At 36.9% G+C, this 72,089-nt stretch overlaps 2 protein-coding genes and 1 pseudogene across 2 annotated transcripts; 2 read left to right on the top strand and 1 right to left on the bottom strand.

Annotated features, from left to right (window-relative positions):
* Nucleotides 1-13,968: 13,968 nt before the first annotated feature.
* LOC121249362 (pentatricopeptide repeat-containing protein At2g20710, mitochondrial-like) lies at nucleotides 13,969-15,641 on the bottom strand. The gene has a single exon (XM_041148074.1). It carries the CDS (start codon nucleotides 15,103-15,105, stop codon nucleotides 13,969-13,971), a length of 1,137 nt encoding a protein of 378 aa, XP_041004008.1. The 5' UTR covers nucleotides 15,106-15,641.
* Nucleotides 15,642-27,424: 11,783 nt separating this feature from the next.
* On the top strand, nucleotides 27,425-28,745 carry LOC121249363 (annotated as a pseudogene).
* A 36,760-nt stretch (nucleotides 28,746-65,505) lies between these two features.
* LOC121249364 (pentatricopeptide repeat-containing protein At2g20710, mitochondrial-like) lies at nucleotides 65,506-68,954 on the top strand. The gene is made up of 2 exons (XM_041148075.1): nucleotides 65,506-65,792; nucleotides 67,788-68,954. The coding sequence occupies exons 1-2, from the start codon at nucleotides 65,526-65,528 to the stop codon at nucleotides 68,952-68,954; spliced, it is 1,434 nt and encodes a 477-aa protein (XP_041004009.1). The 5' UTR covers nucleotides 65,506-65,525.
* Nucleotides 68,955-72,089: the final 3,135 nt, after the last annotated feature.

Below are 72,089 nucleotides of genomic sequence, written 5' to 3' on the forward strand. Positions count from 1 at the left end.
AGGAAATGCTTGGCACACGATTTTGTTGGGAAATCCGTTGATCGTGATATGAGTTATGAATGTTTCTAAGTATTCAACAGTGTCTTGGACCCGTCATACATTTTAACCAATGAGACATTGAATTTTTGCGAGAGGGGTACTACCATTATTTCCATGTTGTATGGTAAGTCCGTGTTGTAAAGCAGTTGATCCACCGATGAAGAGGCACCTATCTTCCGAGCCATTTCCTCATATTTATCCATGAGGCTTCGTAGGTTGTAATGCTTCTTCTTCTCATCCTCATTGTCGAGGGCTTTGCCTGTTCTTTGTGATTCCGCCTTCCCCTGACATGACGTTCCTCCGCTTCAAGGCCTCATTCTCACGTTGGAGTGCTTCCAACTTTGTTGTCACTCTTTTTAATTTGTCCTCCATCTTGGCTAATATGCCCTCCATGTTCACGAAAGTGGCTTCCTGGTCTCTGGTTGCTTGGGAGCAAGTGGTTGCAAGCATGCAAAAAGCACGTTTAGATATGAAATATACTATAGATGGCGCCAACTATTATAGACATGTTTCGCACTCCTGCACACGCCTTATAAGAACCCTACAACACTAGAGCCAAGAAAGGCTCGAAGGGTATTAGAACACCTCAAATGTCTAAGTCAGATGTATCGTTCGATTTATATAAAGTACGGAAGTCAAATTTCTTAACTGGTGCGCATCTTCCCTTATATAAAGGTCTGCAGGGCAGGGGTGTTGTTCTAGTCTTTGTACCAACCTAATTTCTTATTTGATCACCAAGGATGTGTTTGAATTTACTTCCCTGATACGTGGATCCGTTGAGTCCCTTACCATCGAATAATGTATGGATTCAGAGTGGGAGGCCCATACGACGTTCAGGGGTTATCATGGGTTCGCTCTCTTGGGCTTGTGGGCCTTTAAGGGTGGGCCTTGAGTTTGACTGTAGATTTTGGCCTCTCCAATATACATGTAAAAAATTACGAGCATACAGAATGCTCGATATGCTTAATCGACTAGATGTACTCGATCGTGTAAGGGATAACATTGCACCTGCAGAGCTGCAATTATATGTAATTGAGTATTTTTTTTACCTTCATAATATATATCTCTTTGGTGTGTGTCAAAATGGAACCAAGTCCTTGAATCTTAACTGGTTGTGTGTATTTTTGCACAAGCTCATGACTTGTGGTAGCTAAGATTTAATAATATGCATCCTGTGAAATGTCACTCTGTTGACATTCCTCCATCCCAACTGATTCTCTATGTGAAAGTTCACATTCATCATATTCCTCTTGTTCACATTGCCCCCTTCTTTGTTTCCCTTAGGGGTGGGCTCCGACAAAGTTGGAATGCTCACCTCCAACCTCGGAATCCGACTTGGGTCAGGGGCCAAAAATTGCTCCAACTCCAACTCCAATTGGAGTCAAAGTTCAACTAGATCGGAGTAGAAGTGGGCTTCCCAGCAACTGGGCCCCAGTTACCCTACTCAAATTGGGCCTGGGCCCATGGCCCAATTTGAAATTTAGATAGGCCCACCCATGTTTAAAAATATTTTTTTACAAATAAAATAATGTAAAAAATCGAAAATATTGTAAAACAAAATAAGTGAAAAATCTAAAATTTAAATACAGAGACTAAATCAAACTAAAAATCAGAAACGATAAAATTAAATATAAAACTACAAATCGCAATAAATTTAAATTTACAATACCAAAATATTAATAATGTTATATATTTCATTCAAATATGAAATAGCAACAATCTCCCGCATCAGTCTTGACAGTCCATGTATTTGACTCGATGACTCGATAGTAATTTCCAATTTTCCTGCATGAAGTTTTCGATCAAATGCACTATATTTTCTTCAGTCATTTAACTATAGACTTCTAAACATCAGCCAAGTACATATGACATAAAATAGGACACATTATGAACTCACCTCTACCTCTAACTCTGACGAGTTTTACATGATGGTAATTTTCAAAATTGAGTTTCTCATCAATAAAGGGGTCACACAGTGCGTCCATCTCATTTATCCACAATTAGTCTGGGTTGACATCTAGGTCTATAAAATCATATAAATTATAAATTAAATAATAAAAATATTAAAATTATGAAAAAAATCATTTAAAATCATAAAGTTACCTGATTCAAGCCTATAGATATCGGCATCAACGATATCTACTCCAATGGGCATTGAACTTAACTAGTTCTGTGCAAACAAGGGTCTCGACGGTGGTCGGAGACAATGAACCCAATACACATCCAAGACACGACCTCTAGTGCTAAACGCTGACTCAGAGGCAACCGTAGTGATAGGAATGACTAGTACTGATATGAACCCGTGAGAATGGAATCCCTTGAACTCACAATCAAATTGAAAACTCACCCAAGAAAGCCAAAATCAAGCCAATGGAAAATTTAGACCCGTTGAGGAACTCGTTTCAAGAACCTAGATTATATGAAAATCTAGACCCGTTGAAGAACCTGTCTCAAGAACCTAAATTATAAGAAATAACGCCACAAAGATTGTGATTTACCTTTGATAAATTCAAAAGTTCATTCAAGAACAAGAGGAGATGAACTCAACTCACAATGAATAAATTTATCAAATTCATAAAACTTCTTAAAATGAGGTTACAAAGAGTATTTAAACCAAAACCTAATTAAAACCCTAACCAAAATAAAGTCATTTATTCCAAAAATACCCCTAAATGAATAGTATCGCGGCTACAGTAACTTCTTGAAACCCTAGTTCAACAAAATAAAACATATGTGGGTCAAGCATCCTCAAACCCAATTATTCTAGACTAATTCTTATAACTAATAAAATAAGCACATTTAATGAAATAAACAAGTATAAGGCCTTCAATCACATAAACATAATAATAGGCCCTAATTTATGTTACACTTATCCATAACTTGTATCACGTGGATAATCACTGAATCTCCTTATGTCAAGCCCATCTTGAATATTCGGCTCTTGCTAGACTTGTTCCAAGTGGATTGCACCAATTGCATTGCTTCTTTGCACTTCTTAGCTCTCGATCTTGTGATTGCCCCATCTGAAACTAGCAAAGGATCTTTAAGATTTAGTTCACCTTAGTGTCCATCATTCCCCCTCTTCTCAAATGGATTCGACCTCGAATCTCCACATGCATCAAAGGGAAAAAAGACCAGAGACATTGAAAGTGGCAGAAATATGATACTTACCTGGAAGATCCACTTGATATGAATTTTCATTAATTTTTTTAAGAATTTGGAAAAGTCCGTCCAAGTTACTTCTGTCATCAACAAGCAAAAGTATCAAAGCTAAAGGAGTAAGTGGATTAAAATTATAAACAACTGCAAAAGAAGAATAAGAAATAGTAGTATGCATGGTCCTATTATATGCAAACTCTAATAAGGGCAAATGATACTCCCGCAAACGTTTATGCAACAAGTCAATGAATGGCAAATGATACTCCCACAAATGTTCATGAGACACATTTAAAGTCTTCCTTGCACCAAAATGACCACTCTAATTATATGCAAACTCAATGAATGGCAAACAATACTCCCACCCATGGCCACGCCACACGTTTAAAATTATTTTTACACCATAATGACCCAACAAACCACATCCATACACTAGCATCTCACGCATAAGACTAGTAGGCTCACAAAGTTTATTCTCTCTAAACAAATACCAATCTAGTTTATAGCACTTTCCAAATGATGCCTTCTCACACGCTTCATAGACATTAGCAAAGTCATCATCATTAGCATGCAATTTCTTATCATATGCAAATTTGAATAACTCTGCATCTAAAATGAAGACAATGACACACTTTCTTGCTAAAGCATCAACCACAAAATTTTTCTTACCTTGTGTGTATTTGATTACAGGATGAAAGGTATCAATGAATTCCTCCCACTTGGCATGCATTCTATTCAACTTACCTTGTCCCTTCAAGTACTTCAAGGACTCATGTTCATTAAAGAAAGGTTGTCACACCTATCATAAAATCAGTGTAATGCTCTATCTCTCTAATAGGTGGCAATCCACTAAACAGACCATTAGGAATCATAACCTCATATCCCTGCAACAAAGAGACAACAACATTAGGCAATGGTTTGTCAAGTTCGTTAGTAGTAAAATTTGCCTTAGCATAAAACTCATTGTTCTCTTTGTTTTTCTCTCATTGTTTTCACTCTCTTTTTTCTTTTCACCCTCTTTTCTTCTTTCACTCTCTTTTTTCTTTTCACCCTCTTTTCTTCTTTCACTCTCTTTTTTCTTTTCACTATTTTTTTCTTTCACTCTCTTTTTCACTTCTTTTTTTGAACTTTCTGTCTCACAAGTGTTTTTCAACTCATTCTCTCTTTTCAATCCCACTTGATCTTCATACACTTGTCTTCGAGTCAATGGTACAAGAGTAATGGTCTTATTGTCTTTTACCAAAGCATACCTATTCTTGAACCCGTCATGAATCACTTTCTTATCACACTGTCCTTCCCAACAAAATATGGCCAGTATGCATAGGCACTACATCACAAAGCACTTCATCCATGTATTTCCCAATTGAAAAAGAGACTAACACTTTCCTATTTACCCTAACCTCACCACAATTATTCAACCATTGCAACTTGTATGGCCTAGAGTGTTTTAAGGTAGGCAAATTCAATTTCTCAATTAAAATAGTGCTATCAACATTACTACAACTCCTTCCATCAATGATCATACTACATACATTATTGTTGATGTGACATCTAGCATGAAAAATATTCTCTCTGCTACTTCATATCATCCACCTTGATTTATGTATTCAGAGCACATCTGGCAACAAGAGATTCACCTGTCACGGGGTACTCCATTCCATCATCATCACTAGTATCAACCAACGTGGGCATCTCCTCACTATCACCCTCACTCTCAGTCATCACCTCTCCATTGTCACGCATAATCATCACCCGCATATTCGGGCATTGAGATGCGATGTACCCTAAACCCAAACACTTAAAATATTTAATATATCTATTTTGTGAAGGTTGGGATTCTATCTTGGGTTTGTTGCTAGTTCCCTCATATTTCCCCTTAAGTGGTTCGGTCTTCTCCTTTGTTACAACTTGATCATTTTTGTCCCACTTTGGTTTCCAATGAGTGCTAGAAATCGAAATATACCTTGTTGTACCCTTTCTCTTTAACTGCCTCTCCACCTTCATAGTCATGTGCACCATGTCTTCTACCTCCACATAATGTTGCAAATCAACTACATTGGCTATCTCCCTATTCAACCCACTCAAAAATCTAACCATCGTGGCCTCCCGATGCTCCACTACATTAGCCCAAATCATAGCCACCTTCATCTTCTTATGGTAATCCTCTACTAGGTACAAATCTCCGCCTCATAATAGCTTTCAACTCTCTTTATGTTTCTACAGGCCTCTCAAGATTCCTCCTTCTATTGGTCACTAATTGATTCCACTAAATAATCGCATAATCAGTGAACTCAATTACCGCCAACATCACATTCTTCTCCTCAGAGTAATTATGACAATCAAACACCAACTCTATTATTTTCTCCCACTCTAAATAAACTACAAGGTCAATTCTATCTTAGAAGGATGGTATTTTCATTTTGATGCACCCAAGGATCCTATCTACTCCATCTCGACCCCCTAGATTTCCCTTAAGTCCTCTTTCACGCCTAACTCCTCTATGTCTACCCAATCCAACTTTAGATGTTAGGTCTTCCTCATCCTCACCATACTTTCCATTCTCATACCCATTCTCAATACTAGGCTCATGTCGCCTTCTATCTCTCCCACATTGCAGATTTCTAATCACTGTTTCTTGATAATCCATCATATCCCTCACTTCACCCAACACTAAGGTCAACCGCTCAAACTGTTATTACATGACTTGCAACACAAAGGATGAGCTATCTGCCATCCCCTTTGGTGATGAGTCACTCCTCTGAGACATTGTAATGTGCTGCACAAAAAGAATATTAGTAGAAAACCTCACACACTCTCTTACGTGTTTACACTCAAATAATGACACTCTACTCGTGTTTCACTCTTAATTTTTTTTTCCCGATATAGTCTCACACTCTCTTGCATTTTACCTCAATAGTTTTCCCGCTCAAGTTCTTTAAAAACTAGTTGAACTAAATCAAGACAATACAACCTTTTGTATTATTCCAACCAGCAATAAGTTCAAGAAACAAGAACAAGAAACAATGAAGGAATAAAATTACACTAGACTCAAGGAATTTAAACGAGGGAAAGAGTAATTACAAAACAAGATACAAACTAGAAAGATGTATTCAGCCCCTTTGATGATAAAGCTCAATCAACAAATGTCTTCCTTTCTCTCTGTTGTAACTATGTAACAACCTTTTGAATATGCTACCCTTTCTTTTCATTTCTTTTACTTTCTCTAATTCAACCACAAACAGTAATATTCAATTAAAAGTCAAGCAATTGAATTCAAATACACAAGAATTGACAAGAAATTATAAGAGAATCAATTAAACGACACTCTAAGCAATTGAAAAAAGTTGGAGATGCAAGAAACCCTAAAATTTTAAAACCCTAGGATCAAGAACACAAAACCCCAATAAACAAGAAAATTTCGGCAGCCACAAGATGATGTAATTCACCAAACTTTTTTTTTTTTGCAACCCTAGAACAATGAAGCCCTAGAATTAAATATGCAAGAATTAAAAGATAAAATCTAACCTGATTGGAAACCGAGCTCTAATACCAAATGATATGAACGTGGGAATGGAATCCCTTGAAACCATAATCAATTTGAAAACTCACCCAAGAAAGTCAAAATCAAGTCAATGGAAAATTTAGACCCGTTGAGGAACTCGTTTCAAGAACCTAAATTATATGAAAATCTAGACCCGTTGAAAAACCTGTCTCAAAAACCTAAATTATAAGGAAGAATGCCACAAAAATTGTGATTTGTCTTTGATAAATTCAAAAGTTCATTCAAGAACAAGAGGAGATAAACTCAACTCACAATGAATAAATTCATCAAATTTCATAAAACTTCTTAAAATGAGGCTACAAAGAGTATTTAAACTAAAACCTAATTAAAACTCTAGCCAAAATAAAGTCATTTTCTTCCAAAAATACTCCTGAATGAATAGTATCGTGGCTACAGTAACTCGGCTACATTAACTTCTTGAAACCCTAGTTCAACAAAATAAAATATATATGGGCCAAGCATCCTCAAATCCAATTATTCTAGACTAATTCCTATAACTAATAAAATAAGCCCCTTTAATGAAATAAACAAGTCCAAGGCCTTCAATCACATAAACATAATAATAGGCCCTAATTTATTTTGCACTATTCCATAACTTGTATCACGTGGATAATCACTGGATCTCCTTCTCTCAAGCCCATCTTGAATATTCGGCTCTTGTTAGACTTGTCCCAAATGGATTGCACCAACTCTTGCATTGCTTCCTTGCATTTCTTAGCTCTCGATCTTGTGATTGCCCGATCTAAAACTTGCAAAGGATCTTTAAGACATGGTCCACCTTGGTGCTCGTCAAGTATATCCCTAGATATTTGGGAACGTATTGGAAACTTGCCAAAATTCACCTTCAACCAAGTTAATATATGGAATATATCACTAGGTGCCTCGACATCTTCCATAAAGTAACGCTCAACCTCAGACTTACACTGCATAATATTTCTCGAAACGTGGTTTTAATGATACCATCATAGTCACAATAAATTTAAACTTTGTGCATGTGTGTCATCCCAGGAAGATGTCGAACCAGTCAGGCGTGAGGAGCTACCACATTCTATTGAAGACTAACCATTGTTTTTGTAATGCCTTTATAAATCATCAATATCACATTTAAGCAATCTAATAAACTGATCAGCATCCTCATCACCGAGGACGTCCCTAATCCAATCTTCTACAATCTCCAACTTATATCGAGGGTTAAGGATTGCCACCACAAATAATAATCTAGTTATCTTCTACACATCCCCCTGATATTTATTATATTTGTATTGCATCCTCATAGCCATTGCATTCAACAAATTCACACTGTCAATACAACTCTGTTGCAAATGGTCATAAACCCCTGAGAGCTCCTCAAAGTACATGTTCGTAATAGGATATTTTGTCCCAAATATACACATAGTTATATCATAAAATAACTTCAAAAATTGAACAAAATACATGATATTGGCTCAATCAACTGTGTCCGGCGCACCGAGTCCTTTCTCCCCCCAACTGACTCCAGCAAAGCATACCTCATGCCCCTATCCACATCCTCCATTCACTTGAATGTTGTTTGGTAATTCTACACTACATCCAACATCATGTATGTAAACTTCCATCAAGTCAGAACGTCCAGTTGCAACATACTGGAAGATGAGATCTCAAGTTGTTCAGTTATTACCTTAAACTGGCAGAGGTGTTGGGGGAAGCCCTCACATATCTTCCAAGGTTCCGGACTTTAATAATGGAATCATCAACCTCATTGAGCCCCTTAGAGACTATGAGTTTGATGATATAGGTACAACATCGAATATGGATAAACTGGTTCTCACGAATAATATCCTCATTTACCAGCGTATTCTGGCTGAACCAATCAATGGCAGTATCATTCGTAGTGGCATTTTCTACCATGATACAAAGCACTTTTTATGATCCCTCAATCCTTTATACAGTCATCCATCTCCTTGCTAATGGATGAACCCTTGTGATCAACAATTTCTTTGAAACCGATAATCCATTTCTACAACGTCCACTCACTGTCAATAAATTGGGTTGTCATACATATGTAGCCCACATTTTGTATGGAGGTCCATGTATCAGTCATAAATGACACTCTCTGGCTAGTGGCGACAAACATTTCCTTCATCGCTATATTCTCCTTGGCATGCCTCTTTAAACTATCGCTCATCACAATATACTGTGAAGGCATGAGAAATCATGGCTCTAAAGTATGCACAAATTCACAGAAGCCTGCCTTGTCAACCTTGGTAAAAGGCATCTCATCAGTGATGATTATCTCCGTAAGAACATCCCTCAACATCTTCTCACTATATTGAGGGATTTATAGCTTCCTAATCTGCATGTGACCAATGGTCATAGAAGTCTCGTAACTCAACTACGCCTGATCAATTGCCACCAGCCCTTTGTGTATCTTATATCGCTGGTAGCCAACAGTAGTGCCATCGAGCCTACGAGTTCTCACGATCACTGAAAATTTTGGTGAAAGGTTCACATGTCCACAATCATTTTTTACTAGGTCGTGCTGGTAGATCGGCCTCAACATTCATCAACTCCTCCTCCTCATTAAGCATATCAACGTCTTCTAGATCTATTGGGACTCGATTACTTACACATGAGGTAGCTGCTCTAAATGGGGGTCTACGACCCGAAGTACCTATCGGTGACGCCAACTACTGTGTGTCATCCTCTTGTGGAGAATCACAGAAAATGGAGTAGCATTCATAATTTGAGCAAATAATCTGAAACAATTAACAAACAACCGTCATTTAACATATTATGAAAATTACCTACAAATTGGAAACAAATTGAAAAGGAAAAATATATGTGTCTATTTGTGTTTGTGATTTTAAAAATAAATAAAAGAAACAAATTGAATGTCTACCCGAGCCATACTTGAGAGAATAATCTATGTGATGGCTCGAGCGAAGGCTCGATTGAGCAATTTGTGTGACGTTCACTCAAGCCACGCTCAAACGAAGGCTCGAATGAACAATTTGTGTTATGTTCGCTCGAGCGAATAATTTGCGTGATTTCCGCTCGTGCCACACTCGAGTGAAGGCTCGATCGAACAATTTGTATAACGTTCGATCAAACGACACTCCAGGCGAACGTCACCTAGAATAAAAACACCCGATTTTTCCAAAATCTAAATCCCTCAATTTAACAGCGTAAAAAGCGAAATCATTGAAATGCAAACAACAAATCATTGAGATGAACAACAAATCAAACACATTTCAAAAATTTGAAACCACAATGTTTAAATACAATGATTTTGGAACCCTAAAAGTCTACAAAAAAACTGAGTGGTCGAGTGGCTTACAATTTATGATGAACTCCAGAAGGTGGCTCGTAATGGCCTCAGGTGATGGCAGACGGTGGGGAACTGGGGGAGGTGAAGCACAGTGTGAAGACAAAGGGAATTGGGGAACTATTGTTCGAAAGTGAGGGGGAAGAAGGGAAAGCAGGACCCCCTTCTCCACGAAACAATGTCGCCGGAACGACTTCGTTTTGTTCCCCCTTGCGTTTTGGACCCGCTTGAGCGAAACAACGTTGTTTCCCTTAAAGTGGAACGACATCGTTTTGATGCATTGTTTTTTAAAAAAATAAATATCGAAGTTTGGAGTTCGGAGCCCATGTGGGCTCCGACTACCACTCCATCTCTGAACTCCGACTAGTGGAGTCGGAGCCTTGTCGGAATTCAGCCAAATTTGGAAAAATAAAAATTTTGCCTACCTCAAGTTCCGTTTTAACTCATTGAAGCGTCCAAGACACCTTTTTTGTACTTTCTATGACAACTTTGTTTTTGTTCCCTACCTTTTCTTTTAAGTTTGTGTTGGCATATTTAAACATGGTTCAACTGAACAAAAGATGCATCAGACATCCTCTAATATCATCACTAGTAACAACTATGTTAGATAAACTCAAATTAGATTCACAACTTCAACTTTGTCGGCATGAGAGCCCTAAGATGATTAACACTATAATTGAGTCAAGTTGAATCGAGTAATGCATGTTCGAGCTTAGCTTGATTAACATTTATAGTGATTTCAGATGAGCTTGAGCTTGATTTGAGTTCAAAGTCTTTTGTTGGAATTTGGCTTGATTAATATTTAACTAAGCTTGAGTTTGGCCTAGTTCATGCTTGAGTCAATTTACCCAAAAAGGAATTAAATATTCATTAAGGAACTAGAACTTGAGTATTTTAGAAGCTCGAACCATTATTATTAGGTATACGTAAGTTATAAATTACACACCAAAATTTAGATATTCAAAACATTCAAAACATTTAAGTTTTGATAATAAATACTGCCTTAATAAATTTAGACAAGAAAACTATAAAAAGAAAATAGCCTAGAGAAGAAGTTTTGGGTTTCTAGTCTTCTAGAGATTTAGAGATTTATTTAAATACCAAGAAAACCATTTTCCTCAATTCAAAATATTGTTATGGGTTATTAGCCGTACAAACTTTTACTTCAGATCAAATGAAAAATAAAGAGGCATCAGGTCAAATATGAATCTTTTGTAACGAATTTCGTCATATCTATTGTCTATATCCTTCACGAAGCATCATTATCTTTATGTTTTATTGAGCCACGTCATCATTTTAATTTATTTTTCATTTTACTTTATTGACCTGTCTCAACAATTCACATGCTAAAATACCTCTTCTTGTATTGTCTTTATTATCATAATAAACTCATTCATTTTTTCACATTAAAATTGAAGATGAAAATTTTCTTCCATTATGGTTACTAATTAAATAGGGACGAAAAAAAGATTTTCAACTTAATAGTAAGTGATTTTTGTTTACTTGTTTTTTCGACTTTCCTATACTTAACTCTTAGACTCTATAAGAGCCCATAAAAACCGTAACTTATTTAAAATATAAGTTTGAAATGAACGATATTGAAATAATAATATTTTGTCTTTGTCTACAAATTGAACAGTTTTCAAATGGACTTATTGTCCATTAGTCAACATAGACAAAAAAAGTTTTGAAGCAAGACAAAGTTTATCCTTTGAGTATCTAATGGTTGTCCGATCACTTAGTGTAAAAAATGACATTTTTACCCTCAAAATGATGACAGAAATTATTGATCCTGAATATCATATCTAAGTGCAATTAGTGTTTTCATATACCTTGGAAACTGCACAAGACTAGTATTGCATTTTCAGTTAACTTAGTAATAAGATACAATTCTACACCAACTTGAAGTGATTGGAATTGACTCTACAGTACATTCATGCAACAACCAACATGGATTATTCTATCCAAAATGATCGAATCCTCAATTAATTGATTATGCAGACTCAGGTTATCTTTTTTATATGTATAAAGGAATATCACAAACATTTGTGGTGGTACTGTTATTTTATTGAAATCTGCAAGAAAACATTAGTTGCAACTTCTTCCAACCACTTAGAAATTATTGAAAATCATAAAGCAAGACGGGAATACATTTGGTTAATATCAACAATTCAACGCATTCCAGAAAAGTGTGGTTTATCCACAATCAAATATAGTCCCACAACATTATATAAAAGGAGATGCTTGGGGCTGGTAGGGTGTCATACCCATTTTTTCATCGGCGAATGAGGTGCTGCCACGTATGGGTGTCAACAATGTAGAGAATAGGCCTGCATGCACCTGCTCACATTTTTTGTATCTCATTTATATGTGCCCAACGCTCCCTCTCTCTCTCTCTCTCTCTCTCTCTCTAAGTAAAATAAAACTCTGTCTTCTCCTCCCCCACCCCGTCGGTTCGCAGTATTACCACTTTCATCCCTTCGAAAACCCCATTTCTCCCTCCCTCTCCTCTGATTGTTGGCCCCTCAACCAAATATGAGATTTATTTTTCCCTTTCTTCTTTGTTGGGCAATGTTTTTTCCTTGCATAAATAGTCTCAATCATTTTTTGAGTTAATTCCTATGTGATGTATATTTTAATTTGAAATTCAAACATTTTGAATAGACCCACCTCTGTTTCGTATTGGCTGATGGAAATGGTGAATCTCAAACATGGGCCATTATTTATAGCATCTCAATTGGTTTCTAGAGATTTATAGATTTTTTTTTTTGTTTTCTCAATACAAACATGCCTTAAACACTACGAAACCATTTTCCTCAGTTAAAATATTGTTATGAGTTATTAGCCGTACAAACTTTACTTCGGATCAAATGAGAAATAAAGAGGCATCAGATCAAATATCAACCTTTTGTAATTAATTTCTTATTATCTACTAGGTATATCATTCATGAAGCATCATTATTTTTTTATTTTATAGAACCACATCGTCATTTGATTTGATTTTTTCGTTTTACTTTACTCAATACTTGTTTTTTCTACTTTCCTCCACTTAACTTTTCTATCATTATAAGAAACTTTGATGGGGCATACCTTGTACCTTTAACTCTTTTTTTTTCCTCAGCAAGCTAGAGAAAACAATAACACATTGACATATTGTAATTTGACATATTTGATGCAGTTCTTGTGCAATTTTCTAAACAATAACATCTTATATTACGTGTTTATTAAAGGAAAATACTAATTTGTCTCATAAGTTTGCTCATTTATTTTGACCGATCATATATTTTTATTTTTATTTTTATTTTTGTTTTTTTACTTAATGATTGAGAAAATTCTTATTTTTGAATTTTTTTTTTAAAATACATATATTTAAATTATTAAAAAAAGTATTTTTAAAAACTACAACTTATACTAACAATGCCGACTAGCAGCGTCCTTTATTAAAATATATCTATCATTGTTAACAGAAACCATGTAGATCAGTCAAAGAGTGCCACAAGACAAGTTATTTTTAAAAATTTAATGATTGTTATAAAAATAATAAATTTATATTTATATTTTTTTTATCTAGGGAAACCTCTCCAAAATAAGACTCTTCGAACCCACCCCTACAGAGTAAACATCGATCCCATGCACCGCACCCTCTGAAATTTTCCTATACAAAACTGGTTAAATCGTTAATTTTTCACTAAGGGATGTTGCCTTAAAAGATTATTTGCACCCTCCGTGTTGAACAAATAAATATATTTAACTAAATAAAATTTGAATTTTAAATTTAAAAACTAATTAAAAAAAAAAAAAAAACAGCCACCCATAGTGGCTACAGCTATCGCCCTCAGGTGGCCCCAAGTTCTCACCATCCAGAACCTGATCATCCCCTTCCATATGATCATCTTCTTTCAAATGATCAAATGCCTTTTCTACGAGATGGACTTTCAACATGAATATAACTTCGTAATTTTTCACAAATAGCAGTTGAGAAATGACAATTTTCTCTAAGTAACCTCAAAATCTCCTCTGCCGCTTCCACATCTCCCTTCTCTTTCAAGTACTCGAGATGTTCAGCCAAAATAAAACGGTTGGGCTTGTAACCTGGTAGACCTGCCAAGAGTGCCTGCTTCATTGTCTCCACTGCCTTCTCCACCTGGCCATGTGCACGATATCCACTTGCCAGGCGATCCAATGTGAATGGGTCTACCTCCATCCCACTGTCTTTAAGCCTCTCTATATATGCTTCAGCCTTTTCCAAAAGACCCTTCTCGCAATAAGCAGTGATCAGCACACGTGGAATCCGAAAGTCGAGGAAAGTAGTTACAGATACCCACTCCTCCAGAATCTTCTCAGCACCATCCAAGTCATCCAGCTTTACTAACGAGCTTATCATACAAAGATAGACCGAGTTCCAGACTTTCCCCATTGCTCCATAAGCAGACATAATGTGAATGGGTCTTGTTTTACCGCTAACGAGTTGCTCTGCTTTCTTCAGCATTTCTATCGTCTTTTCATGTAAGCCAGCTTTCAAGTATCCATTTGCTGCAACAGCATAAGCATTCCAGTCGATGGTGATTTCAGGATCAGCTTCCATCTTCATTAAAAGCTTCTCCATTCCCTCAATGTCAGAGGTGGCTTCATAAGCATTCAACCTAATGTTAAATGTGACCATATTCCAATCAATGCCCTGCTTTTCCATCTCTTGCATTACACTGTCTAGTTTCTCAGTTTTACCCAACCGAGAATAGAATTTTAACATATTGTTATAAGACAGAGATGTTTTCAGAAAACCTAGCTCCCTCATCTTCTGCATGGTGGCCTCTGCTTTGTCTAAAGATTTATGTTCTGCATAGCAGTTTAACAGAGCACCATATACGTGGATGGTGATTCTCGAAGTGTCAGGGATGCCATCAAAATACTTCTCTGCTTCTTCTAGACCATGAACTTTTGAGATCAAATCTAGCCGAATCGCAATGTCTCCAGGGGATAGGTCATGGTTCCTTTGCTCACTCAACCATTCAGATATCTGATACAAAACAAGATCCGGGAGCATTAATATGAAGATTATGGTCACATTACCATTGCGCCAAACAAGGATGGTTAAGTGAAATACTCTCCTATACAATTTCTCAAAACAACTTCCCTGTAATCACAGCCACAAGGGTGGCCGATGTTTCAACCAAAATGGAAACCAAGTTTCAACCATAAAAACCAATGCTAGAATTAACTAATTGAGAGATGACTTTCCCAAACTTAAGATTCAAGTAGCAGAAATATGAGAGACAATAATTGGAGAAGGAAACAAGAGTTATCATGCATGCATTCATTAAGACATTGGTACAAATTAATCAATAGAAACGTAAACTTGATTATGTGTATATTTTTGGTATGGGCTTAGACATGAAATAACTTGGGGGTTAACGTCATAATAAGACTTGAGAGTATATATCCAAGTTGTTCCATGTGACTTCCTTTGTTCAGATTTCTATTTTTCTTTTCTAGGTAGGCAAAATTTTATTGAAGGCGCAAAGGGCTCAACCCAAGTACATAAGAAGTACAAAAAAGGAAAAACAGGTTTCTTCCTTTGTTCTGTTTTAGTAAACCAAGCTGAAAAGCATAGCAGTACAGTAGCAAGGCTGAGCGTTCCCAAGGTACAAGTTGCCAAGTTTAAGCGTTACCAGTAGAGATGATGTAGACCCAATTGCTGACAGTTTCATGGAGAATTTGGAACAGAGAAATTCTTGCAACTTACTGAGTTTTATCAATCCAGAGATTTCGTATGACTCATTTGAGTCTAGCTTGATCAAATTTACGACATGAGCTCAAACAGAAAGCTGGCTTGACCATTGCTAGAAAGTTTGGTTGACATTAGTGAACCTGTGATTTATTCATTTTCATTTTTATTAGAAGTCTGGACTATGTTAGCATTTTGGGCTACTTAAAAAACACTATTAGGCCATTTTGTTCTCCTTATTTGCCATTATTAATCAGTTTTCATAATAGAAACATTCTACTAGAGTTCTCACAAGTAGTGAGAACTGAGGATGTAATTGGGATGTTTGGGGGGGTAGGACAACTACACTTGGATAGAAGTAATAACTGAGGCATTTCTTATTTGCCTACCCATGCATTCTTATTTTGATAAAAATTTTGTTAGGCTTCTTTGTGTGGAGTCTGATTCTGTTTGTGGCGGACTGTACCTGACAATGATACTTTGCAGTTTTTTTGGTGGATTTTCAAATTTTTGACACATTTTGGCTCTTGAACCGACCTGGCCCGCTGATTAGGGTTTCCTATATATTGCATTATTCCTTCGAACGGCCGTCGCACTAAATCTTTGATTACCATCTGAAATCAAACCCTCTGTAGCTCCGTGGACGTAGGAACATTGTAGAACTACATAAATTTTGTGTCGTGTATGATTGATTCCACTATTTGTTTTTTTTTTCTCTCTCTCTCTTCGTGCAGATATGGACCAGATGAACCAACAATGCCAGAAGAATTTTAATATCTTATCAATTAATTCTATAAAGATAAAGAAATATGTTAGTTACTATGGTTGTAGCATGAACATTACTTATTATTTAAAACTTAAATCAAACTACATTTTGTAAATTTATATCAAGCTTCTTTTGTATATATATTACTATGGTTGTAGCATATATTATTTGTTTTCTTTGACATTTCATTTTATTTTTATTTTGCAATTGTGTATTTTTTATTTTTTAAGAATATTTATATATGTTAAAAAAATATGAAAATAAAAAGAATGAAAAAATGAAAAGACAAATTTGTACCAGGCGGCACGCCCAGCTGTCATTGCTGGGCGGTAGCCTAGCACTACTCTTTATTTCTACAAGGAAAGATCAAGCAATAAATTGACGTCTTTTAACAAACGATCCAGCTAAATCATTCTGAATGTATGCATGGGCAAAAAGATATTCAACGTTAATCTTGATAGACATACAATACTCACCAAATCCTTAAAATATAAATTACCTGCATCATCAAAATGCATCTTTTAATATGATAAATGCATCTTATAATATGATAATCAAGAATGTGCACATATTCAAATTACAAGCGAAGGTTAAAAATATGCAACATTGTTAATAGAAATGAGTGTACATATGACCACCTTGTTAACATATATATTAAAAGAGATTTTTTTTTTGTCTACAAAGAGATTTTATAATAATAAAGTAATTTCCTTAGTAAAGTAATTTTCCTTCCAAATGCAGTTCGTCTTTAGGACGATCTAGTCATAGGTTTAAATGTGTAACTTCTCAATGACTCAATGTATCATTATTCATGTTTGTCTAACAATGACATTATTTTCATGGGTGTATGACATCACGTAGACGATAAAGAAAGTAGTTTTCCAAATATAAGTTTTTGGCCCACTAGCTCTTCGATATAAGGTACGTCTCGCTTGTTTTTATAATTCCTCTCAATTCATTTCATCTCATCTCATCTAATCATTACAACTTTTTCAAATTTCTATACAAAATAAAATAAATAATTCAACTTTTTCAAATTCTAAAATAAAAATAATATTAAAAAAATATTCTCTAACAATATTTTATTCAACTTTTAACTTTAATTTCATCTCATCTCATCTCATCTGCGAAAATGAGTAACTAAAATTTGGACAAATAATGATATGGTGGGATATATTTTGCTTGGGAAAAATAATTGGTGGCACAGGTTTTTCGAAAAAACCAAATTAAGACATTTTTTCAATATGAAGTTAGTCTCACATCTCAACACATTTTATTCCATTTTATCTCAACATTTTTTTTATACATTTTGGGGGGAGGGGGGGGTTTCACATCATAAAATAAAAATTATATTAAAAAAGTTATATTCTAACAAAATTTTAATTTGATAATATTTTTATTCTATTTTTCTCTTTTCTTTCTCAAAATTCAATAAAAATTTTAACTCAAATTATTTTACTGCTATTTATAAACTATCTCATTATTATTCATATATTTATTATCTCGTCTCATTTGACTATCCAAACGTGACCTAACTCGATGAGCCCAATATTATAAAATTTCAAAAATAAATTATTTTGTTGTGGTATGATTAGAATCTTAGAATTATAATATTATCATTATCCTTTCATTATTTGATATTACATAAATAACATGTTATCCACATGAAAATTCAAGAACAAGTTTCATTCGTCCCCTTGAATTTCACTATAGTTTCATAGCATCTACTCGTCCTACATTAAGGAAATGTTTGGGAATAATAATAAAAATTTTTGAAAAGAAGAGAGAAAAAATTGAATAAAAATATTATAAAATTAAAATATTGTTAGAATATATTTTTTTAATATAATTTTTATTTTAGAATTTGAAAAAGTTGAGTTACTTTTTATTTTTTGTTTTTTTTGAAAGTTTGAGAAAATTTTAATGATTAGTTTGAAAATGTTGTAATGATTAGTTTGAAATTCATTATATTTTATTGATGTTTGGAAAGGAAATGAGATGAAGTAGGATGATATGAGATGAGATCTAAATTGTTTCATACATCCGCTAAGGGTTGTTTGATAACACAATTGTTCTATAGTATTCTTAGTCTCTAGGATATTTTCTTCTCAATCATTATTCAAACACAAAACACTTTCAATTTCAAATGTTCAATTTTTTTATCTAATAATTATCTCATCATTACAATTTTTTGAAACTCCCAAACAAAACACAAAAAATAATATAACTTTTCAAATTTTAAAATAAAAATAAGATTAAAAAAATTATATTTAAACTATTTTTTAACTTTATATTATTTTTATTCAATTTTTTTTCTCTTATTTTTCAAAACTTAATAAAATATGTCAATTCAAATCATTTTACTATTATTAAAAAATATATTGTGAATATTTTAAAAGTATCTAAATCCTAAACGGCCCTAAAACGGCCAATGTTGGGCTGGAACTAATAAACGGGCTTCACCACAATGGCCTACTAAAATTCTTAAACCCTTAAACCCCAACGCCTTCAGAAATTCCGAATTTATCGTTAGGGTTCGATTTCATCTCTCGCTCTCAACCTAATGCATGAAGCTGTTTCGCTCAAATCCATGGCTTGGCTATGCCATTTCGAGGGTTTTCGGTGCTTTCTTCTATCACACCGAAACCATACCCAGGTCTGCACCCTAAATTGACTCATTCTACCTTCGCATTTCGCGGGCTAGTGATCCTAGGGTTCCGATCTTCCGAGTGATCGACTAGTGGCTTGAAGAAGCATGAGACGTTCAGAATTTCGAGCTTTATAAATTTATCAAGCAGCTTCGCAAATATCGTCGCTTCAAACACGCTTTATAGGTATCAATTCCTTTCAAACTTATATGCATTTGTGAGTGCCCGTGTGTTATGTACTTTTGATATGGGTGTACACTTTGGTTATAATTTTTTAGGCTGTGAAGGGTCTAATGATTGTCTGATAGATGACGAATGTGTCCATCTGAATTGTATGGTTTATTTGTGGTAGAAGTAATTTTGAACCTAAAAGTATGCATAAATTTATTGGATGTTTTATACGGTCCACTCAATGTGTCCATGCCTACTCCAAGAATAGAAGACCGTTTTGGTTCTAAGAGATTTGATTCCACCTGTCTGCTATCCCCCAATCATGATTTTTGTATCCCCATGGTAAAAAGCCCTTCCAGTTTTTGCCAGTTGTGGGCGAGGTTATTCACCCCCCCCCAATACACGCTCTTTAATCCTTTGAGCTATTGTCCCTACGCATCTCTTCTATATCTATTCCTGAGAGGACCCTAAAAAAAGAATTGCTCTTTTCCCCAAACATTTCGGGTTAAGATGTAATAGTGCTCATTAGGCTTACAAGGTAAGTAATGGCCTCTTAGAGTTCTTGTCTCCTGTTGTTTTCAACTTTGGAGGATGGTTGCATGAGGTAGAATCCTCTTTTCGAGGTATGTTTCCATGTGTTGAGTTTTTAAACAGTTTCCCAAGTTGTGGCAAAATAAAGAATCACGATGCGGTAATTGTTTGATATGAGAAAGAAGAGATATCAAGTTTTTTTTTTCATTGTCATCGGGTGTCCGGAACAGCATCCCGACTAATCCTGGGAGTGCACAGGCCCCCGGTAAGGTGTTTCCCACAAGTTCACCTTGGGTAATTCAAGGAGAAAATCCTTCAGTCCGATGACCCCTAAAAATTATTTGCACCCAAGGGGAATTGAACCTTAGACCTAGGGGGAATATACCCCCAAACCCAAAGCCTTTACCACTTGAGCCAACCCCTAAAGGTTAAAGAAGAGATATCAAGTGACATGTGATACTTGAGTTTGTTAAGACCGATATGAGGAAAAAAAAAAAAAATAATGGAATCAATCATACATGACACAAAATTTATGTGGTTCCACAATGTTCCTACTTCCACTGAGCAACAGAGGATTTGATTTCAAATGGTAATCAAAGGAAGAATGCAATATATAACAAACCCTAATCAGCGGGCCAGGTCGGTTCAAGAGCCAACATGTGTCAAAAATTTGAAAATCCACCAAAAAAACTGCAAGGGATCCTTGTTAGGTATAGTCCGCCACAAACAGAATCAGACTCCATACAAAGAAGTCCGACAAAATTTTTATCAAAATAAGAATGCATGGGTAGGCAAAAAAAAAAAAAAAAGCCTCAGTTATTACTTCTATCCAGTCCCCCCCCCCCCCCCCCCCCCCCCCCCCCCCCCCCCCCCCCCCCCCCCCCCCCCCCCCCCCCCCCCCCCCCCCCCCCCCCCCAAAAAAAAAAAAACCCAATTACATCCTCAGTTCTCACTACTTGTGAGAACTCTAACAGAATGTTTCTATTATGAAAACTGATTAACGATGGCAAATAAGAAGAACAAAATGGCCTAATAGTGTTTTTTAAGTAGCCCAAAATTCTACCATAGTCCAGACTTCTAATAAAAATGAAAATTAATAAATCACAGGTTCACTCATGTCAACCAAACTTTCAAATAGATCACAGGGACTTTTATCGCATTTGCTTGAGCGAAGGTCTAGCAATGGTCAAGCCAGCTTTCTGTTTGAGCTCAAGTCGTAAATTTGATCAAGCTAGACTCGAACGAGTTGAAATTAACCAAGTACCCCTGTAATGCAGTAGAAATATCTACCAAATCACTCAACAAATTGGCTAATTGTCAAGCATGCAATTAATTTGATAAACAATCAAATACATAAAATAAATAAATTGCATAGCACTAAGATTGGTATCGAAGGGAAACCCTTTAAAGAACTCTTTAAATGTAAAACCCTACATGGCAGCCAAACTCAGGAAAGTCAATTTTATTATTTGAAAATCAATTACAAGTACTCATCAATTACAAAACCTTTGCAACTTGACTCTCTTATTTGTCCAGACAAACGACCCGTTGGTCTTCTACCACGGTAGCAGCCAGAACTTCTGGCGATATTCAAATATTGACTTTCCTCTTAGAACTCTAGGGGCTGAAATCCAATCACACAATCTTCCACGCTCGAAGCACGATCACACTCAAAGAGATATTACAAATATGAAAATTCACTAAGGAATTTTCTCACCAAACAATGCACTAGAAAGTACTCTAGAAAATATGTAGATCAGAATCTATAACAATCTTAACCAGTAGAATCCCTTAAATAAACTATTTGGAAAGAGATCCAGTTTCAGTAGGATTCTGCTGACGGATTGCTGACATGTCGCGATAACTCTTCTCAGCAGTAACTGATTTCTGTTCAGCTTCTGTTCTGGATAGCTTCTTGATAGTTCGAAATTCTTTCTGCTTGATATCTTCTTTTTGAATCTTCTATTTAGATCACTTGATATCTCCTATCTTTTCAAACATTCAATCTTGATCAAGAGTCTTTTGAACATTTATCTATTTAAGTACTTATCTTAGAATTCAAATATTCATAGATAAATATAAGACAAACCTTTATCTATTAATCTATATATCTTTGAATTTAAATATTCATAGATAAAGATAAAGACAAATTACATTCATCCAATAATTCAAATAGGTCTTAGTCATCTAATCCTAGTCAACAAACTTTTACATCAACAATCTCCTCCTTTGGCGGATTGGTGACAAAACCAACTTGATGAATGCAATATAAAATCTGTCAACAGCACAAACAGTAGACCAAGAGACCGAGTAGAGATTCCAGGCAAAAAATAATGACAGAGAACAATAACTAACATTAAATTTCATAAGATTTAAAATCTAAGCATGTTCTAGCTTAGCTTGGAGTTGAATTATATCCATATTTTAGTTCTCCCCTTCAATATTTAATCAAAACAATAAAAATTCATTCAACTGCCCCTAAAACTCACAATACGAATTTCATAATACCCGAAGTAAATCAAATTCTCCAATATATCTCCCCCTTTTTGTCACTAATCTAACAAGATTCATAACTCTCATGTGTCTCAACTTTTCATGGATTAAATGCATCTGATGTATGAGCATGAATGCAAGTAAAATCATGACAAAATGAATAAATAAATAAATAAAATTTGACAAAATCTTTATTTATTTTTATATACATAAGCAATGAGGCAAGTAACATGCCTAGATGCATCTTAGTTTAAACATAGTGTCACTCACAAAAAAACCTTCAATAGAGTACATCTTCTTATTTGCAACAATCACAATGGATGTTCACACCTCATAAGATCATCAATATCAAAGTTCATGTGAGTGTGTGAGTGAGCAAACTTATATAGAAAATTAACTCTTTATTTCTTTTTCTCTTCAATATATTTTTGATAAATTTATTCATGAGTATTTTCTTCTTATAGATGCTCCCAAGATATTGTCACTCATATCAAAAGTCAAACTTTATGCTAGGGCCTAGATAAATGAGTATCTCCTCCAAATACTAGTTTGCACAACCCCCTTTTTTTTATATCTATTTTTGTTGCTCATCTTTTTTCACAATAATTTGAGCCACAATTATATCTATAAGGACTTAAGTGATAGATCCGTGTATGGTGTTTGTCTTTTTCCATAATGATGTAATACCAATTTTTTTTATATGGATCAACTATTTGTGTTTGGCAAGGGAAGATCTCTCTATAATTGTACTAGGTTCAACTACTATTAGTCAATTCAAGGCACAGACTCCCTCTATGGTGAACATCTCAATAATAAATATGGAACTTAATTATAAGGTACAAACACATAAGTTTCTCACAGTGTTTTGTAAATGAACTTTGTCAAGATGACTCAAAGGTTTAGTATGCACAAAGTGAATTGCACAAAGTAGAGAGATGCATAAGTTCAAAAATTTATTTTGTGAGAACACATGTGCTCAAAACTTTGATATATCAAGCATGTTCTTCCCAAAAAAATTAGAAACAATCCAGAAAATTTTTTAATATTATTTTTCTTATTAAAAAAATTGAAAACATAAACATAACTTAAAAACAGAAAAATAAAATGCATGTTCTAGACTAATAAAATGAAATGCAAGAATGTAAGAACATGCAAGTGGTCCTATCATTTAATGTGACACGGCATCTTCTATGATCACCCACTTTGTTTTAATGTGGCCTATTATTTTTATTAATACCACTTTGTATGATCTTTTCTTTATTGTGAAAGTAAAATTCTGCTAGTTCAACAAGCTTTAGAGTTATGAAGGTAATTTGTTGACTCATCTCATTAACTTGATTTTCTAGAGTCTTTCCCTTCTTTTTTAACTTTCTTTCACCTCTATTTTTCTTCATTTTATTCAAGTTAAAGCAATATGGTCTTATATGGCCAAAAATATCACAATGATGACAAGTAAGAATAAACTTACCTTTGGACTTACCTTGGTTGGGTCTCTTTGTCATTGATCTATCATGTGAGGCTCTTGGATCATGAGTTTTAGACATGGCTTTGTTTGGAGCTTCATTATCTCGACTTCCTTTAATAAAAATGACACCTTTTGATGAAGTGGTAGTGGATGATGATCCTTGAAGTTCCATAACTTGGGAAGTTGTATACCCCAAACCCGTGCGATCACAACTAGATCTTTGAAAACTCAACATTTCGTCTAATTTATGTGTTGCTTTTTTTTGCTTGCACTCTTGAAACTTTTCCAATTCTTTTTCAAGTGCATCCTTTTGATCTTTTAATATTGATACTTCAACACCAAAAATTTTTAATGCCTCAGAGAGATTATTTTTCTCATTCTCCACAGTAGTAAATTTATTGTACAACTTCTTGTTAAGTTTCTTTAATTTGTCCACTTCTTCACACACATCATTGTATGCTTCCTGTAAACTTAGTTCTCGGTCAGCATCCACAAGTGATACATCCAAATCACTGAAATTACAGCCATTTTCAGATTTTGTGAGTGCAATCTCAGGAAAATCATTCACAATAGAAGGAAAAGCCATAAAATATTTTTCATCATCAGATGATGAGCTTGAACTTTCAGAATCTGAACTATCACTAAATGTGACATTCAATGCTTTCCTTTACTTTTCTTGAAATTTAGACATTCAATTCTTATATGACCATAATCAGAACATTCATAACACTTTACTTTATTATTATTATCAAATTTTTCTTTATTCAAATTTTCAGAATAATTTTTCTTTGCAAAAAGTTCTTTATCACGCTTTTTGTTTTCCATTAGCTTTCTTGTTAAACAACAATTTTCTGAATTTTATTGCAATGAGATCTATATCCTCATTTTTAAAATTTTCTTCATCAGAAAAATCATCTTGATCCTCTTTTATTGTTTTTAAAGCAATGGACTTACCTTTTCTTGTTTGAGGAAGTGAGGATTCATACATTTGTAAGGAACCGACCAGTTCTTCAACCCTTATTGTATCCAAATCCTTACTTTCCTCAATGACAGTAATCTTAGGCCGAAATCTTTCAGGTAGAGACCTCAAAATCTTTCTCACGACCCTTGAATCTTCTACCTTCTCACTGAGATTAAACCTGAAATTAACAATATCGTTAAGATTAGCATAAAAATCATTAAAACTTTCATATTCCAGCATCTTAATTTCTTCAAATTTTGAAGTAAGCAATTGTAATTTTGAGATTTTCACAATTTTTGTTCCTTCGTGTGTAATCTCCAAGATGACCCATGTTTCTTTAGCAATCTCACACATAGAGATTCTCTTAAATTCTTCTGGAGATACAACCATGAATATAGCATTCAGTCCCTTGCTATTCCAATTACAGTTGCTGATCTCATCTTTTGTCCAAGCATCAATACTTGTTGCTGGTTTAGTCCTTCCTTTTTCAATGCAATACTACACTCGTTCATCCAACAATTTGAGAAAAGCCCCCATACGAACTTTTCAATATGCATAGTTTTCCCCATCAAAGTGTGGCAGGACACGTAGCGACATAGTCAACAGGGGAACGGATCACACTCGAATGAGTGAACTATGCTCTGATACCAATTGAAATTACCCAAGTACCCCTGTAATGCAGTGGAAATATGTACCAATTCACTCAACAAATTGGTTAGTCGTCAAGCATGCAATTAATTTGATAAACAATCAAATACATAAAATAAGTAAATTGCATAGCACTAATATTGGTATCGAAGGGAAACCCTTTAAAGAACTCTTTAAAGGCCCTACAGGGCAACCAAACCCAGAAAAGTCAATTTTATTATTTGAAAATCAATTACAAGTACTCATCAATTACAGAACTTTTACAACTTGACTCTCTTACTTGCCCAGACAAACGACCCGTTTGTTTTCTACCACGGTAGTAGCCAGAACCTCTGGTGATCTTCAAATATTGACTTTCCTCCTAGAACTCTAGGGGCTGAAATCCAATCACACGATCTTCCACGCTCGAAGCACGATTACACTCAAAGAGAGATCACGAATATGAAAATTCACTAAGGAATTTTCTCACCAAACAATGCTCTAAAAAATATGTAGATCAGAATCTATAACAATCTTAACTAGTAGAATCCCTTAAATAAACCATCTGGAAAGAGTTACAGTTTTAGTAGGATTCTGCTGACGGATAGAATCTGTTGCGAAGACGTCTCCTGACGAATTGCTGACATATCGCGATAACTCTTCTCTGCAGTAACTGATTTCTGTTCAGCTTCTGTTATGGATATCTTCTTGATAGTTCAAAATTGTTTCTACTTGACATCTTCTTTTTGAATCTTCTATCCAGATCACTTGATATCTCCTATCTTTTCGAACATTCGATCTTGATTAAAAGTCTTTAGAACTTTTATCTATTTAACTACTTATCTTAAAATTCAAATATTCATAGATAAAGATAAAGACAAACTTTTATTTATTAATCTATTTATCTTTGAATTTAAATATTCATAGATAAAGATAAAGACAAATTACATTCATCCAATAATTCAAATAGGTCATAGTCATCTAATCCTGGCTAACAAACTTTTACATCAACACGAGTCATACGAAATCTCTGGATCGATAAAACTCAGTAAGTTGCAAGAATTTCTCTGTTCCAAATTCTCCATGAAGCTGTCAGCAATTGGGTCTACATCATCTCTGCTGCTTCTGGAAAGAGTAACACCTAACCTTTAAACTTGACAACTTGTACCTTGGGAACGCTCAGCCTTGCTACTGTACTACCATGCTTTTCAGCTTGGTTTGTCCGTTTAACTGATATTTAATTGAACCTCTGGTTAATATCCTTGTTCTCATAGATTCTGTCAGTTGCACTTGGATTTTGTTCTATGTATATGCAGCTTGGTTGTAGGTGTAAGCATGGCTGTGGCAGTGGTAGTTGTGTGACCTTTCTTTCCGTTTACGGATTTTATAGCATGCGCACCCCTTGATATTGAACATGGGTAATCTTTAGCTAATAATAATAATAATACTAAAACAGAACAAAGGAAGAAACCTGTTTTTCCTTTTTTGTACTTCTTATGTACTTGGGTTGAGCCCTTTGCGCCTTCAATAAAATTTTGCCTACCTAGAAAAGAAAAATAGAAATCTGAACAAAGGAAGTCACATGGAACAACTTGGATATATACTCTCAAGTCTTATTATGACGTTAACCCCCAAGTTATTTCATGTCTAAGCCCATACCAAAAATATACACATAATCAAGTTTACGTTTCTATTGATTAATTTGTACCAATGTCTTAATGAATGCATGCATGATAACTCTTTCCTTCTCTCATATTTCTGCTACTTGAATCTTATGTTTGGGAAAATTATCTCTCAATTAGATAATTCTAGCATTGGTTTTTATGGTTGAAACTTGGTTTCCATTTTGGTTGAAACATCGACCACCCTTGTGGCTGTGATTACAGGGAAGTTGTTCTGAGAAATTGTATAGGAGAGTATTTCACTTAACCATCCTTGTTTGGCGCAATGGTAACGTGACGATAATCTTCATATTAATGCTCCCGGATCTTGTTTTGTATCAGATATCTGAATGGTTGAGTGAGCAAAGGAACCATGACCTATCCCCTGGAGACATTGCGATTCGGCTAGATTTGATCTCAAAAGTTCATGGTCTAAAAGAAGCAGAGAAGTATTTTGATGGCATCCCTAACGCTTCAAGAATCACCATCCACGTATATGGTGCTCTGTTAAACTGCTATGCAGAACATAAATCTTTAGATAAAGCAGAGGCCACCATGCAGAAGATGAGGGAGCTAGGTTTTCTGCAAACATCTGTCTTATAACGTTATGTTAAAACTCTATTCTCGGTTGGGTAAAACTGAGAAACTAGACAGTGTAATGAAAGAGATGGAAAAGAAGGGCATTGATTGGAATATGTTCACATTTAACATTAGGTTGAATGCTTATGCAGCCACCTCTGACATTGAGGGAATAGAGAAGCTTTTAATGAAGATGGAAGCTGATCCTGAAATCACCATCGACTGGAATGCTTATGCTGTTGCAGCAAATGGATACTTGAAAGCTGGCTTACATGAAAAGACGATAGAAATGCTGAAGAAAGCAGAGCAACTCGTTAGCGGTAAAACAAGGAAGTTTGCTTATGAAACATTCCTCACTTTATACACGGCTATTCAGAACAAAGCGGAGGTGTATTGTATTTGGACTTTGTATGGAGGGATGGGGAAAGTCTGGAACTCGGGCTATCTTTGTATGATAAGCTCGTTAGTAAAGCTGGATGACTTGGATGGTGCTTAAAAGATCCTGGAGGAGTGGGAATCTGTAACTACATTTGTTGACTTTCGGATTCCACGCGTGCTGATCGCTGCTTATTGCAATAAGGTCTTTTGGAAAAGGCCGAAGCATATATAGACAGGCTTAAAGAGAGTGGGATGGAGGTAGACTCGATCACATGGGATCGCCTGGCAAGTGGATATCATGCACATGGTCAGGTGGAGAAGGCAGTGGAAAATCTACCAGGATACAAGCCCAACCGTTTATATTGGCTGAATGTCTCGAGTACTTGAAAGAGAAGGGAGATGTGGAAGCGGCAGAGGAGATTTTGAGGTTACTTAGAGAAAATTGTCATTTTTCAACTGGTATTTGTGAAAAATTACGAAGTTATATTCATGTTGAAAGTCCATCTTGTAAAAAGGCATTTGATCATTTGAAAGAAGATGATCAGTTGGAAGGGGACGATCAGGTTCTGGATGGTGAGACGCCTGGAATAATGGACCTCAAATCTGACTGTGGCAGCTGAATTATCTGTAAAGCTTCAAGAAGCATTGAATTGTATTTCCAAAAAATGGTGCATTATCTTATCTAAAAACCCATAGAGGCGCCAATCTTCTGCATTTAACATGTTTTTTTTTTTTTTGGACTTTTGCCTTCCTCTTAGGCTCTTAGCGGCTGGATGTGATTTCATTCCTCAAATATTATTGAATTAGTAGACCCTCCGCCCATCTTGCAAGTAGTGTTGAGCTCTGACTCCGACAGAGTTAGAGTTGTCGTTTCCAATCTCCTATTTCGAGAGTCAGAGCAAAATTTTTACTCCGACTCTGACTCTGACTCCGACTCCAAACAGAATCAGAGTCCGACTCCAATTGAATACGGTAAAAGTAAAATTTGATTATTACCAAGAAAATGGGTTCTCTCAATTCCATCTTAACTCTCAAGTGGTGTCCGTCTCAGACTCTCAGTCATCGGCAATTATGTCAGGGTTTACAATTAGGTCTATAAAATCATAAAAATTAGAAGTTAGAAACATTAAAAATAATTAAATAATCATTTAAAAGCATATAAGCTTATCTGATTCAAGCATATAGCTCTCGGCATCAACGCCAACGGTATTTAGTCCAATGGGCGTTTCACTTATCCAATTCTGTGTGCAAACGAAGGCCTCTACGGTTGACGGTGACAATGAACTCCGATAAGCAACCAATATGCGACCTCCAATGCTAAATGCCGACTCTGAGGCAACCGTAGTGACAAGAATGGCTAGCACATCTCAGGCTATACGAGAAATGACTAGATACTTGATGAAATTAACCTTCCACCAAGTTAATAACTGAAATACATCATTAGGTCCCTCAACAGCTTCCATAAAATATTGTTCAATCTCAGATGTATATTGCATAATATTCCTTGTTGCAATGAGTTGATAATACTGTTGTATAATATGATGGCCTCTAACCGCTACGGATGAGTCATTATCACCTAAGGAAGCTATTGACCCTGTTGGCCTCAAATGTGAGGAGCTGCCAGCTGCGGATGAAGGCTGACAACTATTGATGTAGTGATTATATAGGTCATCAATATCACTTTTTAGCATTATAATAAACTCTGCAGCCTTCACTACCCCGAGGACAGAATTTACCTAAAATTCTAGAACGACCAACTTATATTGGGGGTTAAGGATCACAACCACAAATAATAATCTATTTATATTCTCAATATTCCCCCAATATTTATCATATTTAGTCTTCATCCTCGTAGCCATAGCAGATAACAATCCGTTAGAGTCAGCACAACTATTTTCCAAGTGGAAGTGAAGCTCTGAGAGCTCGCTGAAGTACAAATTCACAGTCGTATATTTGGATCCAGATATCCGCATGGTTATGTCATAAAAAATTCTTAAAAATTCAACAAAGTACCTCACACTGGTCCAATCATGTGCGTTTGACGCACCGAGCTCCTGTGCTGCTGACTCCAACAAAGCATACCTCAAGCCACCATCCTCGACCTTTATCTGCTCGAACGCTTTTTGATACTTCTGTACCTCATCCATCATCATGTCTGCAGAGTTCCATCGAGTCGGAATGTCTAGCATAACATACTAGAACATTCAACCTTAAGATCTTCTGCTATTGCCTTAAATTTGGCAAGCCTTTGGGGGGAACCTGATGACTTGCATAATTTCTTATATTTTATCACTTCTTAACTTTAAACTTTAGTCTAATTTTATTTATTTTTGTTGATTTTAGGTTTCATTATTGTCATTAAATTTTATTTCAGATGAAGAAAAAGAAGATCTAAATTTTAAAAGCCTATCTCGTCTAAGAACTCATATTTAAATGAAAATTTATTCGAATAAAAGAGATGTGAAGCAGCTAGAGAGATTGGGCCTTGGATGAACAGAACCAAGGGAAGATTTCATTTTGGCTTTGGAAGCTGGCATGCAAAGCAGATGATGCTTCTTGGTTTTTACGGAATTAAATATTTGAAGGAGTTTTAGCTTGGCATTTGTGCTTTTTAACACTATAAGCAACACCTTATTTTGGCTTGGTAAAGAGTTCACATGGGGCCCATATTTTGATTTGGGATAAAGATGCATGGTGCGGCAAGATGAGGGACGTGCGAGACACACGCTTGGAGTCTTTTGGTTTGACTTGGTCCTTAGGAAGATTTGCTTTATCTTGTGCAAGCTGGAATGAATGGATAGTTCATTAATTTTTGGGATTTCCTTTCGGCTTTGAACGAATTGGATGGGATTCAAAATTCAATTTGGTTTTTGCATGCTGACGCAAGCTCAATCTACACGCACAGACGGAGAGGGATTTTTCCTTTTCATTGAAGACGCTACGACTTCACTTTTCTTCTTTGACGTTGCGATTGAGACACTGTGTTATGGGCAAGGTGCTGGAGTGGAAGGGTTGCAGTCTACGTAGGGGTTATGGCAATGGGCAAGGTGTTCATGGATGGGGGTGGTTTTGTGTGTTGAAGACAGACAAGGAAGGTGTTAGTTGTTAGTTGTATTCGAAGAATAGATCTGGAACGATGTCGTTTTATATAGAATTAGTTAGTTGTTTCTTCAGTAGAACGTTGTCGTTTAGCACTTTTCCTTCTTATTAATTGTAACGCAGTCATTTCTTACTTACTAAAAGTGTAAGGGACGTTGTTAAATACTGTCGTTTCATATGAATACTCAGTATAAATAAAGATGGTTGGAGGGAAAAGCTCACAACCGAAAAAGTATATTCAGCAACTCGATTCTTCTTCTCATCTATCATTCTGGTATCAGTCGTGGCAGAAGGAATGCGTTCGTATGCTCAAATAGTTGATTCAATGAATCACTTTCGGCAGCAACAGGAACGACAAGAAAAACAAATCGAAGATGCAATTTGTTTATTGTTGAAGCAGCAAGAGGCGGCACGATTGGAAAGGGAAACACAAGATAAAAAGTTTCAGGAGGTTTTACAACAAATCTCGAAGATTTCTTGTTAAGATTTTGAGGATCCTGGTAATAGACATCGAGATAATCAAGATCAACAAACGCTGCACAGAAATGAAGATGTGGAGGATGACACGCGGGAACTGCACCACAGAGAACTGGTGGACAGAGGTTTTGTAAAAGGAATTAAACTAGATTTTCCTAGGTTTTGTGGTGGTAATCCATCACCATGGATTTATCGTGCGAATCAGTACTTTCTACATCACCAGGTCCCTTCTGGCCAACATATTTTCATTACTTCTTTCCACATAGATGATAAAGCTTTGGTCTGGTTCTAGGATGCCAGTGGGGCAGGAACCTTTCATTCTTGGGAGGATTTCATCAAGGCTATTCAGATCCGTTTTGGATCTACACCATACGATGATCCTATGGAGTCACTTACTCGACTCAAGCAGGTTAGTACAGTTAATGATTACAAAGCTGAATTTGAGTTTCTTTCCAATCGTATTAAAGGCTTGTTTAAGAAAAACAAATTGAACTGTTTTTTGAGTGGCCTATGGGATAAGATTAGATTACTTGTTAAGATACTGAATCCTTCATCTTTGAATGATGCTTTTGGCTTAGACAAAATTCAAGAACAATATGTGGTGAGTATAAGGAAACCTTGGAGAAATTCACTTACTGATTCGAGTAAGTTTAGTCTAGAGTCGAGTCTATTAAAGTCTGGATAAACTCCTTCAATTTTAGGAGCACCGAGAGTTTCACCTTTAGCTAGGCTTCCTTATCATAAGGTTTCTGAGTCTCAAATGGTGGAAAGGCGTAAAAAAAACCTTTATTATTTCTATGATGATAAATGGAAACCAGGTCATAAATGTGCGAGGCCAAAGCTATTCTTACTAGAAGGTATGGAATTTGGTGAGTCAAGTGGTGAAGAAAATACTGATGTTATTGGTGAGGTGGTTGTTGAACTTGTGGAAGTTGAACCTGAGATGGCTTCTATTTCCTTATAGTCTATGGTAGGTGGAGAAGGACCTAAGACCATGAGACTTATTGCTTGTATTGGCAAAAAGAAGCTGGTAATTTTAAAGTGACATTGGCAGTACACATAATTTTGTGGACACTGTGGTTGTTGCTCGATGTAAATTGCATGTGCAACTTGGCCAGGCTATTAATGTTAAAAGTGGCTAATGGTCAGCTCATTGATAGTATTGGGAGATGTGTGGTTGTGCCTTTATCCATTCAGGGCATACCTTTCACAGTTGATTTTTTTACACTTACTTTAGGAGGATGTGATGCAGTTCTTGGCATTCAATGGTTATCTACATTGAGTCATATTCTTTGGGACTTTGTCAATATGAGTATGCAGTTTCAGTGTGATGCTTCGAAGGTTTCCTTAAAAGGTTAGACAGTATCTCAGTCAAATCTTATTGATGATGATGAGTCCTTTAAGACTTTTGGTTGTGGAAGTAAGGGAATTTTTCTGCAGATAGTTGCTTGTAGCTCATTGAACCTTCATCAGTGCAGGATGAACAGGTGCAGCACCTTTTGCAATAGTATAAGGAAGTTTTTAATGAATCTACTGGATTGCCACCCAATAGGTCTCATGATCACAAGATTAATTTGAAACGGGAAACTTCTGCTATCAGTTTTAGGCCTTATAGATATCCATTTTATCAGAAAACAGAAATTGAAAAATTCGTTACAAAAGATTCATATTTGACCTGATGCCTCTTTATGTTTCATTTGATCTGAAGTAAAGTTTGTACGGCTAATAACCCATAACAATATTTTAACTGAGGAAAATGGTTTTCTTGGTATTTAAATAAATCTCTAAATCTCTAGAAGACTAGAAACCAAAAGCTTCTTTTCTAAGGCTATTTTCTTTTTATAGTTTTCTTGTCTAAATTTATTAAGGCAGTATTTATTATCAAAACTTAAATGTTTTAAATGTTTTGAATTTCTAAATTTTGGTGTGTAATTTACAACTTACGTATACCTAATAATAATGGTTCGAGCTTCTAAATACTCAAGTTCAAGTTCCATGATGAATATTTAATTCCTTTTTGGGTAAAGATGTTTTAATTACTAATTTTAGTCCATATAAGAATATTAATTTCTCCTAAGAAATAAATTGACTCAAGCACGAACTAGGCCAAACTCAAGCTTAGTTAAATATCAATCAAGCCAACTTCCAATGGAGGACTTTGAACTCAAATCAAGCTCAAGCTGAACTGAAATCACTATAAATGTTAATCAAGTTAAACTCGAACATGCATGACTCGATTCAGCTCGACTCAATTACAGTGTTAATCATCTTAGGGCACTCATGCAGACAAAGTTGATTAAGTTGTGAATCTAATTTGAGTTTATCTAACATGGTTACTTGTCGGAGGATGTCTAATGCTTCTTTTGTTCAGTTGAACTATGTTTAAATATCACAACACAAGCTTAAAAGAAAAGGTAGGGAACAAAAACAAATTTGTCATAAAAAGTACAAAAAAGGTGTCTTGGATGCTTCAATGAGTTAAAACAGAACTAGAGGTGGGCAAAATTTCTATTTTTCCAACTCCGGCCAAATTTTGACAAGACTCTTACTCCAATGGAGTCAGAGTTTGCAGAATTCAGAGTAACTCTGACTCCACTAGTCGGAGTCTGAAGTTGAAGTTGGAGCCCACATGAGCTCCGAACTCCGAACTCTGAACTCCAATATTTATTTTTTTAAAAACAATGCATCAAATCGACGTCGTTCCACTTTAAGAGGAACAACGTCATTTCGGAGAAGTGGGTCAAAAACAAAAGACCCCCTTCTTCCCCCCTCACTTTCACGCAATAGTTCCCTAGGTCCCTTTGTCTTCACACTGTGCTTCACCTCCCCTAGTTCCCCATTGTCTGCCGTCACCTGAGGCCCCTGCGAGCCACCTTTTGGAGTTCATAAAAAATTGTAAGCCATTCGGCCACTCAATTTTTTTGTAGAATTTTAGGGTTCCAAAATCATTGTATTTAAACATTGTGGTTTCAAATTTTTGAAATGTGTTTGATTTTTTATTCATCTCGATGATTTTTTATTTGCATTTTAATGATTTCGCTTGTTAGGCTGTTAAATTTAGGAATTGAGGGGTTTAAGTTTTGGAAAAATTGGGTGTTTTTATTCCTGGTGACATTCGCTAAAGTGTCGTCGCTCGAGTATCGCTCGATCAAGCCTTCGCTCGAGAAATCACATAGATTGTTCGCTCAAGCGAACATCACACAGATTGTTTGATTGAGCCTTCACTCGGGCCATCACACAAATTGTTCTCTCGAGTATGGCTCGGGGGCAGACGTTCATTTTTTTTTTTTGTTTTATTTTTTTTTAAAATCACAAACACGAATAGACACATATATTTTTCCTTTCCAATGTGTATCCAATTTGTAGATAATTTTCATAACATATTAAATAACGGTTGTTTGTTAATTGTTTCAGATTATTTGCTCAAATTATGCATGTTACACCATTTGTTGCGGTTTTCTGCAAGAGGATGACGCACAGCCGCTTGTGTCACCAATAGATACTTTGGGCCGTAGACCCCCATCTAGAGCAACTATCTCTTGTGCAAGTAGTCGAGTCCAATAGATCTAGAAGACGTTCATGTGCTTAATGAGGAGGAGGAGTTGATGAATGTTGAGACGGATCTACCAACACGACCTAGTAAAAAAAGGTCGTGGACATGCGAACCTTTCACCAAAATTCCCGGTGATCGTGAGAACCCACAAGCTCGATGCCAGTACTGTGGGCAACTATGCGGTTGCTATTCAAAAAAGTAAGGCATGGCAGTATTAATAGCTGAGTTATGGGACTTTTATGACCACTGATGACATGCAAATTAAAAAGCTATCAATCCCTCAATCTAGTGAGAAGATGTTGAGATGCCTTTAGAGACACGATTTCTCATCCCTTCACAGTATACTGTGATGCACAGTTGTTTAAAGAGTCATGCAAAGGAGAAGGCAGTAATTAAGGAAATGTTTGTCGCCACTAGCCAGAGAGTGTCATTTACGACTAATACATGGACCTCCATATCGAATGTGGGCTACATGTGTATCACAGCCCACTTTATTGACAGTGAGTGGACGTTGCAGAAACGGATTATCGGCTTCAAAGAAATTGTTGATATAAGGAGTCATCCATTGACAAGGAGATGAATGACAGTATAAAGGATTGGGGGATCAGAAAAGTGATTTGTACCACGGTTGACAATGCCACTGCGAATGATACTACCATTGATTGTTTCAGGCAAAATACGACGGTAAAGGAGGATATCATTCGTGAGAACTAGTTTATCCATATTCGATATTATGCCCATATCATTAACCTCATAGTCTCTAAGGGGTTCAATGAGGTTGATCATTTCAAAAATTCCAGAACCTTGGAAGATATGTAAGGGCTTCCCCGAATGCCTTCGCCAGTTTAAGGCAATAGTTGAACAACTTGAGATCCCATCTTCCAGTATGTTGCAACTGGACGTTTTGACTCGATGGAATTCTACATATATGATATTGGATGTAGCGTAAAATTACCAAACAACATTCGAGTAGATGGGGGTCGAGGATGGGGGCATGTGATATGCTTTGCTGGAGTCAGTTGGGGGGAGAAGGGGGCTCGGTGCACCAGACACAGTTGATTAGGCCAATATCAAGTATTTTGTTCAATTTTTGAAGTTATTTTATGACATAACTATACGGATATCTGAAATAAAATATCCTATTACAAACATGTACTTCGAGGAGCTCTCGGGGCATTATGACCACTTGCAATAGAGTTGTGCTGATAGTGTTGGTTTGTTGAATGCAATGGCTATGTTGATGAAATACAAATATAATAAATATTGGGGGACTTAGAAGATAAATAAATTATTATTTGTGGCTATGATCCTTGACCCTCGATATAAGTTGGCGATTGTAGAAAATTCGATTAGGGACATCCTCGGTGATAAGGACGCTGATTAGTTTATTAGATTGCTTAAATGTGATATTGATTATTTACATGGCCATTACAATAGCAGTGGTTAGTCTTCAATCGAATGTGGTAGCTCCTCATGCCCGACTGGTTCGACATCTTCCGGAGGCGTGTCTTGGATACTTATCGAAGTTCATTGTCTCTGACCACCGTCGAGACCCTCGTTTGCACACAGAACTTGTTAAGTTCAACACCCATGAGAGTAGATACCGTTGATGTCGAGAGCTATAGGCTTGAATCATGTAACTTTTTGATTTTAAATGATTTTTTTACATAATTTTAATATTTTTATTATTTAATTTATAATTTATATGATTTTGTAGACCTATCTGTGAACCCAGACTAATTGTGGATGACTGAGATGGATGCATCGTGTGACCCTTTTATTGGTGAGAAACTGAATTCTGGAAATTGCCATCATGTAAAACTCGTCAGAGTTAGAGGTGCAGGTAAGTTCATAATGTGTCCTATTTTATGTTATATATCACTTGGCTAATAGTTTAGAAGTCTATAGTTATATGACTAAAGAAAAGATAGTGCATCTGATCTAAAACCTCATCTAAGAAAATTGGAAATAGTTATTGAGTCATCGACTAAAAGATGGACTGTCAAGACTGATGTTGATTGTTGTTATTTCATATTTGAATGAAATCTATGATATTATTAATATTTTGGTGCTATAAATTTAAATTTATTGCAATTTTTAGTTTTAAATTTAAATTTATTGTTTCCCATTTTTAGTTTGATTAAGTCATTGTATTTAAATTTTACATTTTTAACATTTTTTAACAGTATTTTTTATTTCTTTAATTATTTTTTTAATTATTTTATTTTTTAAAAAATATTTCTAAACAGGAGTGGGCCAATCTGAATTTCATATTGGGTCGTGGGCCCAGTCCCAATCTGAGTAGGACAATTGGGGCCCAGTTGCTCGGAAGCGCACTTCTACTTTGATCGGAGCTCCGAGCTTCGAGTTGAGTCAAACTCCAACTCCAATCTCCAATCGGATTTTGGCCTCCAACCCTAGTTGGATTCGGACCCTAGTTCGATTCGGAGGTCGGAGGTGGCATTCCGACTCCGTCGGACTCGGAGCCCACCCTTAAAGGGAACAATGAAGGGGGCAGTGTGAACAAGAGGAATATGATGAATGTGAACTTTCACATAGAGAATCAGTTGGAAATGAGGAATTTCAACTAAGTGACATTTCACAGGATGCATATTATTAAATCTCGGCTACCATGAGTCATGAACTTGTGCAAAAATACACACACTCAGTTAGAATTCAAGGACTTAGTTCCATTTTGACACACACCGAAGAGATATATATATTATGAAGCTTAAAAAAACTCAATTACATATAATTGCAGCTCTGCAAGTGCAATGTTATCCCTTACATGATCGAGTACATCAAGCCGATTAAGCATATCGAGCATTCTGTATGCTCATAATTTTTTACATGTACACTAGAGAGGCCAAAAATCTCCAGTCAAACTCAAGGCCTACCTACATGACTTAAAGGCCCACAGGCCCAAAAGAGCGAACCCATGATGAGCCCCGAACGTTGTATGGGCCACCCATTACAAATCCATATATTATTTGCGGGTAAGGGACTCAACAGATCCTCGTATCAGTTGAGTAAATTCAAACACATCCTTGGTGATCAAATAAGAAATTAGGTTGGTACAAAGACTAGAACAACCCCCCCCTCCCTGACCTCTATATACAGGAAGATGTGCACCAGTTAAGAAAGTGAATTTGACTTCTGTACTTTAAATAAATCAAACAATACATCTGACTTAGATATTTGAGGTGATCCAATACACTTCGAGCCTTTCTCAGTTCTGGTGTTGTAGGTTCGTATAAGGCGCGCACATGAGTTCGAAACACGTCTGTAATAGTTGGCACCATCTGTGGGATATTTTGTATCTCAACGTGCTTTTTGCATGCTTGCAACCATGTGCTCCCAAGCAACCAGAGACCATGAAGCCACTTTTGTGCACATAGAGGGCAAATTAGCCAAGATGGAGGACACACTAAAAAGAGTGACAACAAAGCTGGAAGCACTCCAACATGAGAATGAGGCCCTGAAGCGAAGGAACGTCATGTCAGGAGAAGATGCTGTGCCGAGTCAAGCCGATAAGGCAGAGGCGAAGGTGGAATCACAAAGCATGGGCAAAGCCCTCAACAATGAGGATGAGAAGAAGAAGATGCATTACGATCTGCATCGGTGGATCAACTGTTTACTAGCACAAACTTACAATACAGTGAGGAAATAATGGCAGTACCACTCTCACAAAAATTCAAAGTCTCGTTGGTTAAAATGTATGATGGGTCCAAGGACCCTGTTGAATACTTAGAAACATTCATAACTCATATGACACCCCACGGATTTCCCAGCAAAATCGTGTGCCAAGCATTTCCTCTGACACTAAAGGGAGTCGCGCACAGGTGGTTTGGACCACTGCAACCAGGATCTATAGACACTTTCGAGGAGTTAAAAGCAATTCCTGACCCAATTCATGGCGAGTAGAAGAAGGAGAATACCATTTGCATGCCTGCTATTGTGAAACAATGGAAGGATGATAGCTTGAGGGCTTGCCTCACTTGTTTTAACAAAAATTGCATGATGACTTACGATCAAGATGAAAAGATCACATTGGCAGCCTTATTAGGAGGAATCTGGCCCAGAAATCCCTTTATGGCCGAGCTGGCGAGAAATAATTTCCCCACTCTACGAGAATTCATGGACAGGGCCAATGATTTAGTCAATGCGGAAGGCACGTTGTGGGCTCTAACTGCTTCGAGAAAATAAAAGATGGGGTAGCTGAAAGATCGATCTAGGAATGGGGGTCAAGGAAAGGACAGAGAAAAGGACTCAAGGATAAAGAAAAACCAACATGAGAACCGTCAAGAAACAAGTCCCACAATGAGGATAACGAGCTCCGGGACGCAATATTCTAACATGAATGTCCAGGAGAAGGCCAGGGAACCTCTCTAAGATGGTGACTGCATATCGCAATACCAAGATTTCTTCACCTATCACAGTGTAGGGGGACATTGGGTGGAGGATTGCCACACCTTGAAAACAAGAATTGAGGAAATGCAAGGCAGCGGCGAGCTCGAGTGCTTAGTTGCCTGTAATACCACCCCAAGAGACCAAATGAAAAAAAATAGAGGATCGGGAACAAAGACCTCGAGAAGTAGAAAAACCCTAGAGATCACCATGACCAAGTTGCTAGTCGAATTGTGGATTGGACTATGCTAGAGGATTTGCTGGGGGCGGCCCCAACTCCTCTGGGAGAAAGGCTTATGCACCCCAAGCCAAGTACATGAAAATTTTCAACATTAGGAGACTGACAAAGCAGCTGAAGTCATAACCAACGATGACAATATTCTTGAGTGATGATGAATGCAAGGGGGTAGTCTACCAGCACAATGACGCGTTGGTAGTAGCCATGTTGGTGGCTAATTGCACCACGCGAAGGATACTTATCGACAACCGACGTTCTCTTTTGGTACTTGTTCATGAAGATGGGGATCAACCAAAGAAGATTATGCTCAGCGTCCACCCCGTTGAAAGAGTTTTCAGGAGAACTAGTGCAACCTACAGGCTCGATCACCCTACCGATGTTAGTTGGGTCTGATCCCTACACATCCATCACGATGATGGACTTTTTAATGGTTAGAACCCGATCATCATACAACGCCATCATTGGGCAACCAGCATTGAACGCTCTGAAGGTGGTTACCTTTACGTACCACCTAAAAATGAAACTTTCCATAGAAGCAAGGATAGGGGAAGTTCACGGCGAGCAAGCGCTCACCCAAGAATGTTACATATAGGAACTCAGAGACTGAGAGAAAAAGGTTAGAATGGTCAAGTCTCTAGTAGTAAGCTGCCCTTTTCCACCTCCTCACCCAAGATAATGGTGCATAAAGTAGAAACAAGTGATGAAGAAGCCTTGCAGCAGGGCAAGGTCAATGAGCCTCTTGAGCTAGTTGACGTGGACTCGACTCATCCTGAAGCCACAATAAGGATCAAAACTAGAATGAAAGGCAAAGAAAGGCAACGATTGAGGTAGCTCCTCTCCGAACACCATGATATCTTCGTCTGGAGCCACGAAGACATGCTAGGAATCGATGAAAAATTTATAAGACACCGGTTGACTGTCAACCTTGATGTACGACCAATGAAGCAAAGAAAAGTATCGAGAAGTACGCAACCATTGCAGAAGAGGTTCACCGACTTTTAGCATCCGAATCCATCAGAGAAACCCACTACCCTAAATGGCTCTTAAACTTCGTACTTGTGAAGAAACCAAACAGGAAGTGGCGAATATGTGTGGATTTTACTGATCCCAACAAAGCCTGTCCAAAGGATCACTTTCCCTTACCCCAAATAAAGGATCTGAGGGTAGCTTTTAGAGTGTTGCGGCAATACAAAATGAACCTCAGCTTGACGAAATGTGCATTTGAAGTATAATTGGGGAAGTTCCTGGACTTCATGGTATCAAAACAAGGAATTGAAGACAATCCAAAAAATATACAGGCTGATTGACATATGCCTATCATTCTTTCGAGTCTTAAGGAAGGTACAAAATTGGGAGGCCAAGTGCGAAAATGCGCTTGCACAACTTAAGAAATACTTGGCACATCTTCCACTATTAAGACAAATCAAGTAGGGAAAGCCCCTGCTCAAATATTTGTCGGTCACACTAGATGCCGTATCCACCACCCTAATACGTGAGAAGGGATGCTTACAAAGGCTAGTATACTCTATAATTTGAGCCTTGAAAGGAGCAAAGACGTGGTACCCCAAAGTGGAAATAACATTAGTAATAGCCACCAGCCGACAATGACCTTACTTCCAGGCACATCCCGAAAAGTTAGTAACAGCAGAATCCCTGTAGAAGATGCTGCAACTGCCAAACACTTCGGACTGACTAGTAAAGTAGTCAATTGAACTAAGCGCTTTTGATATTGACTATATTCCTCAGATTGTAGAGAAAGGGAAAGTCCTTGCTAATTTTGTAGATGAATTCTCTAATTTCCCTAAAGAATTGCCAGAGCCTCCAGTGGGGAAACCATGGCAAGAGTGCTTCGATGGCTTGTCCAGCAGAATAGGAGGGGGAGTAGGGGTGTATGTAGTTTCGGAAGATAACATTGAAGCATACCATGCAATAAGGCTAGAATTCAAAGTCACCAACAACAAGGCCGAGTATGAAGCAGTATTGGTAGGACTCGCCATAGTAAGAGCCTCGGGAGCAAGCGAAGTCGACATGAAAGTAGACTCTCAAGTGGTAGTCAACCAAATAACACGAGAATATCTAGCAAAAAGTGAAAACCTAAAAAAATACCTACAACAAATCTATGAAGGGCGTGATCACCTCCATTACTTCTGAATCAGCCGCATCCCAAGGGAGGATAGTTGGAAAGCTGACAAACTAGTGTGAGCAGCATTCGGGAAAGATGAAACTGTCTTACCTTGGTGGGTGATCACACAAACAATAAAAGTCCCAATTCTCAGTCTTGAGGTCTAGAAAATAAACGCAGAAACCCCTAAATAGATGAGCGAGATAATCAAGTTTTTAACCACCGGGGAACTCCCACCTAGTAAGGAAGAAGTAAGGAAAGTTAAGAACAAGGCTACCCGGTTTACAATGATTGGTGGCACACTATATAAATGGGGTTTCTCAGCACCCCTCCTAAGATGTGTATCAAAAAAAGAGGCCCAACACATCATGGAAGAAGTACACAACATAATATGCAGAAATCACTACGAAGGAAGAGCTCTGGTGGCTAAGGTCATGAGGGCTGGGTATTATTGTCCACACACCTTCAAAGGCATCAAGGAATTCACCAAGAAGTGTGTCCAATGCCAACTGCGTGCGCTAATCTTGAGAAACCTGCCTATAGAACTAACATCGATCACATCCTCCAAGCTATTTGCCTAGTGGGGAGTGGATCTGGTAGGTCCCATGCTGCCAGTCAAAGGAGTAACGAATTTCATCATCTTCATCAACGATTACTTCACATAAAGAGCAGAGGTCGAGGCAATGGCGACGATAACCTAGCAAAATGTTACCAAGTTTTTGTGGAAAACAATCATATGACGATTTAGGATACCAAAGAGCATCATCTCGGACAACGGCATGCAATTTGACTATGAGCACTACTGGAACTGTTATGCCGAACTCGGAATGAAGGTCAAGGATTCCTTCCCTGGACATCCTCAGGCCAACGGGAAGTTGAGGCGACAAATAAAACAATAATGGTCATACTAAAGAAGGAAAAAATATCGAAGCACTAGAAGAAGGCCTCGACTTGCTGAAAGAAAAAAGAACCGATGCAGAGAATAAAGCAATTACTAACAAAAGGAAGACAATTTTGTATTTCAATAAGAGGGTCAATGCAAGGTCCTTCAAGATAGGAGACTAGGTCTTGAAGAAAGTTGGAGTCACCATTGCAAAAAAGGGGAAACTTAAACCACGATGGGAAGGCCCCTACGTTGTCATAGCTAGCGACATATCGAGTTCATACTGCCTCAAAGATACCCAAAGGAAGGACCTACCCCACTCATGGAATGTCGAACACCTAAGAAATTACTTTGTAGAAATTTCCATGTAATCATGTCATTGTAATAAAAGGGTTGTCCACTTCCATTGTCTCCACTAGCACCTCACGACCAAAGAAGAAAACAACTCAATGGAGTGTTTCTCTCCTCGCCCCTTAATCACGATCGAGGCAACCTCCCACCAAACACAAGTCGAGTGTCTTCACACATACCTGGCAACCAAAGGAGGAAACAACTCAATGGAGTGTTTCTCTCCTCGCCCCTTAAGCATGATCAAGGAAACTTCCCGCCAAACACAAGTTGAGTGTCTCCACTCGCACCTGGAGACTAAAGGAGGAGACAACACAATGGAGTGTTTCACTCCTCGCCCCTTGATAGAGGTCGAGGCAACCTCCCGCGAAACAGAAGCTAAGTGTCTCCACTCATACCTAGCGACCAAACGAGGAAACAACTCAACAAAGTGTTTCCCTCCTTGCCCCTTAAGCTAGCTTGAGGCAACCTCACGCCAAGCACAAAACAAGTGTCTCCATTCGAACCTGTTGACCAAGGAGGAAACAACTCAATAGAGTGTTTCTCTTGTTGCCCCTTAAGTGTGGTCGAGACAACCTCCCGCCAAACACAACCTGAGTGTCTCCACTTAAACTTGGTGACCGAATGAGGGAGAAACTCGACAAAGTGTTTCTCTCCCCACCCTTTAGGCGATTTCGAGGCAACCTCACGCCAAGCACAAGACGAGTGTCTCCACTCGCACCTGGTGACTAAGGAGGAAACAACTCAACAGAGTGTTTCCCTTGTTGCCCCTTAAGTGCGGTCGAGACAACCTCCCGCCAAACACAACCTGAGTGTCTCTACTTGCACTCAGAGACCAAGGAGAAAACACCTCAACGGAGTGTTTCTCTCCTCACCCTTTAAGGGTGGTCGAGGCAACCTCTCGCCAAACACAACCTGAGTGTCTCCACTTTCACCTAAAGACCAAAGGAAGAAACAACTCAACGGAAGGGCGGTCGAGGCAACCTCCTGCCAAACACAAGTCGAGTGTCTTCACTCGTACCTGGCAACCGAAGGAGGAAACAACTCAACAATACGTTTCTCTCCTTGCCCTTTAAACGCATGGCAACCTCCCTCTAAACACAAGTCAAGTATCTACACTCGCACCTAGCAACCAATTGAAGAAACAACTCAACAAAGTATTTCTCTCCTTGCCCCTTAAGGGCGAAAGAGGCAACCTCCTACCGAATACAAGCGGAGTGTCTCCACTTGCACCTAGCGACCAAATGAGGAAACAACTCAATAGAGTGTTTCTCTCATCACCCCTTAAGCACGATTATAGTAACCTCCCGCCAAACACAATCCATGTGTTTTTCTCCTTTTATTGTGGTTAATTAAGGGAAAAAATATTATTTTTCTTTTTTTTTTTTTCAAATTTTGCTTTTATTTGGAAATTTTACTTTTTTAAAAAAAAATTTAAGAATTCTCAAAAACAAAATCCATCGAGATGAACAATATTAGCCAGACTTCAAAGATTGTATTGGAGCTATTGATGGAACCCATGTGCTAGTTATGATTTCTCCAACAAAAAAAATTTCATGTATTGATAGAAAGGGGATATCTACTTAGAAAATCATGGCAGTTTATGATTTTCATATGCACTTCTTCACCTTTGTTTTGGGTAGATCAAAAAGTGCAGCACACGAAAAATGTATTTTTATGGAAGCTATTCAGAACGAGGAATTGTGCTTTCCACATCCACCTAGAGGTTTGAATTTAATAAGAATGACATTTAATGAACTAAATAAGATAATAGACGATTTTTTCATTACTTTTGATTAATTATCATTTATTGTATATAGGTAAATATTATTTGGTAGATTCTGGATATTCTCATATGAATGGATACATGGGGCCATACAGTGGCGGAACCAGCAATTTTTCTGAGGGGCCCAAATTTTCTGGTGTGTGACACATTGAACTTCAAAAATCATAAAAACATAACTATATATATAATTATATCTCGATAATTTGCAATATACACGAAGAAAAAAAAATTCTAAAAATAAAACGTCTTAATATATGTTTCAAAATTTTGATAATAATGTTTCATGAAATAATATTCATCCATTATTATTTTTGTAATGAAATATGTAGAATTTATTTTGCTTCGTAGAAACTATCAAGTGATCTTTTAGAATGTCATCTTTCATTCTAGTATATAAGCTAGTTTATTAAGTTTCATCTAAAGTCTAGATATTTTGTGTCACATTAAGCATATAATACTCTAATAGAGACCTTAAATAAATTTTTTCTTGCTCAATGAAGTCTAAAGGATAAAACATCTCAACTATTTTCTATATAGATCATCAGTCTTAAATGATTTTTCTTGTATTTTTACTTTGGACTTCATATTAAGAAGTCTCATATTGTGTAAAAAACTTTGGGATCCATAATAATAAGTTTGGAATTTTATAAAATTTTGCAAAGCATATGGGGATTATAATTTTTTTTGGGGGGGGGGGGGGGGGCATTTTCTATATTTATAAAATCATGATTAAAAATTAGGGTATATTTTGATTTTTCAAAAAATTAGATACATGTAGGTCTGCCACGAGTCCATATAGAAAGGAACAATATCATCTATTGGACTTTTGTTGTGATAATTGATTAATGGGAGTACGTGAAATATTTAATCATGCACATTCGTCGCTTAGATGCACTATTGAGAGAAGATTTGGAGTTTGGAAAAATAGATAGATGATATTGGATTATATACCAAAATTTTCTTTTGATAAACAAGTTAAAATTGTCGTGGCATATATGACTATTCATAATTTTATATTAAACCATGCATTGAAGGATCTTAAGTTCAAGTTATACAGTGATGGCGAGCATTATGTACGTCTTGAAAGTATAGAGGACAAAGAAGCAGAAGAATACTCACGCCTGAAACAATAAGAGATATCAAGTGAAGATGCTATGAATATTGAGCGTAATTGTATTGCTCCTTTTTTTCATTATACTTAAGGAAAATCGTATTATACTATTTTTTTTCTAAAAAAAAGAGCGGGCAATCACCTATTCAATAGTGACGTCCTCCCGAATTTATTAATAAAACCCTCGCTTATTATGGAGGAAAATCGTGGAAACAAAACAAGATCCTTGAGAAACAACCTCAACAAACCCAAGCCCCGAAAAGACCCTAGACAAGCTTGTGAAACATAATGAAGAAACATGGCAACCAAAAACGAAAACCATAAACAAAACTTATCGACATCTTAAGGAAGGAAGACCAGATAAATCCAACCGGAGCAAACCTCTCTGGATCGAGGCAATATTGAATTATTTGTGTTGGCCAAAGCAACACCATTGGCACCGTCCTTCGCTAACCAATCCACCACCTTATTTCCTTCATGTAATACATGCTAAAAAGGACAATTTATAGTTTGAGCCAAACCAACAATCTCTTCCCAATAATCCTTCAGGTACCAAACCCCACACCGCCCTCCATGCCACCAAGAAATAACTACCATCGAGTCAACCTCAACAATCACATTGAAGAGCTGAAGTGTCTTGCACAACCGCATGCCATTAAGAAGTACAAGAAGTTTCACTTTATTATTAGAACCAAAACCAATGGGAGAGGCGAACGTTTGCACAAGCCATCCTAAGTCATTTCGAATGATACCACCAGTACCACTAGAACCCGTGTTGCCAAGACTGCTACTATCCGTATTCAATTTAAACCACCCTGATGGCGGTTTATGCCACCTGATGGCAGTTAACTTGATGGTGGTTTGATTCGTAAGGTCTCAAGAATCATGCCATCAAAATGGGACAAGCTGTAAGAGTTATCAATCACCTGACAAAAGGAACCAAGCCATACACAAATAGATTTGACAACAACTTCATGCGATTCAAAGGTGCCCTCCATTCGAGCTAGGCATCTTCTCCTACAAAGTCTTCAAGTAATTATGACAAGCATAAGGCCAATTATAACACCCACTTGAGAATAGGACTTAGCATGCCGGAACCAAGAAGAAACTTGGTGATTCCAATTTCTACCAAGAGGAAGTCCAAATAGATTGCCGAAAAATAACCAGATTTTTTAAGGAAAATCTCCCTCAAAGAGAACATGATTAATGTCTTCATATTGACCTGCAATACAACACTCATATTTGGAAACAATTGGAATGTCAATACGATGCAACCGATCATCCACACTCAAAGCCCTATGCCAAGCCTTCCAAAACTGAATAAACATTTTTAAGGGAAGACTATTATGCCAAATCCAAGAGTGCCAATCAAGAGAGGAGCCTCAGACTCTAATACAATGCCTTGCAGATTTAGTGGAAAAATACGGATTATACTATTTTTGTTGGTATTTCATTATAAGATTTGATTCTATCAAGGATATTGTCATAATCTATGAAAAATTAAATGACATTTTGTGTCATTTCTATCTCAAAAAGTATTTTTTTAGTTTGTTTCTAAACAAATGTAATATGTTTAAAAGTGCTTTAGACATACGGTTACCGAACAATAAATAGCTTTTTAATAGTATAGCTTATTACTTTAACCTCTATGCTATAAGTCTTAAGCTAAAAGTTATATTACTCACCACAATCTCAAACATACACTAAGATAAGATGACATAACATCTAAACTATTTCATGTGATCTCTCATCTTACTTCTAGTGGTGACTTATTTGCATCCAATTGGAGGAAGACCATCTCATCAAAATAAAATATGTAAAACATGTTGAAAAAGGTTCATGCTTAAGGACTCGAGGTATCTAATGATAGAAGATGATCAAAATCAATGTAGTTATATTGAGGACTCATCTTGGCACATTGGAAATGTTAAATTTGGTTATATACAACAAAACCAAAAGTGTGAATGTAAAAATATTAGATGGTTAACTGAATGCAAGTTATAATGGACTATAACATGCTGTAAAACGTTAAGAGTACTGGCATTGGCTTAGCCAAATGCTAGTGGAGTCCCTAAAATAGCTAATATGACTTAATCAATCTTTGAGCTACAATAATAGATTTGGGATCAACAAATATGACCTTCACTGTAGCAAGACCGTTTCATTTTTTGTTACTATGTCATCCAATTGAACCCTACTTTTTTGTCTCTAACTTTTCGATTTTTTTTTTCTGCAATCAGCCTTCTCCAAGCAAAAACCCATATCGTTCTATCATAGAGGAAAAAACTCTCACCATCTTCTTTTTGCTTTTTTCTCTCCATCCCTCTTTGCCTTCACGACCATAGACAAGAAAGGTTTTGCTTCCTCCGCTACTAGCTCCTTTTCCGTTGACAACCCTTTGTCAATAGCACATCATCCATTGGTTGCAAATTAAATTCCAAAATTAATCCCCTTCGATGATGCCAACCAACTGGTATTTTTTTTTATAAGTAATAATATTTTATATATATATCGATAGGAGTAACTAAGTATACTGGTCGTATACAAGAAAACACCAAGCCCATACAAGAGAGCCCCTAATGACCCAAAAGCCCATTAAAACCTACCCAAAATACACCAAGCCTGAATGGAATGTAACACACCTCCCCAACCCCAACCCTTAAATTCTGTAAAAACCTCTACCCGAAAGCCCTCCCTTTAGCCTTCCCTCACCTTGAATTAGCTCTCTTAGCATCGTAGTAGATTGCCCATGAAAGATTCTTTAAGTCCCTGCTTTTCTGAAGCATAGATTGGTTTCAAGCACGTGGCTCGCCTCAATTGTAGTGAGTAGTGCTTTAAATTGGTGTTCATGTTCTCCATGTTCTCCATATGAAACTACTAGGGTTTGTAGAAACCCATTATCTTTATTTAAAATCCAATCCAATGTTGAACCCGCTATATCATTAATCGAAGGAAGAGAAACTAGGGGAATGACATTATCCCCAGCCACAGTACCCGATTGCACTCCCAACTCTAAACCTTCCCCCACACTAGGCACCAATGACAAATTGATAATTTCCTTCCCGCCAAATGGTTGCTCGACAACTATATGGTTGTTGTCCCATCCATCTGTTACCATTACAGGTTCCTCTCCTCCATCAACATTGCTTGTATTTGCTTCACCCCTCGACAATCCTTGCCCGTTTGCCGTGCCTGCTTCCTCAAGAGGGGAAGCACTACCTTCTGTTGCCCCGTTTGCATCTTCTATAAGAGGCTTGATTGTATCTTCCAAAGTACTTGAGACCTTGGAGGGACCCACGTCTTCAACTAAAAATGAACCATGGACGGAAGTACCAACTTCATCTGCAACATGTGCCTGAGACCCTACAGCTCCCTTAGAAGGCATAGTGACACTGGCATGAACAAAGATGTCAGCATCCAACGACCCTATCTTTGACACACCCTTTGCCTGCACACTTTCCGTCACACTTGCCGGCACACTTGTACCCACGACTCTCTTCTCTAGTGATAAATATTTAGCCTTCTGCGTGTTCTCTCCCTCTCTTTCTCAAATTCTCGTGCTCTAACATTTTCTCTCTTTTCTTTCTCACATCTCTCACATATTCGGCTTCCACAGTGCCAAACTTCATCTTGATTGCAATAACTATCATAGCCTAGGTAATGCCTCCCTTCATCCTAAAAATTTCTGATTGCTTCCATAGTCGAACTAATAGTTTTGATATTATTGATACTTTCTGAGATGATTGATGTTTTGTTTGATTTTGGATTTATTTGACATCTTATTCTCTCCTATATGACTTGTTGATTCTCAAAAACATGAGTAACAACTATATGGAAAAATTAATTATTTCTTAAGGAATTAGAATGAATTACTATTAACCTTTGTTTAGTAGTGAAGTAAGCTTGGGAAAGTTAGCTACGAGACCCAACTCCCAAGCCGTTTCCATCATATAGAGTTGTTGTGTTTTTTCTCTTGACCTTGCTTGGTGCATGAGAAAATTTGGGAAGAACATGGAAGTTTGGAACTTTTTCCTATATCCTTTTTAGTTTCAGAACACCATAATTTCTCTAAGTTTATTAGGCATCCTAGAAAATCTTGACTACTATAATGATATGTTTGATTTATGAACTTAATAAGAAAGGAAGTGCTGGAACTTTGGATTTATCTTTAAGGTTGAGTTCGTTTATATATACAATTAACAATGAACCATATTCAAGATTTTTCAAATCCAGTGGTCAATGGTATGCTTAGAATCAACTGTCGACTCAGACATCTTGGGTTTGATTACGTGTTAAGAGTTCCCTTAGACTGCCTGATACATGGTGTTGGTTGGTAAGGTAGTGAGTCATGGCTTTTCTACCCAATAATTGATTCAAATATACTCTCTTTTGATCTACTTTCAGAACTCAGATGGAGTTCCTTGACAATAATGTTGTAACTTTTTGTTTGTTACATTGAGTCTTGAATATATTTTGAGAATAATTTTGTTCCTATTTTTTTAAAAGAGCTTATGCTATATATATGTGTGTGTGTGTGTGTGTGTGTGTGTGCCGATTTTAGTTTATTAAATTGGTATTCAAGTTGTCAAGTACTACTTGCAGTTATCTTTAGCCCACAATTTACTGCATCAAGGTCCTTGTACAATTATGATATCTTGTTAAATATGGTTGTCAAGTAATGCACTAGAAGTTGTCCAAAATAATAGAGACTCATCCTGTTGTCCAAAAGGTAAGCTTTGTATTTTCCAAGATATGGAAATTAGTACTCATTTCTAGTTCTAGCAATGTATATGACTCGTTTTAATGGCCTTGAAAATCTTTGGTCCTTTATGAAGCTGAGTCGGAGCAATTTGAACTATACTAGGTCTTTTTTTTAGTTACTCTTTAATTTTTTTTATGTTGTACATAACACTGGTATTATAAACTTGCGCTTACATGAATGTAGACTTTAAAAGAGTGCTAGCAAGAATGCAAACTTTAAAGTGCTAGAAAAATATACTCAGAAGGAAGCAGACTTTATGAAATTACTGTTAGAATTTTAGTAGCTTTGTTTAGAATTCTGTTGTAAAGCTAAAATTAAAAGCACTTTTCTAGAAATGCTTTTATCATATGCTAAGATTGTGCACTCAAATATCGTTTGCTGAAAATGCTATATTAATTTTATACATTTAATTGTATGTTTATTTGTTTGGTTTTGTAAAATTGTATTCTCTTCAAGGATGGACATACTATTTGGTGAAGATCCCTTCTTCACCACTATAATATAAAGTGGTAAATATAGTATTAACAACACTTCAATGGCTAGCATACATAATAATGTTGTACTTCAAGCAACACAATTCGAAGGTGAAAAAATGCCACCTACTAAGAAATCTCAACGGGGTATATCTTTCACTGTAAAGGAGGATAATCTCCTCATATTGGCTTGGCTCAACATTAATATGGATATTATTCGGGAGACTGAAAAAAAAAATCATGTACATTACTTTCCAAGCACAAGGGCAGATTTTCATTTCCAATTCATGCAATCAATGTAACGCCCCGATCCCGTTGAGATAGAAGAGTTACTCCCTGTAACTTAAAACTCACAATTCCTCAATATATTTACAGACTCCAAAAATATAAAGTCATCAGAATACTACAAAAATGTCTTAATAAAATCTGCCAATTCTCAGAAATCCTCTATGAGTAATCCACCATGCTTAAATAATCATCTCACCGATGCTCCATATCCTGATCCTTAGCTTAACTATTCAAAATCATCTGAAAAATATATGGAGATAAGGGGTGAGTTTTCAACAACTCAGTAAGCAGAGGACATATACTAGCATGTAAACATGAGCATTTTCACAGAGTTCAGAATGCAGAAACAAAACATTTCAGTATCAATATGCAAATCTCAAAAATACACATTATCAGAAAATCATAGCGACTTTCAAATATTTTATATTCAGAAACTAACTTTTCATATTCAAAGACTCCTTTGGCACAACATGACTGAACATCTTCGTCTTATCATATCATATCAGAGCATCATATCAGAATAGAGACTATGTTTAACCCCCCGTGATAGGGTTGTGCATCCTGCGGAAAGCCAAACAAAACATAAATCACCATGTTACCAAAGCGATTGCACTCAGAACAGAAAACCACTATTATATCCTGTGGCGGGCCAGAGGTCACTATTATATCCCGTGACAGGGCCAGAGGTCACTATTGTATCCCGTGACAGGGCCAGAGGTCACTATTGTATCCCGTGACAGGGCCAGACATCAGAGCAAAACAGAATCAGAATCAGAATCAGAGTCAGAACAGAATCAGAAAGTTATGCCAAAGGTTTTTCAGATGCCACATCATATCAAAATATAGTACTGATATTCAGATCATTTTACATCTTCCAAAAAAGATTCGGAACATCTTCACGTCACATGCGAAATTTATCAAATTTTCATATTCACTCATTTTGCATAGATCATAAATAGAATGTAAAAAATAAGCTCATGTCTACACCATTCGTGCCAGAAAATACTTTCTTCTTAAACAAAATCTCATGAGTAATGCAGAACAAATTTTTGAGGTTGTTTTCAGATTTCTTTTCATAACAAAACATGCACATTTTCTAAAAAGGACCTCAGTTCATTTTATTTTATGGAAAGTCTAGCATAGGAACCCCGCTTATCTGGATTTCTTAGCTTGTCAAAATTTTGCTCAAATCAATGTCGAGTCAACTATAAATTATCACCTATAAAATAATCACGTAATTCCGTAAATTTCCAATCAATCACAAATTTACACCATTTAAGCCTAAGCTTTTACTATATCTATTTTAATTCTTCAATACGTAAAAATTCCATAACCTTAAAATATCCTCATTCTCTAAATTTCCTTGATATCAATCAACATTTAAGATAAGTACTAATAAAAATTTCATAAAAAAATAAATAAAAAAAAAGTTTAATCATAATTTAAATGTTCGAAATAAAATTACACTCTATAAAAATAATTTGCTACCAATAGTACAAAAAAACATCCTATTTATTTCTGTAAAAATTTCTTATACTTCCCACAAAGACCATGTAAAAACAGATTTAATATAAACATAATACCCAATTGAAACCACCCAATAATAAGGGTAATAATGTAATTTCATATCCAAAAATATGAAAACTAACTTTACGTAAAATTCTTGAGAAAACATTGAATGAGTTTACAGTGCAACAGTCAGCGAGGCGGGGCGCGAGATACTCACCGAGAAGAGAACGAGAGATGCAACGGCAGTGCTGGGCGGAGGTCGAAGGTGGTCCATGCGGCGGTAGAGCACTGAGATTGAGAGAGAGAGAGGGAGAGAGAGAGAGAGAGACAGAGAGGGACGGAGAGGAGAGTTGAGTTCGGGGGTAGCTTACCGAAAGGAGAGTGACGAACTTGGACGGAGTGCAGCACCCAATGATACTCTCTGTGCGGTGGCGATGACGTGGAAGAGGTTGGCGACAGCATCGCTTGGCTGGTTTGCGTTGAACAGCGGCAAGCAAAAAAGAAATTGCTCTGTTTTCGGGGACAAAAACAGAGGTTTCTTCAGTGTTTGTTTGACAGTGGAGGAGGCAGGGTGGCTGGGCAGTGGGGGTTGTACCACGGTGGCTGAGAAGGGGTGCAACGGTGGTGGTGCAGGGACGATGCTAAGTGGGGTCGTAATGCAGAGGCAGAGGCGGGGCTACGTGGGGTTCACAGTTTGCCAAAGGGCTGGGCGGTGGGGCTATCACACGGTTACTAGACTTACCGTTTCTGCAAGGGTGCACTCTCCACGGCTGGGTTGTGGAAAGGAAGAGGTGGCGCACGGTGAGGTTTTGAGCCTAGGTGATGGCCGTTTACTGTTGAAGGATGGGCGACAGTTTTTACGTGGAGAAGGAGGTTTGCGTCGAACTAGGTGGGCTGGGTGGTTCTTGCAGCTGGTTGCAGCGACGGCACTGGGCAATTCTCAATGGTATAAGATGCAAAATGTATATTTATATGGGTGATTTCTGTGATCAAAATAATGGGCGGCTGCTGAAAACCCTAGAGATTGAAAAGGGAAAAACATGCATGGCAGTGACGTGCGTGGGGGAAAAAAATAAAAATGGAAAATAAAATAATACTAATTATAGTGCAACCATAAAATGATACATTAAAGTAAAGAGTAATTTAAATGTAAATACTAATTAATATCAAGAAAGTACATCAAAGTAACTTTCACAACCTAAAAATTATAAAATAAATCCAACGAGAAATCCGATAAATTTTAAAACAAGAAAAACAATATTTAAAATTAATTAAAAATAATCTTTCACTAAAAAAAAAATACACTATAAATGGGTATTACAATCAATGTTGTCCAATAGGGGTGTAACCGGTCCAGTTTTGGAGAAATTTTAGAACTGAATCGGTATGTAACAGTTTTAAAAATTTAAGAACCGATACGGACCGATTCATCATCAAAACTGAAACTTTCAGTTTTTCCAGTTTCAATCCAGTCCGGTTTGGTTTTCCGATTTACCATTTACACGTGTGACACTATATATGTTTAATATTATAATTTTTTTAATACTAAACTTAATTGTGAGAATTTAGTATTTATTATCAACAATTACTAATTCTTTAATATTCAATTATAGTAATATAATATATATAGTGTCCAACTTATTAGTGAGATTAATAAATTTGAATAATAAGATTAAAATAGCATAATTAGTGTCTAATTATACTAGTATATTAATTTTATGTTATAAGATTAATAGATTTGAATAATAAAATTAGAATTTCATGTTATATTAATTAGAAATGTAGGATAATATCGATAATAATAATATAAAATTATATATAATATAAAAAATTAAAAATATATATTCCCGTCTGATTCGGTTTAAAATATGAAAATATTAAAACCAGTACCGTATCTGTCTAGGACCGATTTTCATTTTTAAGAACCGGTACCGCACCAGACCGATTACAAACTGGACCGTACCCACCAGTTCGGTCCGGTCCTATTCAACCAGTTTTTCGAATTTTTCTTATACCCCTACTTTCCAACATTTCTGAAAATCCACATCATTATCCAACATCTTTTAATGTTGCTATGTTGTTGCCATTCAGAGGCCTTAAGTACTCATTAGTAAAAATTGACACGATCACTATAACAAAATTTCTCATACTCAATCGTGCGGTACTTTCTTTGATCCTCAAAGATTTTCCTATAAAACCTACCATCACTCCATTATAAGCTTCTACTATATAATGTATGCGTAAAATAATCTTCATATACATTAATCTGATCAATACTTCAATATGTATCCATAGAGAGCTGAGAATGGTGTAAATTCAAGAATTGAGAAAAGAAATATAGGAAATCTCAAGAGACTTGGTTTCATATGAGTGGGAAGTGGTTATAGTACCTGATCTATTTATAAAATTTCAATGAGACTATTAGTTACAACAAAAAATATAAGTAGGATGATAAAAGAAAGTTTGGCATAAGAAGAAGTGAAAATAGAATTGTAGATATGATTGTTGGATATAAGAAATGTTGACAAAAGAAGATAGTTGAATGGAAAATGTAAATATTCGGTTGGTAAGTTAAGACATATATATACATACATAAATATATATATATATATATACATACACACATATATATATATGTATGTATATATATATATATATATATATATATATATATATATATGAAATTTTAGATGAGTGTAATCAACGAATTTTGGATATTACTGACCATTGAAAATACAAGTAAAAACTATAATTTATTAGAATGAACGAAATAAATGTTATGTTCTTAAATACAAAATCATCGTAAAAGTGCACGTTATAAATTATGAAATATAACAACATATATTTTATTTGACTAAAAATTAACATATGACCAGTAGAACTACAAAATATGATAATAATAAATTAGACAAAAATAATTTAAAATTTAAAATTAATAATATTTTATTGTTATATAGAGTCTAGATTGATAATCTAATGTGGGCATTTTGTTTTAAGTGGAGTAGGCAAAAGACCAAATATTGTGATATTATAAAAATTTTAACTAATGGGATGGGCACGCCGATGCTAATGATCTAACATGTTGTTTTATTTCTGAGAAATGCTAGTATGCTGCTCAAGTTTGTTCCCTCACTTTGACCTCTCATGTATTTTTTTTTAATTTTTTTACTTAATGATTAAGAAAGTGACTTTTAGTGTATTGGTGTATTTTTTTATTTTTTAAAAATATTTAAATATGTTAAAAAATATGAAAATAAAAAGAATGAAAAAATAAAAAGACAAATTTGTGCTAGGCGACACGCCCAATGGTTATTGCTGGGTGGCAGCCTACCACTACTCTTTATTTCTACAAGGAAAGATCAAACAATTGACGTCTTTTAGCAAATGATCCAGTTAAACCATTCTAAATGTATGCATAGGCAAAAAGATATTCATCGTTAATCTTGATAGACATACAATAGTCACCAAATCTATAAAGGACGTGTTTCATACTACCAACCGCACGGATGACTTGCAACAAACAAAGGGGCGGCTCTAGTTGCCTGGTGGAATCTCCGATACTTAAGTCAGTTACACAGTGTGAGAATAAATATATGTAAAGAAGAAATGAATCAAACTCTATGTTTGTTACCTCCTGTAGGCTATTTATAGAGGAATGTGGCTTGATGGCCATTAACTTTGGTCAACGGTCCTGTGTGTTGTAGTTTATGCTAGATGACATGCACCAGCCTTTGCCCTTTCTCTTTTAGGAAAGATGTGGCTTGCATCGGCCGTAACTATTCTCGCTAATTTAATGATTTTCAAGAAGTAGTGTAACTGCCGGCGTAGCCAATCCTTCAGATTCCCAAGAACCTTCATGATTTCCTTTCTCGTACGCGCTTCATGTGCCATTTACTTCCCATAACCTCTTTCTTTACTTTCCTTTACTCTTTCGTCTTCCTCCTACCTCTTTGTATTTTCCTCTTTCTCCCCCTCACTTTTTCGTTCTTTCTTTCTCTTCGGATTCACTTTTATTCTCCTATGTTTTCCTCCAAAAGAGGGTGTATTGACGAGGAGGGTTACGGCGGGGACGTAGCCATAACAGTTTGTGCCCTAACCAAAGGGCTTCATCTCCCTTTGATCGGCCTAGTGCGCGATGTCCTGCATTTCTTGAAGCATGCTCCTGCCCAGCTCCACAGTAAAGCCTGGCACGTGCTACTGTGCACCTGCGTTGTCTTCTGCCGCGTGTTGGAGCCCCTTGGGGAGAGGTACCCCAACCTTAAGACGAAGGAATTCCTTTCTTTTTACGGGGTGGTGGCGTTGTCGGGGAACATTTCAGCTTTCGTGTGCGCGGGCAACGTCTGGTGGCCTTAGAAAGGCGTTATTCCAATGCTAAACAGTGGACCAGTAAGTTTTTCTTGATTTCTGACAGCGTTTGGGAGTATCTTGCCGACGAGATGCTCATTAAGGATTACCCCATTTCTGCTAACTTGGGGTGCATCCCCGAGGATAAACACTTGTCATTAGGGTTGACTGGTAGTCAACAAAATTGTGTGAACATTGTTCGCGATTGGGCGAAGGACCACGACTGCGATGGTCTGTGGTCAGAAGACCTTCTGTCTGATTCGAATATTGATAGATTGTTTTTGGTGCCTAGCCGTGCCCATGTACGGGGGACGAAGCTCAAATTGGTTCCCCCTCCATCAAAACAGAGTGCTCTCTAAACTGGAGGGCCAAAAATGAAGTGTCCTCGCACTGAGGGCGCAACACCTGGCTCCCCCAAGAAATTGATCCTAGGGGCGGGTGTGAATGTTGTTGTTTCTAGTCAGGCCATGCCAGAGGTGTCCCCCTCCAAAGACCCCCCCCACTAGTGAGCTCAGGTCTTGATGACTTGGGTGCTTTGATGAAATAGGCTCTCGAGGACCTCTCGTTAGTCTACAATCTTGTGCTCCCTTCAGGGAACAATTTTGTGGGCGCCTATTTCAAATTCCCCTGAGTCCCTACAATTGATCTCGAGTCTGGTGGCGAGGATGATTTGAATGACATATACACTGCCTTCACCTTGGGTGTTTCTGGGGAAGGGGTACCCGATATTCCCACCCCTGAGGTTTGTGACACCACGACTGGAGCTGATGGTGGTGGTCTAGTCTTTTGTGCAGGGTTAGATTCTTCTCCTCATTCCCCGCCTACAACCACTTCAGTCTGCGAGATTCCCCCCATAGATCAAGGTGGGGTGTCCATCCCTTTGCCGACTTCGTCGTCATTTGGTAGGGATGAGGACACCACTCGTCATGAAGGCGGGCAAATCCCTGAAGATCAAATGGATTGGCAAGTCGAAATCTGCCCAAATGAGTCAGTCAGCGAGCAAATTAGCATTTATGCTGAAGGTGGACTGCCTGCACCTACTCCCGAGATTGCAGTTGTGTCAGACCTTACTTTGCTGTGGCCAGTGCATGCTGAAGCTAATACGATGGGAGACGTCAGCTGAAAAGAGGACGCCGACCCTCGTGCTTCTGTGCCTCCATCAGAGGTAATTACAGAGATAACAAGGCGCTTGAGGAGAATGTTGCCTCTAGAAAGGCTTTTGTCCTTTCTTATCTGTTTGTATGTAGGCACCTGCTTTGGGATGCATTGGATACCAATTTCCTTGTGCTTGTGTAAAATGTAGAGGCTTTGGCATTTTGGATCATAGAGGAAAAGGCCGCTTTGGAGGAGGAGGTTCGCAAGAGGTGGAAGTTCTCTTACTTTACTAAGCAAGAGAATGGTCGTCTTAAGGCTGATAAAGACTACCTGCAATGCTGTCTGGAGCAGGATGATGGCTACGTTCAGTCCTTGGAGGCTAACCTTGATTCTCTCCGTGCATCCAGCCTTCAGTCTAAACTCCTCTATGTTGAAAGTTTCCATGCCGGTGACAGCTTTGCCCTGCACATGGTTGAGATGGAGAGGGTCACCGCTTGGGCAGAGGTATAGCACCTTAAAGGGGCATTGGATTCCTCTTTGCAATCTCAGATCGATGCTGAGAGGAAGTTCGAAGAGGTGGCAGTTTCTCTAGCTTCTTTTGAGGAGAGGCACGAGAAGGTGGCCAAAAAGTTGACTCAAAAGAAGTCGGCATTCTGGAAGGAGGATCATGAGAAGGATACCAAATCAGTGAGCTACAAGGTGCGTTGGTTCGGGCGGAGGCTGATTTTGACCAGTATAAAAAGGATCTCACGGAACTTGATGGTCGTCAAGACCGGCAATTTGATACATTTGCCAGGTTGGCTAGACAGACAAATGAGCTGCGGGAGGAGCATGAAAGGTTGGAGTCTCAGCTGACTGATGTGAATAATGAAGTTGTATGACTGCACCCTAAGTTGGCAGTTGCCCGAGTTGTCCAAGACAGGGCTTTTGGGTATGGGTATGGAGCGCCAGAAGATGCACCTATTGGCCAGCCCTCAGATTGACTTGAGGAGTTGAAACTTGAAAGACTTCCTGCCTCCTGATGCAACTGCTTGCCAATATGTAAATTCTATGGGTCGGGATGTAATGCCAAACACCTTTCCTAGTCCTCCGCCTCAAGAGTGACAACTATGTATTAATTGTTTAATTGTTGGGCCCCTATTTTTAGGCATTTGTAAATTCTGCACTTTCTTCGAACATTTTGGGTTATTGATTCATATTGCTTTCATTCCTATTTGTGAGACTATGAATCCCAGGAACTTGCCTAAGTTTACTCCGAACGCGCACTTGGCTGGATTCAATTTCATCTTGTATTTTCGCAATACAACAGAGGACTCTTTAAGATCTGTTAAGTGTTGAACGGCCTCTTTACTTTTTACCAACAGGTCGTCCATGTAAACCTCTATAGTTTTCCCAATCTAGTGCTTGAACATTTGGTTAATCAGCCTTTAGTATGTTACACCGGCATTCTTTAATCCGAAAGGCATTACTCTATAGCAATAGAATCCTCTGTCTGTTGTGAATGCCGTCTTTTCCTCGTCCATCTTGTTCATCCTGATCTGATCGTATCCTGAGTAGGCATCCATAAAGCTAAAAAATTGTTATCCGGCTATGGTGTCTACAATGATGTCAATTCGGGGTAGTGGAAAACTGTGTTTGGGACAAGCTTTGTTAAATTTAGTGAAGTCCACACACATCCGCCACTTGCCATTGGCCTTTTTAACTAGTACCAAGTTGGAAAGCCATTCTGGGTAATGTGCCTCCCATACGAAGCTTGTTGCTAAGAGCCGATCTATTTCTTCTGCTATGGCTGTGCATTTCTCTGTGCTAAACGACCTCCTCTTCTACCGCACTCTCTTAGCTTTTGGATTGATTTAGAGGATGTGCTCTATGATTGAATTATCAATCTTGGGCATATCCTTGTGACTCCAGGCGAACACATCTCTATTCTCAATCAATAACTGGTTCAAGGCTTCTAGATATTCTGACAGGAGGTTTGTACCAACTCTTGTTGTGGCGGTTGGGTGGTTCTGGTGCAACTGCACTATCTCAAGAGGCTCGTTCGCTTCAGCTTGCATCAGATCCTTTTCGTTCCTAGCTTCCATGTCTGGTTCTTTGCTTCTGAGTGGTAGTAGCAGCGACGGCTGTAATGGTGCGTGCCCCCTTGGACTACCTGCTATGCAGGCTGCCAACGTCCCCGTCTTCAATTCCTGGGTGTAGCATTCTTGAGCCAACGTCTGCTCGCCTCGGACTTCGCCGACTCCCGCTTCTGTTGGGAATTTCACTTTAAGGTGATATGTAAAAGTGACCACCTTGAGGTTATTGAGGGTTGGGCGCCCTATTATAGCATTGTAGGATGATGGGGCTTTTACCACCAAGAAGTCCGCCATGGTGGTGACTGCGTGGGCGCCTTGCCCTACTATTACTGGGAGTGCGATGGCGTCGATCGGTTGGACAGCTTCTCTGGAGAATCCCTTTTATGGTGAAGGCGATGGTCGCAACCTATCAGCGCTGATCTCCATTCTAGTGAACGCATCCCAGAAGAGGATGTCGATAGCCGTTGTCGACCAGGATACACTTGGTCATGTAGTTGGCTATCATCAGTGTCACGACCAAGACGTTGTCATGGGGGTATATGACCCATTCGCAATCTTCCTCTCCGAAAGAGATGGTCGGCGTCATTTCTAGCTTTAGGTATTTGCATGGCCTGTCTGCCATGTATACGTCATGATATCTTGCCTTGTGGGAGTTGGCTTTCCTACCAAACGCTGTGGTGCTGCCCCAACGAACCCGCCTGCTATTGTGTGGATTTCTCATAGGGGGCCTGTTCTTGGTTTCTCCTGGGTTGTGGGGAATTATTCATTCTTCGTTCCTTCTATTTTTGGTGCTTGGGGCTTCTGTCTTGCCTCTCACAATTTTCCTCTCTGTGGTTTGTGTAATCGGCCAGCAGTTTCTCCAACTCCCAGCTTCTAGTCATTCCGTCAATCCGCCTCTTTAGGGTCATGCAATCCTCGATCCAGTGAGAGTAGCTTTGGTGATAAGTACAATAACGTTGGTCTTTTCTAGGTCGGGACTCTTCCTTATCAAGCTTTTATTACTTGCCTACACATTGTGGGTGTTGTGTATCAATCAGCGCCCCTGGTCTTGGCGACTGGTCTATCGGTTTCGCATGCCATCATGGTTTGAGCTTAGTCCATTTGCCTTTCTGTCTTTGTCTATAGTGCTGCTTTGGTTTCTGTTCTCCGATTTTGCCTCCTGTTTTCGTGGCTCAAGCAAGGCTTGCAAGGTATCCTCCGCGTTGACGAAGTCATCCGCTCTATCCATAAACTCTCTTAACGTAGATGGTGTCCTTCTGGCTAGCTTGGCCGTGAACAGGCTTCAGGGCCAAACTCCTCCCAACAGTGCTGCCAATGTGATCTTTTCATCCTAATCGTCAGTGGTAAGCTTTTCTTGATTAAAGCGCGTCTAGTAAGTCTTCAAGTTCTCTCATTCCTTCTGTTTTATGGTTAGCAGGTATGCTGTTGGTTTGCGGCGCCTCCTGCTTGCCATAAATTGTGTAAGAAACTGCTTAGCAAGCTCATCAAATTTGCTAATTGATCCGGGGCGAAGGGTCCCGAACCATCCTCACACTATTCCTTTCAATGTTAATGGGAAGATGCAGCAAGCTACCTCCCATGGGAAGCAGTGGAGAGTCATGTGTGCCTCGAAGTTCTCGAGATGATCAATGCGATCTTTAGATCCATTGTACAAATCGATCTGCAGCACTTTGAATTTAACCGATAGGGGGACCTTCATGACCCCTTTGTTGTAAGGGAGGTTCGTGCTGGTGAGGAGTTGCTCCATGGAAGAGGATCCACCCATTCTCTTTGCCATCTCCTTGTACTTGTCTACCAAACTGCGTAGTTCGTCATGTATCATTTTCTTCTCTATCTCGCTACTATTAACTCCCCCAGCACTGTGCGCATCTCCTTCGAGTTGTGCATTCTAGGCAAGAGGATTATCCTTCTATTTTTTTAATTCCTCGTTCTCCCTCTGCAGTTGTTCAACAACCGCCATAACTTGTTTCAGCCTTTCCTCCCCTTCTGCTAACCTTCATTCCGCTTCCGTCATGCTTGGTCTTGGATCTCAGTTGGCTTGTGATCGCGTGACGGTCGACATATAGAAATCACGTTTTTGTCTATAAAATATTTCATAGATGACGCTACTGTGAAGGACGTGTTTCATACCACCAACCACACGGATGACCTACAACGAACAAAAGGGCATCACTGGTTGCCTAGTGGAGTCTCTAAAGCTTAAGTCAGTGATACAATGTGAGAATAAATATATGTAAAGAAGAAATGAATCAAACTCTGTGTATGCTACCTCCTGTAAGCTATTTATAGAGGAATGTGGCATGATGGCCATTAACTATGGTCAACGGTCATGTGTGCTTATCTCCCGTGATCCCTTATTAACCGAAAAATATATCTCTCTTTTTGTATGAGTTATCTCACTTAAGATATTTATGTCCAGTTGTGGGCCCTATCCCTAGTTCTTTAGGGATGTCCTACCTCGTGTTACGAGCCTTTTGTCTGTGGGACTCCTAACTTTAAGCTTTCGATAAGCCTTCTAGAACTTATGGATGGGCTTGGCCTTTAGAGATGGGCTCGAAGCCCAAGGGCCTAAATGTCCCCTCCAAAATCCTTAAAATATAATCACCTGCATCTTTTAATATAATAAATGCATCTTATAATATGATAATCAAGAATGTGCACATATTCAAATTACAAGCGAATGTTAAAAATATGCAACATTCTTAATAGAAATGAGTGTACTTATGACCATCTTGTTAACATATATATTAAAAGAGATATTTGTTTTTGTCTACAAAGAAATTTTATAAAAATAAACTTATAAATTGACGTATCTTTAGAAATAGACTGCCACAATAAATAAATATTCACTTAGTAAAATAATTTTCCTTCCAAATGCCAGTTTGTCTTCAGGATGATTAGGCAACCTTTCAATGACTCAATGTATCATTATTCATGTTTGTCTAACGATGACATTATTTTCATGGGCGTATGACATGACCTAGATGATAAAGAAAATAGTCTTCCAAATATAAGTTTTTGACCCACTAGCTCTCTCGATGTAAGGTAGGTCTCATTTGTTTTTACAACTCCTTTCAAATTATCTCATCTAGTTATTACAACTTTATCAAATTTTTACATAAAATAAAATAAACAATTCAACTTTTTCAAATTCTAAAATAAAAATAATATTAAAAAAATATATTCTCACAATATTTTATTCAATTTTAAACTTTAATCCCAACTCATCTCATCTCATCTCATCTGCGAAAATGACTAACTAAAATTTGGACAAATAATGATATGGTGGGATATATTTTGCTTGGGAAAAATAATTGGCGGCACAAGTTTATCGAAAAAACCAAATTAAGACATTTTTCAATATGGAGTTAGTCTCATCTCAACTTATTTTATTCCATTTTATCTCAACATTCTGTATTTCTTTTTTTTTTTTTTTTTTTTTTTTTTTTTTTTTTTTTGATACATTTGGAGGAGGGGGGTTTCACATCTTAAAATAAAAACTATGTTCTAACAAAATTTTAATTTTATAATATGTTTATTCAATTTTTCTCTTTTCTTTCTCAAAATTCAATAAAAATCATAACTCAAATTATTTCACTACTAGTCATAAACTATCTCATTATTATTCATATATTTCTTATCTCATCTCATCTTACTATCCAAACATGACTAACTCGATGAGTCCAATCTCATAAAATTTGAAAAATAAATTATTTTGTTGTGGTATGATTAGAATCTTAGAATAACAATATTATTCGTTATCCTTTCATTATTTGATATTACATGAATAACATGTTATCCATATGAAAATTCAAGAACAAGTTTCATTTGTCCCCTTAAATATCACTTTAGTTTCATAGCATCTACTCGTCTTAAATTAAAGGAATGTTTGGAAAATAAGATGAGATGAAATTTTTATGAATAATAATAAAATGATTTGTGAATAGTAATGAGATAATTTAATTTAAGTATTTATTAGGTTTTGAGAAAGAATAGAGAAAAGATTGAATAAAAATATTATAAAGTTAAAATATTGTTAGAATATAATTTTTTAATATAACTTTTATTTTAGAATTTGAAAAAGTTAAGTTATTTTTTATTTTTTGTTTGAAAGTTTGAGAAAATTTTAATGATTAGTTTGAAAATGTTGTAATGATTAATTTGAAATTATTTATATTTAAATGATGTTTGGAAAGGAAATGAGATGATATGAAATGAGATGTAAATTGTTTCTAAACATCCCCTAAGGGTCCGTTTGATAACACAATTGTTTTATAGTATTCTTAGATATTTTCTTCTCAAACATTACTCAAACAAAAAATACTTTTAATTTTATATCTTCAACTTTTTCATCTAATCATTATCTAATCATTACAATTTTTCTAAACTCTCATACAAAACATAAAAAATAATACTATTTTTAAAATTTTAAAATAAAAATAAGATTAAAAAAAATTATATTTAAACTGTTTTTTAACTTTATATTATTTTTATTAATTTTTTTTATTTTTTAAAATTTAATAATATATATTAACTCAAATCATTTTAGTCTTATTCAAAAATATATTATGAATATTATATCTAAACGGCCGTAAAACGGCCAATGTTGGGCCGGAACTAATAAATGGGCTTCACGACAATGGCCTATTAAAATTCTTAAACCCTTAAACCCCAACGCCTTTTGAATACCGCATTTATGTTAGGGTTCCATTTCGGCTTGATTTGAGTAATGAGAATATTTAAAAAATATAAAAAATATTTGTGAATAATAAAAAAATAATAAATAATAATAAATAATAAATAATAAATAATAAATAGCAAAAAAATAATAATAAAATAAAAAATAACTACCCAAACACACCCTTCATCTCTCGCTCTCAACCTGATGCATGAAGCTGTTTCGCTCAAATCCATGGCGCGGCTTTGCCATTTCGAGGGTTTTCGGTGCTTTCTTCTATCATACCGAAACCATACCCAGGTCTGCGCCCCAAATCGACTCTCTCTACCTTCGCATTTTGCAGGCCGGTGATCCTAGGGTCCCGATCGTCCGAGTGATCGACCAGTGGCTCGAAGAAGGACGAGACGTCCAGAATTCCGAGCTTCATATATTGATCAAGCAGTTTCGCAAATGTCGTCGCTTCAAACACGCTTTACAGGTATCAATTCCCGTCAAACTTGTATGCATTTGTGACTGCCCGTGTGTTATGTACTTTTGATATGGGTGTACACTTTCGTTAAATTTTTTAGGCTGCGAAGGTTCTATTGATTGTCTGATAGATGACGAATGAACCCATCTGAATTGTATGGTTTATTTGTGGTAGAAGTAAATTTGAACCTAAAAGCGTGAATAAATTTATTGGATGTAAAAATTTTTTACGGTGCATTCAATGTTTCCGAGCCTGCTCCAAGAACAGAAGACCGTTTTGGTTCTAATAGATTTGATTCCGCCTGGCTGCTATCCCAATCATGATTTTCCTATCCCCTGGGAAAAGGCCCTTCCCTTTTTTTCCAGTTGTGGGCGAGGTTATTTGAACTCCCCCCCCCCCCCCCCCCCCCAACAATTACATCCTCAGTTCTCGCTACTTGTGAGAACTCTCACAGAATGTTTCTATTATGAAAGAACTCTGATAGAATGTTTCTATTATGAAAACTGATTAATAATGACAAATAAGGAGAACAAAATGGCTTAATAGTGTTTTAAGGAGCCTAAAATGCAACCATAGTCCAGACTTCTAACAAAAATGAAAATGAATAAATCACAGTTTCACTCAAGTGCATGTCGACCAAACTTTCAAAATAGATCACGGGGATTTTTATTGTGATTGCATGAGCAAAGGTCTAGCAATGGTCAGGCCAGCTTTCCTTTTTGAGCTCATGTTGTAAATTTGCTCAAGCTAGACTCGAATGAAGTCGTACGAAGTCTCTGGATCGATAAAACTCAGTATGTTGCAAGACTTTCTCTGTCCACACTTCTCCATGAAAGTGTCGGCAATTTGGTCTACATCATCTCTACTGGATCTGGAAAGAGAAACGCTTAACCTTGGAAACTTGTACCTTGGGAACGCTCAGCCTTGCTACTGTTTTGCTACGCTTTTCAGCTTGGTTTGTCCATTTAGCTGATATTTAGTTGAACGTCTAGTTGATATCCTTGTTCTCATAACCCCTTGAGGTTGGCTCAAGTGGTAAAGACCTTGAGATTAGGGGTATGATTCCCCAGGTCCAAGGTTCAAATCCCATTGGGTGCAAACAATCTCTAGGGGCCACACCTCCTGGTGAAAACCGGGTGCAGTACACGAGACCGGGATTTATTCTGCAAGGGTGGGTCCAAAGGGTCATGCCTTGGAGAGGTTTCCCGACATAATAATAATAATAAAAAAAAATGCTTGTTCTCATAGATTCTGTTAGTTGCACTTAGATTTTGTTCCATGTATATGCAGCTTACTTTTAGGTGTAAGCATAGCTGTGGCAGTTCTAGTCATGTGACATTTCTTTCCGTTTTCAGATTTTATAGCATGCGCGGCCCATTGATATTGAACATTTGTATTCTTTAGCTAATAATAATAATAGTAATAATAATAATAAGGAATAATAATTATAATAAAAACAGAACAGGAAGTCACCTCTTTTTCCTTCTTTATATTTCCTATGTACTCGGGTTGCACCATTTGCGCCTTCAATAAAATTTTGCCTACTTAGAAAAGAAAAATAGAGTCACATGGAACAACTTGGATATATAATCTCTCAAGTCTTATCATGACCTTGACCCCAAGTTTTCATTGTCTAAGCCCATACCAAAAAATATACACAATCAAGTTTCCGTTTCTATTGATTAATTTCTACCAATGTCTTAATGAATGCATGCATGATAACTCTTGTTCCTACTCCAATTATTGTCTCTCATATTTTTGCTACTTGAAACTTAAGGTTAGGAAAATTACCTCTCAATTAGATAATTCTAACATTGGTTTTGATGGTTGGAACTTGGTTTCCCTTATTGTTGCAACATTGGGCACCATTGTGGTTGTGATTACAAGGACGTTGTTTTGAGAAATTGTATTGGAGAGTATTTCACTTAAATCATCCTCGTTTGGCGTAGTGGTAATGTGACCATAATCTTCGTATTAATGCTCCTGGATCTTGTTTTGTATCAGATATCTGAATGGTCGAGTGAGCACAGGAACCCTAACCCATTCCCTGGACACATTGCGGTTCGGCTAGATTTGATCTCAAAAGTTCATGGCCTAGAAGAAGCAGAGAAGTATTTAGATAGCATCCCTGACACTTCAAGAATCACCAGCCACGTATATGGTGCTCTGTTAAAGTGCTATGCAGAACATAAATCTTTGGATAAAGCAGAGGCCACCATGCAGAAGATGAGGGAGCTAGGTTTTCTGAAATCATCTCTGCCTTATAATGATATGTTAACTCTCTATTCTCGGATGGGTAAAACTGAGAAACTAGACAGTCTAATGCAAGAGATGGAAAGGAAGGGCATTGACTGGGATAAGTTCACAGGTAGCATTAGGTTGAATGCTTATGCAGCCACCTCTGATATTAAGGGAATGGAGAAGCTTTTAATGAAGATGGAAGCTGATCCTGAAATCACCATATGCTGGAATGCTTATGCTTCTGCAGCAAATGGATACTTGAAAGCTGGATTACATGAAAAGACGATAGAAATGCTAAAGAAAGCAGAGCAACTCGTTAGCGGTAAAACAAGGAAGTCTGCTTATGAAATATTCCTCACTTTATACGCGGCTATTCAGAATAAAGCGGAGGTGTATCGTATTTGGACTTTGTATGGAGGGATTGGGAAAGTCTGGAACTCAGGCTATCTTAGTATGATGAGCTCGTTAGTAAAGCTGGATGACTTGGATGGTGCTGAGAAGATTCTGGAGGAGTGGGTATCTGTAACTACTTTCCTTGACTTTCGGATTCCACGTGTGCTGATCACTGCTTATTGCGAGAAGGGTCTTTTGGAAAAGGCTGAAGCATATATAGACAGGTTTAAAGAGAGTGGGATGGAGGTAGACCCAATCACATTGGATCGCCTGGCAAGTGGATATCATGCACATGGTCAGGTGGAGAAGGCAGTGGAGACAATGAAGCAGGCACTGTTGGCAGGTCTACCAGGTTTTAAGCCCAACCGTTTTATTTTGGCTGAACATCTCGAGTACTTGAAAGAGAAGGGAGATGTGGAAGCGGCAGAGGAGATTTTGAGGTTACTTAGAGAAAATTGTCATTTCTCAACTGCTATTTGTGAAAAATTACGAAGTCATATTCATGTTGAAAGTCCATCTTGTAGAAAAGGCACTTGAGAAATGCAGCCTAAGTGCTGGAAAGTAGAAAAAACAAGTATTGAGAAATCACTAACTATTAAGATGAAATCTATTTTTTTCTCTCTATTTAGTTAGTAATCATAAATGGTAGAATTTTTTAAAGTCACAACTTTTTTTTTTCAATTTTAATGTGAAAAAATCAATGAGTTTATTGCAATAATAAAGGCAATACAAGAGAAAGTTTTTCAGCATGTAAAAGGTTAAGATTGATCAAAAGAGTAAAATATAAAAATAAAATCAAATGATGCTTCATGAATGATAATAAGAAATTAATTACGAAAGGTTGATATTTGATCTGATGCCTCTTTATTTTTCATTTGATCCGAAGTAAAGTTTGTACGGCTAATAACTCAAAACAATATTTTAGTTGAGGAAAACGGTTTCGTGGTGTTTAAGGCATGTTCGTATTGAAAAAATAAAATAAAATCTATAAATCTCTAGAAACCAAAAACAACTTCTTATTATGACAACGTTGATGTAGAAAAAGAATAGAAAAATTGCAATATAAATTTAGTTCTTTAGAGGTCAATATTATTCACTCATAATTTCTTGTATTGTACAAATGATCATCAAGACACTAATATTTTATAAACGTAGGAGGATAAAAAATATGAATGAGTGATATATGAATTAATAAGCTACATTCATGAATTTAGAAATTTCAAGAGTTAATACATGAATGAGCCAAGATTCTAAGACGTTGAATCTAAATGGTTATCCACCAAGTTCATGTATACATTTAGAATACTTTCTATTGGATGATCATACACAAAGAACATGCCTTATTAAAACATTGCCAACTTCTCAAATATTGCAGCTGGTAATGCTTAGTGAATAGATCTGTCAAATTATCACATTATCGTATTTGTTTAACATCAATATCATCATTCTTCTAGAACTCATATGTATAAAAGACCTTTGGCAAAATATGCTCGGTTCTATCATATTTGATATAGCCACCCCTAATTTTAGTGATCCAAGCAAAATAATCTTTATATAAAGAAAAAGCTCAGAACCAGTCGGCTGTCATACACATATTTATACTGGCCAATAAAATCTCAACAAATATGAGATTTATTTGTCTTATAATGGGTCCTAGTTTATAGAATTAGTTCTATTCCCTTCTCTCTGCTTCCCCCCTCCCCCGCGCCATCTCTCTCCCTTTTTCCCTTTCTCTTCTTTCCCCATCACCCCTCTCGAAAAGATCTAAATACAAAATCATGTTGTTCAATGGTTTCATCATGTTCATTGAGAAGTATTTAAGGACAAAATAAGTCTCCGATCCTATGTTCATTAAGAAGTATTTAAAGACAAAAATTGGACAATCATTGGATACTCAATGGATAAGCTTTATCTCACTTCAAAACTTTTTTTGTATATGTTGACTAATGGATAAGAAGTCCATTTGAAAACTGCTCAATTTGTAGACACAGACAAAATTTTATTTTTTCAGTATCATTTATTTCAAACTCATATTTTAAATAAGTTATAGTTTTTATGAGCTCTTATGGAGTCTAAGAGTTAAGTATAGGAAAATCCAAGAAACAAGTAATCAAAAATCACTTACTATTAAGATGAGAATCTTTTTTTCCTCTCTATTTATAATTAGTAACCGTAAATGGAAGAAAACTTTCATCGTCAACTTCTTTTTCAATTTTAATGTAAAAAAATGAATGAGTTTATTATGATAATAAAGACAATACAAGAAAAGGTATTTTAGCATGTAAATTGTTGAGACCGGTCAATAAAGTAAAATGCAAAATAAATTAAAATGACGACGTGGCTCAATAAAACATAAAGATAGTGCTGCTTCGTGAAGGATATACACAATAGATACGACAAAATTCGTTACAAAAGATTCATATTTGACCTTATGCCTCTTTATTTTTCATTTGATCTGAAGTAAAGTTTGTACGGCTAATAATCCATAACAATATTTTAATTGAGGAAAATTGTTTTCTTGGTATTTAAATAAATCTCTAAATCTCTAGAAGACTAGAAACCAAAAGCTTCTTTTCTAGGCTATTTTCTTTTTGTAGTTTTCTTGTCTAAATTTATTAAGGCAGTATTTATTATCAAAACTTAAATGTTTTGAATGTTTTGAATATCTAAATTTTGGTGTGTAATTTATAACTTACGTATACCTAATAATAATGGTTCGAGGTTCTAAAATACTCAAGTTCTAGTTCCATAATGAATATTTAATTTCTTTTTGGGTAAAGTTGTTTCAATTTCTAATTTTAGTCCATATAAGTATATTAGTTTTTCCTAAGAAATAAATTAACTCAAGCTTTGTTAAATATCAATCAAGCCAAATTCCAACAAAAGACTTTGAACTCAAATCAAGCTCAAGCTGAACTGAAATCACTATTAATTTTAATCAAGCTAAGCTCGAACGTGCATTGCTCGATTCAACTCTACTCAACTATAGAGTTAAAATGAAACTAGAGGTGGGCAAAATTTCTATATTTCCAAATTTGGCCAAATTCTGACAAGGCTCTGATTTCACTAGTCGGAGTTCGGAGTTAGATTCGGAGCCCACATGGGCTCCGAACTCCAAACTCCGATATTTATTTTTTTAAAAAACAATGCATCAAAACGACGTCGTTCCACTTTAAGAGGAACAACGTCATTTTGCTCAAGCGGGTCCAAAACGTAGGGGAAACTAAACAAAGTCTTTCCGGCAACATTGTTTCGTGGAGAAGGGGGTCCAAAATGTTGGATCCCTTTCTCTCCCCTTCACTTTCGCAAAACAGTTCTTTAATTCCCTTTGTCTTCACACTGTGTTTCACCACCCCCAGTTCGCCACCATCTGCCTTCACTTGAGGCTGCTGCGAGCCACCTTCTGGAGTTCATCATAAATTGTAAGCCACTCGACCACTTGGTTTTTTTGTAGACTTTTAGGGTTCCAAAATCATTGTATTTAAACATTGTGATTTCAAATTTTTGAAATGTGTTTGATTTGTTATTCATCTCATAATGATTTCGCTTTTTAGGTTGTTAAATTTAGCAATTAAGGGATTTAGGTTTTGCAAAAATTGGGTGTTTTTATTCCAAGTGACGTTTGTTAGAGTGTTGCACAAGCGAACGTCACACAGATTGTTAGATTGAGCC

Source organism: Juglans microcarpa x Juglans regia, chromosome 2D (genome assembly GCF_004785595.1).
Source record: "Juglans microcarpa x Juglans regia isolate MS1-56 chromosome 2D, Jm3101_v1.0, whole genome shotgun sequence".
NCBI classification, from domain to species: Eukaryota; Viridiplantae; Streptophyta; class Magnoliopsida; order Fagales; family Juglandaceae; genus Juglans; species Juglans microcarpa x Juglans regia.

Bases quoted from the DNA above. Each gene is read 5' to 3' on its own strand.
- LOC121249364 (XM_041148075.1), top strand. From the start codon at position 65,526: ATGAAGCTGTTTCGCTCAAATCCATGGCGCGGCTTTGCCATTTCGAGG. The intron at 65,793-67,787 runs GTATCAATTCCC...GTTTTGTATCAG, and splicing joins GCTTCAAACACGCTTTACAG to ATATCTGAATGGTCGAGTGA.
- LOC121249362 (XM_041148074.1), bottom strand. From the start codon at position 15,105: ATGCTCCCGGATCTTGTTTTGTATCAGATATCTGAATGGTTGAGTGAG.